At 43.2% G+C, this 72,089-nt stretch overlaps 1 protein-coding gene across 1 annotated transcript; it reads right to left on the reverse strand.

Moving 5' to 3' along the window:
* Nucleotides 1-15,398: 15,398 nt before the first annotated feature.
* LOC131258802 (protein embryonic gonad) lies at nucleotides 15,399-36,504 on the reverse strand. Its single transcript, XM_058260183.1, has 2 exons — nucleotides 36,427-36,504; nucleotides 15,399-16,559 (listed from the first exon to the last, which is right to left on the reverse strand). Exons 1-2 carry the CDS (start codon nucleotides 36,502-36,504, stop codon nucleotides 15,399-15,401), a joined length of 1,239 nt encoding a protein of 412 aa, XP_058116166.1.
* Between the last annotated feature and the right edge of the window lie 35,585 nt (nucleotides 36,505-72,089).

Genomic DNA, 72,089 nt, shown 5'->3' on the forward strand with positions numbered 1-72,089 from the left:
GCACATCAGTTCGATAATTGATATGTTACCTAATTCGTATTATGTGCGGTCAATTGTGAATAGACCTCAAAAACAGTTTCATTATATGTTTAAAGACGTCAAAAATAATCTGTGTAAACCTTCACAACCTCAACAACAGCTAATCGGCTTAATTCGAAACGAAGTTAAGTCGAAATAATGAGAGAACAAATCACTGTTGTTAAATACCGGGCAAGAAAGGCGCGAAGAGTTATTCAATAAACGAACTCATACATAAACAATTATTTTTACCGCCCAGACAAACTTAACGGGGCCGAAACGGTGAACGAAAAATTGATTTTAAATTCGATGCACATGTTTTGAGGTAGGTTTTCGCGGGGTCTTGACCAAAACCTCAAATTATAGCGTCACGGCAAGCACGAGTAAAGATCAATTATGCTCCAAAGTATCGAGACCTACGAGCGCATCCTGATTTGCGTGTCCGTAGCGTCCCAGTTCACTCGGCTCTTGAGGCTCATCGATCAGAGCGATGTCCACGACGCAGCCTTAAGAAAACCGCTGTAAGCTTCGGCTGCGTTACAAGCAAGACAGCTTGCACATCAATATGCGTAAGCAAAAGCGACACCATCAAATTAAAAGACGAGTTTTCACTTCGTACAAGAGAGTTTTATTGCGCAAGGATAGCCCTCTTGCAAAACCGTACCCACCCCGTCTGGTAGACCACAGATCCGGCCTTGGAAGGTTTTGCCCGATTTGGCAGCGGGACTGATCTGGTTTACCATGTCGACCCCAACGCCGAACGGTTCACAAATACGCGTCTTCGTCGGTAGTGCTGATGATGCTGCTGATGTTGATAAAATGCCTCTGCGCTTCAGGTTCCTTTCCAGTTGCTCGTACGTGCTCGTCTCAACGTATAATTTTCTTAAACGAATCTTTTGATCGACTTTTCCCACCGACGTTCTGCGGGCGTTCGTCTAGTGCTTGGGGAAAGTGGATGTTGCGAGTGACTCTTGCAGTGAAGTGCTATAGTTTCTTGTTTTTACTTACGTTTATTCCAGTTGAAATTAAACAGAGGTCCATCCAGGCAGCTTCCGCCCCGAGTCCACTGAGGGTTGCAATAGTTGGGGGTAATTTTTGTCGAATTTAAATATTATATTTACAATTTTATTGCGTGAGACCACCAGAGATGTGACAAAATGCTAGGAAAACGATCGGTAAACGGCGATTAAAGTCGAAACAGGGCTTGCTGGCTCGAAGGTATGAAAAGTCATACCGATGGGAAGGGAATAGTTTGCATCGAATAAATTACAGAAAATAAGGGAGTCTATATTGTTCGTGCATTTGTGTTGTATCAACTTAAAACATGACACTCATTGAATAAGTTACTTTCATTGCTTGATATTTGTTTTGAACATAAACCGAGTGCTTTTATTTTGCATGTTCCTACGGAAAAAGATGTCACTGAGGCATTGAGGAATCAGGAATTCAATAGCTCGATGGATTTTCAGTCACATTTTCTCGTAATGTAATTCCTCACAAAACCAAAATTTATTCACTTTGGTTTTTATATTCTCTTGCTTTCACATATTTGTATTTTTAACTACCCTAATTTGCAATTCATTTGAGGTCAATGAAATGTCTAACTTTTTAATTTTGAATTCTCAGAAGAACTACATTTATTGGGGCAGTATTGACTTATTTGGCGGCCATGTAAAGCGTATGCAAGAAATGCTTAATGACGGCAATGGATAAAGCACTGTGCGCAATAGTGCTCCCTGCGGGCAAAGTATTACACTTTACAACGCGTGGAGTCCTTTCCGAAGCCAACACGGGCTCAACCGATGTTTATGAAAGCGCATCATGCGCGAACGCGAATATAAATCGTTCGAAATAAATTTGGACAGCGTCCGTTCGGGACAATAAAATGCGCGAGACTCGATGCATGTACGGTGGTGATGCACAGGCAATCCGAAGCGAGCGAAGAAATCCAAAACCAAATTTATCCAAATTAATGACTTCAATCTAAAATTTCATTTATTATCCTTCGTGTTTCAAAACCGCGCCAGCGCGGTCAGTCCATAAGGCAAACGAAGGGAAGAAGTGTGTGTTTATATCACCAAGCCCTAAAGCTGGAAAGTTTGTGAATGGCCCAAACATTCTCGCTGACTGAAGATGTCATCAGTCTTGATGTTTTTTTGTTTCTTATTCCTACCAATAAAAGACACTCCTCGAGTGCCATTCGATGACCCGACATCGCTGAAAAAACAGCTGAACGGGTTCATCCGATTGATCTTTGAGCCGAGATGCTGCCTAAACGCTGAACTTTTAATCTCTCCAAGATAATTGTAAAACATTATTTAATATTATTTGGTAACAAAGGATTTTTTTATTTTATTACTCTTTTACATAATCAAATGAAGCTTTTTCTAGCTTTCAAAGCTCTTAAAACAAATATTAAAAAAAAAAACAAATATCAAATAATGTTGAGTTACTGCAAAAAACATATTTAACCCGTCGTTACAATTGATAAACTTCTTAACTGAGTATCTATGAAGTCGTCATTATTTCAACTACTCGGTACATTTCACAAAGCTCTCAGGATTGTACATCTTCCTGTACCTCCAGTTCTTTAAAGCTGTCGAACGATCTAAGCAATCGATCTTGATGCGCGAGCCACAAAGGGTGAAACACTAGCAAACGATTCGTTCGACAATTATTGCTGATGTGTGTCTAATTTCAAAGCCATTAAACGCAGGAAGCTCACCTTAACGCCTCACGCGTCCTCCTACAACACCCCCGTGGGGAGCTGATCTCGGATCGGCTCGACGCTATTTGCTGCAGTTGTTCTAATTCCACTCCGTACCAGGACATCCCGGCATCTGCTGCTTCGAATGAAACGCGAACCGCTACGTTTGGAGCGCTGGTAGCGCGTGGCGGGCGGACGAATAATTCCCATAGGATGATCTTTGCGGCGAAAGCGCTTTTGTCGATCTATTTAAGGAAAAGGCAACAAATTGCTTCAGACGTCGGGAGGAACTGTTGCCGCCGGCGATAGAGACAGCGATGCCAGCGGTGCAGCTTTTCAACTTGTGCCGCTACCGTCTTCCGAGGCTGTGCGTTTGGCAAATGGTTTATTGCCCGTGGAGGCTGGCGGCGTTCGCACTACCGCTTTTTATCGATTTGGAAAATCGCACTGCCTTCGCTGTTGTCTCGTTGAATGCCTCTACGAGAAAATATAGTCGTGTATCGTGAAACGAGATGTTTGTTTAGGGAGTGCATGTCAGGAATGTTGCGAACTTATGCTACATTTATTTTAGGTCAAATAATATAATATAAAATATATACGGATTTTTCCAAACATCATTTAAAGAAGTTAGAATAAAATCTACAAAACCACGAAGAGGAATACATTAACTTTAACTGTCCATGGCATAGTTTTTCTCCAATCTTGAACTAATTTATATGAGATCATTGTTATCAAGGATTGCTGGCTCTTAGATTATATGCGAAACAATGCGGACTATCGTGAAACCGCATCGCACCTATTTCAATGGGCCTTGTGTTTCTGTACCGAATCGATGGAGACACTGTTTACGTGCAGAAACGAACTGAGCGGAACGTTCGTTAAGTGCAACTATCTGTCACCAGCGGTTTAACCCAGCAGCTACAAGGTAGCAAAGTCAGCTAGCAGGAGGAATGATCGTTGCAGTCAATACCACATTTGAAATTTAGATTGCTACTCATCGTATCTGGAATGATTTTCACCCTCACGACGTCGGGGAAGGTCATCGTTTCTATGCGTAAGATCGCCTCAGATTCACTGAAACTCATCGTGGGCTCAGCTTCCGGGGCAAAATACCTTGCGTGCTACGTGCCTCACCGTAAGAACGCATGTATACCGGTGTGGTCGGCTCCACGCAATAGCAGAAGCTGCAGTTGAACAGCGGGAATTCTCCGCTGGCGGACGGCGCTGCTGGGACTGATTTATTCACTTGCTTCGTGCAGCGCGACCAAAGGGCCATATCCTAGGAAGAGCGCTCTCGTTGGTTGACTCTTGTGTCGGGATGAGCCTTAGATTGAATTATGGTCGACACCCAGGTTGTTGCTCGTGCCAAGCAGCCTTTTGTAGTACGCCGATAGTCGAGTAGCGACTTCGGGATTTAGCCCAAAGCCCATCTTATGCAGGGTGGTGCATGCGTCATTAGCATTCTGGGCGACACGCACGATTAAGGCGGCTTACTTACCTGCCGTGCACAAATGATAACATGTTATCTCACTCGTTCCACGCATTACCCCCAACCATCGACGATCAACCGCCTCCTTTGGGAAATCTGCGAAGTTTTTGCGATTCTTTGGGTCACGCGTGCACATTCCATCTTGTTTCGCCTGAGCTGAGGAATGATCAGAATTTGTTAAACAAATCTCGCTGAAATTAGATTTTCTTAAAGTTTTCAATTCATCCCTTTTGTTTCCCCTTTTTTCTGTTACGTTACCGTTGAAAAAAACTGATGGCTTTGGGCGTATCATTTGCGTCGTTGGTTTCAGTTTAAAACAGTTGGATTATTGAAGGGAATAAAGCAGCCCGTAGACGTCACATATTAATCTGTGCAGATCTTTGACGTCTTCAGATTTCCTTTGTTCTCTCGTACCCATCGTCTGTCAAACATCCCTCCAGATATCCCGAATATCTCGAGGGATGTTGCAAAGAGCTAAGGAAAAGCTGTAGACGTCAAACATTTGTACAGATTAATGTAACGTATACGGCTTGCTTAAAAGGAAAAATTGATCGATTTGTCGGAGATTTAAGCACTTTTTTTAGTTTATACCGGTAAGTTCCTTACCAACAACCCACTAATGAATGAGTGCACAATACCAGTACCAGAATGCTAGTATCATATAGGTTAGCGGGAAACTATAGGGTGATAAAGCTACTCATATCTTATAATGTACATATGTGTATCATCGTTCCGTCACTTATTAAAATAATCCATCGAGTACTTCATGAAACAGCACATGATTTAAGTTAATCAGTGTCCTTCGGCTTTTTATCAGAAAGGCCGTTTTCGCGAAAGCATTATTTTGCATGCAGAAAAAATCATACTATTAATGGTCATGAATTAATATCCGATCTTCCCAATGTGCAGCAAAGTTGACGGTAATATCGGAATCGTTATTCCCGATGCGAAATGAAAGCGCTCTTGATTAAACTCATGAATGTTGCATCCGTCTATACGCTCATTGCGCATCCTTTCCGCCGCCACACACAGCCGGGTCTTTCGGAAGGTGTGGTTTCCTTAAATTGGGTAATAAATTTGATAAATTTATCCCACCTTGCAGGGAGTGTGTTACTTGCGGCCTTAAAGTGTCCTGGCTAATGAAACGAATGGCTTTGATTGAGGAGGAATTTCGGGCATCGAAGTGCTCTTCCGTTGTGCGCAGCAAAAGGGAACAGAAGCCGTAAAAGAGGGAATCGAAACGAGACTCAGACCGTTTGCAGTTGGATCGATGGTTTTAACGACTGGACAAAACTGTAGCAAATCGATTAAACTGTAGGTAAATTTTTCCGGCATGCATTCAATTAAGAAGCTCATTGCAGTTTTATTACTGTATTCTGAAATTAAACACATTGAATAGCCATCGTAAAAGCCGATTATGTAAATATATTTTAAAATGTTTCTTTTTCCAAGATTTCTCTGGCCGAACATTCCTACACAATGCCCTGGAATGCACTTCTGCCGGCCAGGGTACATTTGCGAACAGGACATGAGCTTCAGAATGCACAGCCGCAAAGTGTGCACACGTTCGACGGTTGGTGCGAGAGAGACTTGCAGCAGCAAATAACGTTGTCATTTTGCGTAAAATAATTTAAACTTCAAATTTCTCCTCGCTGGCATCATCTGCTTTTGGGATTGCGAAAATTGAGCCCAAGTAGGGGAAAAAAGCCATACGACCCCTTCATTATCATTATCGCTGCCTGTATCTGCTCATCACATGATCGGCTGTAACGTGAGCAGGAGGAGAAATTAATTATACGTGAAATAATATCCCCTGTCCTGTGCGTGTGTTATTTTGTTAACTTAAAGCGGTAACTCCGCATCCCGAGCCTATAGCCCGTGGCACTGTGTCAGGAAATGATCGTATAGCTTGTAATCAGGGTTCGGTCGCGAGGCGGCGTCCGCACCCGATGCACGCAAACCAGCAGTGTACCAGTTTTTATTTGCATAAAAAATCAATTTGTATGTTTACTGTGTAAACAATGGTGGCGGCACTTATCGATACTTCAACAGATCGCCGAAAAAGAGCAGGTCGCGTCTGCGTGGAACTGCTTTCCATGTGGTGCCTTAGCTTCTCCTAAATCTTTAGACTGTTTCACATTACTAGAAGCTAATAAAAACAAGCCTTTCTTTTTCATTAATATCAACATTTTAAGTTTCAATCTAATATTTGATCATTCATGATCATATCGCATTCAAAACACGTTTGGAACCAATCGGAATCCGTTGAATGCAGAAATTGTATTAAATAGAAGGTACTATGATAAAAACAAATGATGTATCATTCTCAAAAGTTTTAGTATGATTTTGAAAATAATTTTTTTCTGTATTTTTTTTGTTTTAACTGCTTCATACTGATTGAACGTGTTAATTCTCGTCACCTACTTATTTTTAATAAGTCAGCGAAACCTGTTTGCGATTCAAAGACGTTGCAATAATGCCGTTCAAGGATTGGCACTGATACATTATGGGAGGAAACGAAAGAAGAGCCGACGTAAAACTCGTCAGCAGCCAAGGTATAATTAATTTCCAGCCACGGAACGATTCTTTGGTCGCAAACCTGGACAGAACTAAATTATTTCAGGTTGTTGATCATTTATTTGATCAAACAACATGGTACATGGCTTTTGGGATTTTGAGAAACATGGACAGGCTGCGAAGTGGTTGCCGATCTGGGCGAAAAAGGTAGCCAAGTCAAAAACCTGTATCAAGCCGATTTCTGTAGTCAGCGTTTCAACAGTTTCGACACGGTTTCGGAATGCAGTCCGACGAGTGCATCAATTTATCATCATCTTCAGGGTGCGCAGAAGCGATTTCGACCATATCAATATGCGATCTGCATTGAGATCACGCAAACAGTTCCGCAGGAGCTGGTTTTCTGGAACATCTTCGAAAAGCATTCGGTGGCCTGCAAATAAATGGCACGAAAACAAAAGGAAGAGCTCGCTATGACCCAACTTCTTCTCGTAAAGCCACTTCGAAGCTGCAAACGGCTAGAGAAACAAACGCATCGAACCTCATCAAGATGATTTCAATTACGTGATTAAATTGATAAAAAATGATTTTCCACTTATGCTACTGGCACCTCCGTTGGCATCATGTTGATTGGTCCCGTTTCAACGTAGCCCGCGCCGCGGCAATTTCGTAATGTGTGTCTCCGTACACTCAGGCTCGATGGAGAAACCTGACGATTGATTGGTTCGGTGGAAGATCGATTCGATCGATCGACCACTCGTCCGATCGCGGATCATTGCTCGATTTTTTGTCTTGCCGTAAAAAGAACAACCAGTGCCCGCCAGTCCACTCCTCGCGGGAGTCCACGAAGACCCAGCCAGGAGACAAAAATAAAATAAAAAAAAACCCGCCCGCCACGAAAGGAAAGCCGATCAATTGCGATGACGAAGTGCGGCTCGCAACGTAGCGTCGGAAACGAATCAGTCCTGGATAGCAAATGGTCAGAAAACTACTCGGCACGGTGCACACTTTCGATTGATGGAGACAAATTGCTCCAAATTAATAACCACCTTATTATGCGGCAAAATCGACATGTCAGTCCTTGCGGGGCCGCTGGGAGGAACGCGCAAGTTTGAGGGAAACACTGCTTGCATCGGCTGCAACTAAACTGCATAAAGAAAAACGGCTCGGAGCAACATGGGACCGAAAAGAGCAGTGCCGCTTATTTACACCCAAAGGTGGCATTTTGGGCACTTCGTTTTCTCCTGCCACGATAAAATGGCTTGGTTTTTCATTATGGATAGCAACAATACTGTGACAGTTTCCCAAATGAGTAGAATATTATCTTATCACTTCATTTTTTTCACATAAATTAATATGCTTCGGACTAAAATCATACTAAAATTATACTCGTTGCACTTGCACGGGAATAAACAAAGTAATTGTCGTTATGTTGCGATTTAATCCTCCAAGAACCAAAAACATTATTAGTTTTTAGTTCATTAAAGCTATTCATATGTATTTTTGTACAATTTTGCATATCATATGTGTACATCGATCGTATGTACTGAGGAGGAGGACTTGAATCCACGACGTTATCTTTGGCCCCACTAAACTTTTTAATTTATTTATTGTTGTTATTAATACTTCTTGAAAGAAAGAAAAACTTATTCATTTGCAATAATTAGAAACAAAACGCACTAGCCATTTTTTCAGTGAGCTGTGATCAAATCCATTTTTACTTTTTAGCAATACCATTATTTTCAATCAAAATATCCATGTCAAAACCAGACTTGTTTTTTTAATATATATTTAAACTGACAAAATTTTGACAATGTTGTGCTACCGACACCAAAAAAATTAGACCTGACCGGAAAGATTGTCCCGAATGAACGGTGATAGAAATGAAGCAAAAATTTATGATTATTTTATTCCATCTCTGATGATCGCGTAGTATAAATGTTGATAAATATTAAAACAAATTTCAAGCGCGGCTGGTCACCTTTTTCAAGGCCCAGGCGGTTTTGTGATTTTGCTCCACTTTAAACAAATTGACTAAAGTATCGATTTGATTAGACCTAACCACAACCAGGAAAATCGGGCTTCGACGGTCAAAATTCGATCACCATCGATAGCGATAGGAGAGTCTGTCGCGGGAGGCCAAAAGCGCGCAGTCGGTTAAGAGCATTTCGAAATTAGTATTCATGACACCAGAAACGAACACCGGCAAACTAAACAGCTAAAGTTGAGCGGAGCCCACCAAAGCCGCTGTCCGTCGGTGAGTCTTCTTTTTTCTACCCAGAGAGCCACACTTTGCCCCTTTCCGGAGGGCACGACCAGGATTTCCTTGCACTTGCGCATTTTATGAATTCTTCTTCGACTCGCGCGCTCCGATCGGGGAAAGGTAATGTTCCATTTCTTATGGCGGCCGCTCATTAATTATTCATCGGCATCTCCAGAACCGTCGTCTCCTAAGACACATTTTTCATGCTTTTCTTTTCTTGCCGCCCTTGACACTGTCTTGTCAGTGTCATAGAGGAGAGCAAAATTCCTACTCGCTAAAGGACGGACGAACTCTGTCCAACTTCGCGCGGATGGGCATTCTTGGCACCAAGAGCGCTCGATCTGGGCCCGGTTCGACACCTTCATTCATCGTGCATTCTTGCCCGCCGAGCAGTGTTTGAAATATGAACCACAAAAGTCTCATAAATTAAAATACTTTGCGCCCATTTTGAAGTAAAACGAATCAGGCCGAGTTTGTGGTGCTGCGAAGGGAATGTACGCGCTTGAGCGCTGTCACAGTCGCATTCGTACTCCGCGAAAAGAGCGGTAAAATAAACAAAATAATTGTTTCAAACATTCCTCGGCAGAAGACGTTTAACTGCTTCATATTCGACACCCGAACGTCTGCTGAACGCTCGAGATTCGATTGTCAAAAATCTTGCTCCTTTCCACGGTAACCTGACGGCGATAGAAATGAAACGAGCTTGAGGAGGAACATATTTCGAACAATATCATCTAACGATCGCACCTTGAGGAATTGTTGCGTCCCAACGACACTTTGCGCATACTGATGTCTTGTTCTATTTCATTGTGTCAACTTGAAAGGTTGGGTAATTTTTTGCGTTTTTTTGTGTAAGGTATTTTTAAAATTGGATAAAAATGGATCTTTAAAATGTTGGATCTTTAAAATTTGGTTTGTCAGTTTTGTTTATTTTGTTGTCATTGTAATGCCTGGGTTTCTTAAAAGACCCGTTTTTGCTTGATTTTTTTGTTCGCTATTACTCGTAGTTCACATCCCAAAGGAAACATTATGGATATAAAATTAAACTCACATACAGAGTTGCTGGGTAAGGTACATCAGCAAAAACACTCATTTAATAAGAAATGAAATGAAATCAGCGAACGGAGTGCTGATCGCTAGTGCCGTACTTATTAATTGCAGTTGTTTGTACTAAACCGACAGCGATGGGAAGTTATCGCACCACAAACATGGGCAGGGTGTCATTATACTGACAATCTGCACTTCCGTCGTCCATACGGCAAACCACTGCCGCAAGGCACAATCGTTCACCAAGCTGTTCGTTAGCACAAACGCGCTAGGACAAATCAGAAGTTTACTCTTTGTAGCTATTCTACGCCATGGCGTGTCAATCGGGTAGATACCAATATACTTTATTGGCGTAGTGAACCTTTCGCTCCCGTTAGGTCCAAGATGAACAGACAAATCCCCATAACAATGTGAACGATTAAAAAAAGTTAGCCCTTAATGAAATTAATAATTGAGGAACGTTTTTAGTTAAGGTTAAAAACAGTGGTCATTAAATGCTTTATGGCATTATGTAGCCATACTAGTACTCCCCGCAGCTTTCTGTTAACTATCAGACCAGTGTTTCATAATTAGTTTTACGCAATTGAATAAGATTGTTTATTGTACAAAACATTGCCACGTAGTAACTTCAAAACAGCTAATGTAAGATTTGAGCGATTCTTCTTCTTTATTCTTCTTATTAAATGGCATTATATACCACTAGTACGTAGTGGAACAGCTCCAAGGAGAGTTAATGGTACCTAATGATAGATCTGTGGTGAGCCGTCCGTAATACCGGGAAAACTAGCGATTCGTGCGGTCACTTCCACATCTTAGAGTGTGTTTTACGCTTACGTGACCGTTTCACCTTGAGCAATCCTCATTGAACAAATTCAGAGCAATCAAAACAGGAGATAAATTTCAAAAAGGATAACGAGTTGGTATAACTCTAAAAGTAGAAACTATAGCAAAACTGTTGCTGCCGTTTCAAATTAACAAACGCAGATAGATTCCATGTTACGCAGGGAAAGCAAAAGCTGCCGAAATCGAAGTTATTTCCTGACAACTTTTTTAGGGAAAAAAACAAAGAGAGATTTCACTGGGCGTCTTAAGCATCTGTGCATGATCTTATGGTAACTGTCAGCAGTAGATCAGTAGAATGAGGAAGTATGGTATAGCCAAGTGTAAAAGTGCTTTAACATAATCTTAAAATATTCAGGAAAACTTTCAAATACATTCATACGATGATTCCAAACTTTTTCAGGATTGCGGAATAAATAGGCCAAACTATTGCATTAGCTAACAAAGGAAAGCGTATGTTTTGCATATCAACAAAAACAGTATCTTCTGTTTCGATTGCAGAAAGATTGTCAATCAGACGACACTAGGCAAACAGCGTTAAGAAGCTACCATTACTTCATGTGAGCCGACGGCCAGTATGGTACACATAAGAGTAGTATTTTCCTTCCTGTGACGCATATTTTAGCCTGAAGGGATTCAGACAAGGGTGTACCAGTGATATTTATCGCTGTTTTGCGCGCCCGGCTTTAGGAATGTAGGCATAGTCCAATCTTCAGCAGGTGATAAATCAGATAAATTCCATTCCGATGCTGGGCATTCAAATGACCATCACCAAGGTGTCACGGTAGACAGAATGGGATATAGAGTGTGGGTCGCATTCTGCATTTGGACAGACTTTCCTACCAGGGACATCAAAAATCATGCTGGCGTTGATAGACACATAGATCAATGAAAATTTATGCAAACCTAAACAATGAAGTCAACAATAAAACTGCCTTCCATATACAACTTGGCTTTGTTCCAATATCCGAATGCTGGAATCTACAGTGGTTTACTCGGCAAAACATATGCACGAGTGAATTACATTACCTCGTTTCTTTTGCAACTAATACCTTACGTATTGTAATTGTACTTATATAATTTTGAATTTATTCTTTTTTTACTTATTTTGTTAACCTGTAATGCTCTTCGGTCTTGCATAGTTGTACAAATCCCATGTTTATTTCGTACTACACTACGTATACTATACAGTGTATTACACACTGTATATCTGAATTATGCGACCGGTGGTTCCCCTGCGTAACTTTCAACACATATATACTGGTGCAAGAGTTTGCACGATCCTGCGACTTGCTGTTGTCTTTACGACTCAGCCAGCCATCAATCGGACGTATCGGAAAATGGATCTATAGAGCCCGCACAAGAGATAAATCTGCAGTGCAAGAATTTGCATTCATATGTACTCTATTTTAATGTTAAATGGGAAATGGTCACCTCCCGATTAATGACCCTCCATCGGAATGTTTCGCATGCGTACCGCCACATGGTGCGATGACAGCGACTTGCAACCTGGGCAGATCACCAGCAAGATGCAGATCTTCGATCGGTTCCATGAAGACGGAAATTCAATCCCCAAACGCATTCAAATCGATCATCGCTTCGCTTCCCAACCCGACTATCCCGCTTAAGGGGTGGCTATCTTGTCGCTTCAATCTTTTGCTTACCTCACTGTCTCTTTTTCCCGCACTTCTCCCTACTTCCCTCGGCATGGTGAGTGAAATCGATCGACAAAGAAATATGGATACTTTGTCATATTTACGATTTTTCGGATACCTGCACACCGTATCGGAAAGCACCAAGGTTTGGAAATGTATCGCAATGCATTTGCATCGCACCCATTGGCGATGACGTGAACTGCATTGATGTGGAGGGACGGGCGTGTTTCGGGAATGCCTCGAATTTGGTCAACCTACCTAGCCTCCCCTTAAGCCTATCGATTTCGAGATGCTGGATCCGGTCGGTTTCAAGTGTGAACGAGATAGGGCACGGTATTGGAGGGTCAGGACATAAATAAAACCAAGACCTTTTTTCATCATCCTACTGCTGCCCTGCAAGGCAAACAGAGGATGATAAAATGATCCATTTAAATTAATTGAAAACATTTAATCAAGTGTATTAACGAGTTCATTACTTTTAATTGCCCGTGGAATGGGGTAACGCTGGTGAAAATAGAGTATCATGGGAGCTTTCCCGGCCAACCTCTTGGTGAAATGACAATGATAAACGAAAATGTGTATTTTACATCCTGTAGGCGTTGACTGTGAAGATACTTTTAAGATAAATACATATGATTAACGATCGTGGCAAAAGAAGTTTGTTTATATAGTTCGGTGTAGCTTACGTGAACCACAAAATAATGTCACTTTACTGGATAAGAAATAATGTATGATAGATATGATTTTGAACATTTTTTGAAATTTATTTAGATAATGTGCAAAGTGTATCATTCTATTGAAGTTTAGATATAAAACTCATAAAGGAGCGTAATTCATATACGATAAAGGTCTTCGTAAAAATCCATGGTCATATGGCGTCATTTTGCATTATTTTGTGCGAGCCGTATTTGGTTTGCTAAGCCTTAGACTTAGACTCTAAGTGCATGGTTGTCTATATTTTTGTTTACCCATATTTCAATGGTTATGCTTTGCTTCTTGCATATTCTACATTGACAAAAGACTAAATTTTTCCATTTCAGTTTTTTATATATAGTTTTTAAAACAGCTCATTTCAGCTTTATCTAAACTGTTGCTTTATATTAATTTAAACCGCGATCAGAAATGCTACTAAATAGTTACCAAGTAAATGATAAATGGAGCATTTCAGAACAATTTTTATAATGTTAATATAAGCAATTGACAAAGTATGTCAGTTTGAAAACATCCACTAAAAGTATTACAACAGCGCTGGTTTCATTCGGTGGTCAACCAATAATTCTCAAATACATTCACAAAAAACGAGAAAATTTGAGAAAAAACACCTCCATCATTCTCATCCTTGAGGGTCGATGAATACATATTACTCCATTTGCCATCGGAACCGAAAACGACCAGCAGCAATCAAGCGGTTGAATTATCCCACAAATCGTCATGTGGCCCGTGCAGGAGGTTCGTCTTCATGAGTTCGCGCACAGTGGGTGTCTGATGATGGCTATTTGAATCCGAAAATCACCCCAGTTCCAGCCAACCAGCTCCAACGGATCAGTTGAAATTCAGAGAAACCATTCGTCGCTCCCGCTCCTCCTGATCTTGGTTCCCGTCAACCGAAAGATGTACATCTGAGGTTTCTTTGAGAAAGCTACCTTTGACTCACGCGAAAGACGGACACAATAAATTGTCATTTTGTCGTGCATTCATTCCAGCATTAAAAAAACTCGTCTTCCCAGTGTTATGGCGCTTCACCCCAGACGCTTTTTAAGGAAACTCGATATAAGTAGAACACCTGTAGTAAATTGATGGGGGACATCTTCAGCCTGCACAGCAAAGGCGTGGAATCGCTTCGACCGGTGTGCAGTGCAGTATGAAAGAGATCGATTGTTTTCGAAGGATTTACTTTACGCAATCAATTAACCTGAGGTCCGATCATGGTATCCACATGTTTCACCAGGCCACCCGTAGGAGGCCTAACAACGCAACAACGCAGGATACAGTCCCTTTCCGAAACCGGTCAAAAAACGTTAATATAATTATTTTCTCAGTGTGGCTCCCTTTAACATACAAACGGTATTCAAGGCATAAAAGAAAAGAAAATACATTTTACACATTCAAACAAACAAATTTATTATTTCACTACAAATGCATTTATGTTATAAATAGTTCTTACTTCATAAATGAAAACACAATTTCACTAATCAGCTCACTTCTATGTACATCGTGTTCTTAGATTGTATGGAAGAGAGTATACTTCCGAGAAAGCGAATTAATTTGATTGGAACAAGAAAAAATAGTGTTCCTCCTTTCTAAATAGAATGCACTGGATAATGATGCCTATGGAAATGTGGATTGCATAGCTAAAATTACAATAAAAGATCATCTGCTTTCCAATACTATTGTAGCGTGAATTCTAAAACGGCGATAAATAAGTGATGAAAATAAGATTACGATAACAGCTAATGAGAAATTTGTACACATTCATCTGGCACCGAACCCTTTACAAATCCGCAGGCAGCAGTACACTTGGAGTGAACTTCGACTTCTGGCATCAAATAACGGGATTTTTCAAGAAATATATGGTACGTCACTGGTTTACTCAACGTTCGTTGAAGTACAAACTGGCAAAATTGTCCCTTACTGGCCGCATGCCTAGCCACTGGCTGATTGCTTTAGAATCGATAATTTTTTCTCTCCTTATCTTAATGAGACTTGTGCGTGACGAAATGGATACAACTTCTTTTGCGACGATCACATTTCTACTTTGACTTCGCATAATTTTAGAGTTTGCGAGGAATTCTTGCGGTACGCCAAAGTAATGATTTGCAGCCAACGCTTGCACGCCAAAATACGAATGTCATCTAGCGTAGAGGATCACCCCGAGAGGGCTCTGCTTCGCACGAACGTGGATAGATCCAGAGGAACTGGTTTGGGCGCCAGCGAACTCGACGGTGACAGTTTCCCGGTGGGATCACCCGGATCGACCAGCAGTGGCGATTTAGTGTCTATTCGCAGCGGCGACTCCGAGGACGCCGATCGCGACGATGACTTAGACTTCATGGAAAGGTCGATGGGTTCACTTTGCTCGTCGCGATTGCTATGGCTGGAGGAAAGTATCGCCAGCGGTACAGGCGGCAACGAGAACCCCACTGAGAAGAAGGGAGAGCCGTCGGGCCGCAGGTGGACTCCGGGGAGGTAGGGGGACATTCGCTCAAGAAGGAAGGGACGGTAAGTGTCACCGAGCGATTGGAGTGCTGACGACGCCGGGGGCGTACGGGAAATTTTTGGCGGCAACTTCGACAGGCTGATCTCCGATTTTCCCAGTCCATTCAGGTCCGGGCTGGCATCGAGCAGATGGTCCTTAAAGACGGGCCCGACTCCTCCAATGCTCTCGGCACCGCCTCCTACTCCTCTTCCTCCTCCACCTCCTCCTCCACCTCCTTCACCTCCTCCTCCTCCTCCTCCTCCACCAACACCTTCATCTGGATCTGCGGACGAAGCGCCGGAGTCGCTGGGAGTGCTGGCTCGCTTTAGACCTTTTTTCATTGTTTTGCAGCTGTTATTGTTGTTGTTGTTTATGACGCTGTTATTGTTGTTGTTGTTGTTGTTGTTGTTGCAAAGGTTCGACAGGAAGCTGTTCGACATAAATCCGTTGGAGATCGACAAGCCCGGCGAGCTGGTACTATTATCACTGTTTTCAGTGCCGTTGGTGCTGTTGCTCGTCGCAACGGTGATGCTATTGTTGGTAGCATTGTTGTTGCTCGTAAGATTGTTATTGTTGTTGTTACCGGCGCTCTTCTGCTGTTGTTGTTGCTGCTGCTGTTGCTGTTGCTGCTCTTGTAGCAGGCAGTGAATTTTGAACCAGTTCGATCGTCGACCGTACCGCGATCCACTCTTCGACATTCCAACCACGAGACATTTGCGCAGCCGGCACGCCTTGCAGGCGGTTCGGTTTTTCTTGTTGATGATACACTCGCCGTTGTTTTTGCATTCCGATATCGATGACAAATTGTTGTACGTGCGGCCGAAGAACGACTGGAAGAAGAAACACCAAAGAAATAATGTTAACAAAGTCAGCGTCAGATGAGGGGCAGAGCTGCACATAAAAATGTATGATTATGCGCCATCGGAGTGGCACATGTAAATTTGAGTTTATAGAGCGGTTAATTTACTTTTCCAATCTATATCACCCATTCTCTACATATAATTGAAAACACATAATATTCCATATGTAAATTTCGATTTCAATTTCGAATTCCTATATGAGTAATATGCTTAAGAAAGTGTTTTTGTCGAAAATTATTGTCAATCATTAGGTTATAAGTCTCATACAAAGATGTCTGCCAGGGAAACACCGTGTTGGCCGTATAAACATTGTATCGTCCGTCAAGTTCTGACAAAATCATTAAGTGTTTTTCCACGAAGCATTAATCTTATCTGAACTATTTTATCTCGCTATCCCGCTTCGGTGCAATAGACAAGCGGGTCGTATAGCTTTCAACCGACGCTCGGCAGGTCAGCCGGTCAGTTCGATGCGGGTTTGAGGCACAACTAGCAATCCCGGCTCGCGATGGTTCTCAAGGATTCGTCCTTGCGACGTCCACCGGCAGCATGATAAATCTCCCGGTTGCATTAATCTATCGACTAGATGCACAATCACTTGCGCATTCCACATCGCGATGGTGCACTCTCATCCGCTTATTGAGTGCCACCGAACGGATCGTGCCAATCATCGCCCTGGGGGAGCAGTCACGATCTCCTTGGGAGAGGAAAACAAAAACGGTTTACTGACCACTTCATCAATGTCTTATCAACACTCTGACTACCGGACACGGTACGATCGAAGTAGTCGTTTAGTAAGCATACCACTTGCCCAATATTTTCCCGCCGTTAACTGTCAGGAACCTTCGACCACCTCGTCTCCTCCCAAGTCCCGTATATCAATCGGTTTCGATGTACAATTCGTTTGGTATTGGTGGCATCTCTAATGATCACCTTGGTGAGTCATCTGACTAGCCACTAGTTTTTTCCCTAATTTTACTTCTATTTTGCAGCTTTAAAGTTGGATCCTACCGGGCAATGCGATGTAACCGGTAGGCCGGAGATGATAATTAAGTCCCTGTTTCACCCACACATTGATGTAAATTATTAAAGGGAAGTTTAAAGTAGTATCGAGGCATGTATCACTTCTTTTGTTTGTATGTTGAAATTTAGAAACTGATAAACGTAAATTATTTGAACATAGAATAAACGAAATGTTTTTACTCAAATAAAGAAACTTTACTGTCCTTGAATAAATTGGTTCAGTTCTATTGTTAACTTAACCTTTATTTTTTAATAGAATAAATAACAGTAAAACGGACAGACAAGAGGTACAATATTAGTTCTCTTGGAAGCTACTACACTCTAGCTGAACTAAACGGGCATCTCGACGGCAAGCGATTGACATCGTTAAGATCATCCACATCTTCAGTGAGCAACACAAACGGCTGCAAATGCCCACTTACGGAACTGCAACTTAAATCGACCAAGGCTGTTTGCGTTCACTTCCAGTGTATCGTCATCGAGACACGAGAGGCTGCGATCGTAAATATCAACTAATGATCGCGCTAAAGCCTTAGAATCCGCCTTAGCTCGTATCCGCGCGAACGCGTCCCTTTCACGGTTACGGGGTCTTGTCCGTTTGAAAGTGTAGCAGCGACTCCGGATCAGCTTACGTAGGGGATTCGATAAAGTGTGTTGAACGCTGCCATCAGAATCACAGGTGCCGATGGTGATCATAATGATGCCGATGGGAGTTTGTGTGCTAATCGAGCAACGCTGCTTCCTCTAGCTGCGAGGGCAAATGTAATCCGCAAATCTATCCGTAAATCTGGCTCGCAAAATCACGCTCACTGGCTGCGACGAACCTGGGCTGGGATATAATCTCGTGGCGACCGGTTGATCTTCTCCCACCACCTGCCTGGTAGGCAATATCAAGGACGCGTGGAATTAAATACATTTCAATTCATCTAGAACTCACGGTGGCATTGAAGTGAAGCGCGGTACAGGTTCGTGGCACAGTAAGTGAGTGGTCCTGTGCGGTCTCTACGTCACCATCCGCGTTGCAGATGTGCAGTTGCAGATGCTGCACATTCGAATGGTTCCTGAGGCAAGAGCTACAACAGGGCAAATTCGATTTGCAGGTAGAGCTGTGCCAGGTGCTGAGCACCCGGTCTCTGATTTTGGCGCATCCAGTACCTTCGTTTCAATCCCTGCCGCAATGCCATCCAAACAGAAGATGTAGGCTTCGAGCCATTCTGGCGCTTTGCAGAGGGCATCAATAGCTACATCATCATCCGAATACTTGAGAAGGTGAAGTGTCAAAGATTATGAAGATACAATGCTTCACGAAAGATCAAACAAATAAAACACGATCGCGTATGTGCGCTGTAGATGCTGCTTATGGAAATCTGATGTAGTACTTCTCCGCCGTACCCGGGTACCCGAACCGAGAGTGATTCGAACGGGTATGAGTATCTCGACATCCGTTGGGTATCCATCGCTCGAGAAGATGACGCAAGGATGCCCTGGCCATCAGCCGTTCCGTTTCTGGTGGGAAGCACCTACAGTCGCGTGCTACCAGTACCTAAATTGAGCTCACCTTCAGGCCAGGATACATCGCTTAGTTGCCACTGCTTCACTGGACTGCTTCATTTTACGACTTGGCTCCTCTGTGCGATCCGTTTGCATTCCATCACGAATCATAAATCTAGCAAATTGGCCATAAAACACAACCAACGGAGCGGTTGGTTCCTACTTCTTCGTCGTCTTCATGTGTCGGATTTGGCGGAACACAAGTAATGCCTCCCTGCCAGCTCGCTGGCTCCGGTCAACCAGGCAGGAAGAGAACAGTACCAGGAAAAGTTTGGACACTCCGATTTGATTGCCCTAGCGCTGTTGGGGTGTTTTCGAAGCGTGAGAAATTTTGGGAAACACGTCAACCGCTCGATCGCCCGGGGCATAGAAAAGTCTCTTCCCGTCGGTCAAGTGAGGTAGGCCAAATAGGAAAAAAAAAAATACTGCTCTTCGCGACCGGGGAGGCCGAAAACTGATTGAAACATCAGCTTATTATCATCAGTGTCAGCCACTGGTCGTCGAGCCGTACCGTGGCTTTGACTTTTTGGGCGTCGAGCCAAGAGGAACTCGTCAGCTCTCTTGGGTGACAGTTAGACACTTCGACAGCAACACGATTTCCAACTGCTGCTTGACCACTCGATGATGCCTCAGGATGCGTGCGTCCTGCCTCGTCTCTCCCCCAGCAAAGGAATCCGTGGCACTTGGGAGAAGCTGTTTATTTGTATTTTTGCACCTGCGTACAAACATTTTCAAAGGTAGCGTTGTTCGTACCAGCGGGGAACTGAAGATGCTATCCGGAGGAATGCTCTACCAGCTCTTTTTGTGTGTCCATAGGTTGTGTTTCTCTCTCTTTTTACCCATCAAGTCTGGTATGGCTAGCTGGTATCGTCGCACACCATCGGTAGCGCGGTTAGTGAAAGACGACAGGTCGTATGAAATGACTGGTTTTTTGTGTGAAACAGCTCATTTTCCGATCACAATCAAAGATGATGCGGTCAATGCTGCTTCAATCGATTCCATGGGCAGATTTTGTGGATTTTTCAACAATTCTACATGTTGTTGACTGATGGGCAGGTGGAGGTACAGCACTCGAAAAATTTTGCAGAAAGTGAATGTACCGAAAATGGATTGACCGCTCATCGCTGTCAAGCAAAAACCTTCAACGATTTCGGAATAGTGAACGCAAAATAACCAACGCGTCAGCGTTACTTTCACAGCAATGTAAAGAATCAATAAGGTCCCAAGTTACTAGCACAATTCAAGCAGGTCTCAGGGAAGAATCAGTCTATTTGTTATGCTCATTTTTGAAATTTTCAAAACACTTCTTATTATTTTCTTTTAGTTAGAAATTCTCTATCTTCGATCATAGCTTTTATTAAACCTTTACTGTACGGTTCTGAATATTTAGACCAATCAATCAAAGTCACATTCTTGGATGCGATTTGAACTGATGACCCTACTTTTCAGTTCATTTTGGTTTTTAAGATCAAATCGAAGGCTATAAGATCCATTAAATTAATATATTTTTTTGCTTTTATTTTTTTAATGGTATAATGAATCCGTATCGGAATTCATCCAATCATATCATTTTGGTGTGCTGTCAATCCAATTCTACTGGATGTAAACGAACATCAGGTGGAATATAAACAAATTTCACAGGGTGCGTTGCTGTTTGTTCGTAAACTCGAATAAAGAAAGCAAAGAATGATTTAACAAGGTGGCTAGAAACGGAGGAACTGGGGTTCACAAGAGGTCCGAGAGATCTGCAACATTGATATCCCGCGAACATACTACACATGCTCACCGCCAAATAAGCGATTTCATAGATTAATTTACTCGTGTACACGGACAAAAATAGGTCAATGAGGAAAGATTTACCTAAAAACGATATATTATAATCAGAGTGAATACACAAGAACTTAATAAATATTCACTACTTAAAGGTGTTGATATGGAAGAAAGGTAATGACCGGCATCTTTTAAATCATGTATAGAGGAAGTGAAATACGAAACCGAGCCTTTTTTCGCCCATTTATTATCTGGCACATATCGGCCCAAGATTTTCGGGGGAACAGATTAATTGAAATCCGCATCGAATTGAAGCGTTCCGCTCTGATGAGCACATAAAAGACATCTGGCAACGGCCATGTGCCGAACAAATCGGTTTACCAAATGATAGCATGAGTTGATTTTGAAAAGTTACAGGCAAAGTTGGCGCAGGTGAAGAAAAGAAAATACTATCACAATCTCATTCAAGCTGGAAGAAATCATTCGATAGCGTGTCCTAAAGTCTTCTTTTTATGGCATTTAATCGAATTTCACGCTACATTAACGGCATGGTGCAGGTATCAAAAATCAACTATTTGGTCTTCAGGCCGCGGCGTGCCATTTGCCTAGCCGTGTTTTGGCTTCGTCTATCCTCCGGAACATGGATAATGATCTCGTTCGACAGGTTACTCTAGCGATGCGATAGACCACACCTCGCGTCCCTCAGAGCAATGAAGCGCTGAATGAAAGTGACTGATTCAGAAGATCACCCCAGGCCAAATAAACTAGGCATCAATATTTTCAACAATAAAATGCCTGAACGAATGAAAGTGGTGGTGACAGGTAGAGGAATTCGACCACCAACTGTTCAAAACGACGCTGGTACACGTCCAGTTGACTAGTCTTAGTCGAAGGACCGCGCGTTTGATTGGACTGTTAATATTGACCACGGTTTTCACGACTCCCCGAAGGGTCGGTCAAAGCTGGCCATTATAACACCGCGATGCAACTAACTTTTGCCGCCCGGGGTACTGCGGCTAATGACTAACCTGTGTCGAGTCAGGCTACACGTGCAGATTACCTTGAGAATTGCACATGTTCAGCTCACAGAAGCCGTTTAACAGGAGCTGCAAGGTTTACAACCTCCCGCAAGGGTTTTTAGAATAGAAATGTTACCATAAAGTGGAAACTTTCTTTCGCATCAGGAAAGTTGGTCTTCATGTAAGAAGTTTTCCATTATCGCGTATTGAGGCCTAAATTTTGTCCAAAGCAGTGTAAGTAGACGTAGCTCATGAAGTTAAAAACTTGGAAATTAGGAAATCGAAATGAAAGAACATTTCGCTATTTTATGGTATTCTCTATAACAAGTGACTAAATAATAAAATCTAATTAGTGACATATTAGATTGATCAGCTTTTTTACTCTTGTGTTTTATGTTACACAATAAAGGCAACAGGACGTAAGCGCCCTTAGGCATTTTGAAGATTTTTGTGTTAAAAATTGTTTAATTGTAATAGATAGAAGTATTTGTCTTCTTTTTTCATGTTCAATGCTCTTTTATTAGATAGTAAATGGGAGGCATAAGTGGATACACAGTTTTGGCAAAATTTGGAACTCACGTCGTCAGAGCCTCATTTCAGTGCTGAATCATCAAGTTCGAACCGGTATAGGTGCTACTTAACTATCCTGGTAGCATACTTTGTTCGTTTTTTACATCGTATCATGAACATGATTTCGTTTTTAAAAGTCTCAACCAAGCAGCAGAAAAAACAGCAAACTAAATCCAGCGATGTCAAAGCCGTTCCGTAACAATGTTTGCCATAAAACCCGCTTTAAGTGTGTTGTTTGTGACAGTTTAAGCCAATTCAATTCCCAACGTTCGCGTTCCGTTGAATCGGCGGCAGGGGACACGGATCGAAGTTGATGCATTCGATTAGCGTAATTGGTGCAATTTGCTACAAACTGTGAATCAAACATAATGCCACACGGTGAACGATGCATCGCTGGAACTCGTATCCTTCCCCGATAACGAACAGGTTTTGCATTGCAAGATATCGAAACGGACGTTCGCCAAACGTCCCCATGAGGCGCACGATGATGATGACGATTGCACTTCCATGGCGCGGAAGACCCGACTCGAATTGCAGGTGATTCGGGCTTATTTTCGTTTCCCGATGCCCAATCGGTGGGAAAACAGATCTCGCCGAAGATAAAATTCGCACTTGTGCACCATGCCCCGAGGAAGGGAGGGGGGACCTACTCCTCGCCTTTACCAGCATTGAGATCACTGTGGTCGTGGTCGACCCGAAGAGTCGCCAAGCAACGAATGAATACGGACAGGGCTCGCGAAACTGGGAAGTGCGACACAGAAGCATTAGCATGAGGCAGCACAATTAAGCAGCATGATTTTGGTTTTCCGGCGTTCTCCCCTGCCAACTCTTTCCTCCCTTGCCTACCATGTTGCACAGTGCAGATCTCATTTAGTCGTGGAGCATCTCCCTCCCGGCGGACTCCGGGCGGCCCATTTCGGTGAATGAGAATCGGTTTTTAAGAGTGCTCTCAATTGGATCGTAAAAATTTCAATTTCAGCATCCGTCTGCCATGGGGATCCATTCGGGCGCGATGTCTTTGCCGATTCTCCCTCTTTGACTTGACTTTTTTTTACTTTTGGGCGATCGTCTTTTGAATCGGATTGGTACTGCGCGCGGACCCTCATCACACCGCGTGCTCTCTTGATCCCGAACTTAAATTTATTCAACGAACGCAAACTTCTTTGTCCACCGAAGGGTCTCAGTCAACGTTGGTTTCCTTGGTTCACGTGTATTTTTTTTATACAGCTGTAGTGTTTTCTGTTATTTCAAACGTATCCGTTCACCCGCTTCGGATCCGTTGGAACGGCCATTCCGAGTGATGATGCGGTGGGCACTAATTTTCGATAATCTTTAAGCTTAATGGTGGCTCGTAAAATTTAAAATGCCACACAGGCGATAAGCGAAGGTCAGCTTGAGCGTCCCGATAAGTGAAGCGTCCGGCGGTCGATGCCAAGATTGTAAAATGGGTGAAAGGAAAAGGGCTACCTTCCTTTCTCGTTCCGGCGGTGCTGGCAGGAACGAGGTTAACCGTCGGGTGGTGTAAAGTAAAATCAGGTGAAAAGCAATACTAGCATGGAGATAATTGCAACAGTTTTAAATAGAGCAAATATTTTTAAATTTTGGCTCTCAATACAATTTTTCCTACAAAATCAATTTGAAAACATTACATTCATTGTTTGCTCTAAGGCGTCGTCTTTTAATTATTATAGTAGAGTAGAATTGTTTGTGTAAAGTCAAATCAATTAAATCATTAAATTGCCGTTCCTTTCGAAACCTGAGACCCTGAGAACCAAGCACAGCTTCGGACATCAAGTAGGCCGATCCGTAGCAGTGGCCCCGGTTAGCCCCAGCTTAACGCGACCTGGTGATCGACCGTATGTCAGCCCGGTTGCACTCCTTGCAAAATCCGGTACTGTCACAGGGCGGTGAATCCCATAAAGCGCATAAGGCTTGTTAACTAGACTATTAATTTAAAAGCGAAATCGTATATCGTTAAGGAGTAGCAGAGAAGGAAAGTTAAACGAAAAAAGTTAAAACATTCGCCCGTGACCAGAGCAGCGGCGCATCTTCGGACGTTCTGCACCGGTGCACCGGTCCTGTAGACGATTACGAACAATTATCTTTCTGTCTAGTGTTGTGTAGTGAGCAGATGAGCTACCTGAGCCGCTCTGCTCACCTCACTGAGCAGAGAGCTACCTCTCTGAAACAAAAACTGAGGTGGCTCACCAACTGAGCTTGCTCACCTACTGAGGTGGCTCACCTACTGAGGTGGCTCACCTACTGAGGTGGCTCACCTACTGAGGTGGCTCACCTACTGGTGGCTCATCAAACTCAGTTGTGCGGTGGCTCAGTAAACTCAGTTGTGCTGGTGGCTCAGCAAACTCAATTGTGCGGTGGCTCATCAAACTCAATTGTACTGGTGGCTCTTCAAACTCATTTGTACCGGTGGCTCAGTAAACACAGTATGTTTTATGTCCATGAACCGACAGTTGAGTAACATTGTAAAACTGATAAGCCTGCAAACGGCCTGCAAAAAATAACGGGTCCAATAGACCCGTGCACAATCACACATACGCGCATGCAATCCGTGCAAGTGCGACAAAGAGAATAAAAGCAAAAGAAAGAACATAACCCAAACGCGCCGCGATATCCGCACCTCGCTCAGAGCAAACAGCCTGCAAAAACGAAGGACGAGACAAGAAGTAGGGCACGAAGGGGAAAATCGTACCCTTCCACTTTGCCTAAGACCGTATGTCGCTATCTCTTTCACTGGCGGACCGACACCGGTGGACCGACGCCGGCGGACTGACACCGGCGGACCGACACTGGCGGACCGACACTGGCGGACCGACACCGGTGGACCGACACCGGCGGACTGACACTGGCGGACCGACACCGGTGGACCGACACTGGCGGACCGACACGACTCATAGATTTGTCAGTCCCAAGGGACCGACGTGACGTGAACGAAAACTTCACCCAACGGAAACGGTCAGTCCCCAGGGACTGACATGGCGGTTAACGTGTTACCAACCGCATTAAACGAACATGTTTGACCATCTAACTTATCAGTTTTACAATGTTACTCAACTGTCGGTTCATGGACATAAAACATACTGTGTTTACTGAGCCACCGGTACAAATGAGTTTGAAGAGCCACCAGTACAATTGAGTTTGCTGAGCCACCAGCACAACTGAGTTTACTGAGCCACCGCACAACTGAGTTTGATGAGCCACCAGCACAACTGAGTTTACTGAGCCACCGCACAACTGAGTTTGATGAGCCACCAGTAGGTGAGCCACCTCAGTAGGTGAGCCACCTCAGTAGGTGAGCCACCTCAGTAGGTGAGCCACCTCAGTAGGTGAGCAAGCTCAGTTGGTGAGCCACCTCAGTAGGTGAGCCACCTCAGTAGGTGAGCAAGCTCAGTTGGTGAGCCACCTCAGCAGGTGAGCCACCTCAGTAACAACAGCTCAGCTCAGTAGCAAGCTGAGCAGCTGAGCTAGGTGGCTCGCTCTGCTCATCTAATTGAGCGAGCAGGCTCTGCTCTGCTCAATGAAAAGAGCTACTTGACACAACACTATTTCTGTCAACAGGCACGAATAAGAGAGCTCGCGGACGAAGTCAACCTGCCTCGCAAATAGTGCGCATCTTCCACGAGGACACATTCGAGTGAACTTGGCGAAAGGCCATTGTAAAATAGGCCGAACGTCGGATGAGTATGGTAGAAAAAAGAAGCGGTACCTTACCGACGCCGTCCCACGGAAGACGATTCGATCATACAGTGTACCACAGTGCGACCTGTATCGGGCGCTCTATGCGCGCGATGCGAACAGCAAAGCAGATCAATTAAATTAAGAGTTTCTTTTATTGCCCTTCGACTGCAGTCAGGTCTGCGTGAAGTTAGTTCGCAGACGCACCGAACAGGAAGGTTACATGTGCAATAAAACTGGTATAATCGATAAAATTAAAAACAGTACCGCAACGTTGTGCCTCATAGGTTCCGATCGCTCCGGCGAGAGGAACCTACGCGCTCCTAGGGGATGGAACAAACGATCGTTAGTTGCTGGTGAACGATTTTTAGTGCAGCTACCCTACCTGTTCACAGGCCGTCGTGTGGACGCATTTCCCGTTGGCTTCGGTCAACTAAGTTACTCTTATTTGCGAGTACACAACTCCTGCAGCGAGGACTCCCTGCACTGGTTACACTTCTGCACAAGCGCACCCAGACCTGACCACCATTGATTGGTTTTATTTGTCCCAGTGATCATGCATAAAATCCCAAAGGTAAGTACACATTTTACGGCACAATAAAAAATTATTTATAAACATCCATTCCCTACCGCTGATTAGCTGGCGGGCGGTTCTGTCCCAAAACTAGATAACTGGCTCTAACTAGCCCCACCATGGAGGCGAGTGACCGGCCTAGGAAAAGTGTAAATGTGTGCTTCAAAACACATTGTAATACCGTTCGACGCATATAAGGTATGGATGGAACCTGACCGATCCTCGCTTCAGCACTGAATTGACCGAAGCAGGCGTGATTTATGGCCTGTCACGGACACGAACACGGTCCAGAGCCTTACAGGTATGGCTTCATCTCGCTGGGGGCTGCAATCCCGCTTTCTGTTCGCACCCGGACAAAGAAGTTCGCGCAAAGGTTAATTGACCCAGCGTCTCCAAGGCGCTGACACTTGTTGTGCAAATGCTCACTAACGCACCTCCCGATGCATCCGTATTTGTTGGTAATTTTTGTAACGATTGCAGCTGCAACGTTTCTCCAACAACCTCGGTACATTCAAGTATCTATGTGTGTGTATATAAAAACCGAAATGGCATCATGTAATTTACGAGTTGGTAAACAAAGGTTATTAAGCAACTTTTTATATCTTTTGCACTTTCTAAATCAACTTATTCAACAAATTAACTCGATGTGTACACGTTCCCAACGCATTTATTTTTAATGGTTGGGAAATAAATGGTTAAGCAGAGTTAGCATTTTTATAAAACTTTTTTCGCCCAAATAATATGCTCCGGAAATAAAGGGTTAAGGGCTGTTTCTCAAAGAATTTACACCAAACACAAAGCATTTCCCAGTATCAATCTATTTTTCTACAAAAAAGTACTGGAAGTATGGAACATAGCATCAATATCTTATGTCGACGAAGAGATTCAAAAGCACACTGAGCAACATCCGTACGACTGAACTACGTCGCAGAGCCTATCTCTGACACGATCTTTAATCGGTAAACTACGCTTAGCCGTTGGGTTTGGCCGTAAGTGATGATACACCTATGGCCAGGGATCCATGTGTTGTGATCCACTTTCATCCTATCGCGCCCCGATATCAGCTATCAATTTGTTTAAACAAGAGTGCGAACAACTTCTTTGCCGATTGATTTACGCCGCAGGGCCGGGCGGCAGCTGTGCACAATTTATCCTCGTTAAGTGCACCAGATAACACCACCAGATCTCGCAGGACGTCGAGTAGCTTGACACTAGACCAAGAGAGTGCTACGCTGCAGGTGGGAAGCTGAAGTCGTTCCATTAGCATTTCTCAGCGGTACTCCACACAACGGCGACGCGCCTTTTCCTGCGATCGTTCAGCCGACGATTATGCTTTGGTACTGTCTTCTCGTGCTCCGGCACGCAAACATCTGTGGCAGTAGCTTTAGCATAGCTGATGACCAGGGTGCCTAGGAAATCCGTGTGCGTTGTAGCATACATTATGTACCTGTTGCAGATTACAACTGAACGATAGTGTTAAAAGATATTAATTTATTATTCAATTAACTGTTTCGCCGCCAACGATCGTGAGCCCACAGACCCACGTTAGTTCCCGTTTGTCAGCGTGTGTGCTTTGAAATTGCTTCGCTCCATAGAATTGCTCGAACAACCGTCGAATGCGAATGACTTTCAGTTTCATCTGAAGTATGAGGTGGGGTCGCACCGTAACTGTTCTACGTAGAATTTGTTGATACAACACAAACACCACCTTAAACACAGCTGGTACAAATACTGGATAGTATGAGTTCAATTGTAGACAATCAATGTACTAGTTTTAAATAATTCTTTTTATTGGTGTATATAGCAAGTATTTTTAAAGTTTGGCGCTATTATTTATATCGTTTATTCTACTTATATAAAATAATTTTATCATATTTGCGCAATTATTTCAACTGAAAGAGCTAACTCGTTACTCGTCAAATTGTAATGGTTTTCTAAGGTTCTCTTGAATGGCACATTAGGAATAACTGAACATTGCACTGCAATAATAAAAAAACTAAAATTCACCAAGCCCTCTTGAGTCCGTAATATATGCCTGTTTTTTGTGGAACCTCAATGAAAATTGGTTGCTTATTTGGTCGCTTAGATTTTGCTTTAATTGCAGTTTGTATTAACTTTTACTTTTGCAAAATACTTACAGTTATATGTATATAGCGCGATTTCTAAAAATGGTTTATGAAATGTTCGTGACTACAATGTATTCGCATCGTTTCTTTTCAACTAGATCTTCGTTACGCATCGTTAATCTGAAACAATTATAATTAGCTACCTCACGAGGTTACCTATGTTTGTATTGGCAATCCCCAGTTGCCGTTTGCACTTTAGGGGTTCAGTTGTCCGGAGCGGCATGCTAATGCCCGGTGACTCAAACCCACGGAAACGGTTGCCATAACTTTCGTTGCAATAGCTCCCAAACGTTTGCACAAGTATCTAACCTTCACTATGTGCGTAAACCAGTTCCAATGAGTACCGGCGTTGGATTGGCAAGTGCCATGAAGAGTCATATACTTTTACTCTTACTACAAGCACACTCATCACAAATAGAGCCGGCGAAGCTGTTTGAAACCCACCGGGATGCGTATTCCTAGGCTCATCGCACCGTGCACACTCGTGCACCTCCACATGCACAGCGCGATGATTAATGAGATTTGGTCTTCGTCTAATTTAATTTGTAGCTTCGTGCCGATCGCCAATCCTCCTCTTTTGCACCTCCCAGTTCGATGAAAAGTGCTCACTGCTCAATTGATGCACACGGGTGGAAGAAATTTGAAGATTGTATTAACCTAAATTTTGATAAATTACAGATGCTTTTATTTTTCATCTAAAAACTGAAGCAAATGCAATTTCAATCGCACTCGGCTGGCTGGCATATACCGTCCCACGGAGCCAACACATAAGAGAGCGTTTTCCTTTCGGGTTAGACCATTTCAAGGGCTTTGGAAAGCGATGCTCTTGCCCCAGGAAGCTCGAGCTACAGCAGACAGCCCCATGGCGAGGGCTTAATAAAGCTCTGGCGGGCATGGAATTTGGTGCGCAGTCGATGAGGAAAGCTAAAAAGTCGGTAGCTATTGCTTCCAGCGCGATCATTCATCCAACCGGATTGGATCATCACAGGTAGCTCATGTTGCGACACTTTCCTGCAGCGCCTACAGCCACCGAAAATCAAACATAATCGTGTTCCAAACTCATTTTTGATGCCTAGAGTACATACTTACTAAATGGAACGCTTTTTACACACACACATGTACACACACACACATACACACATACGCAAACACATATTGGAGCCCGTCAAATGTAGCTAAATCAGCGTGGTAACTGTGGAACAATGCCGGGTGGTGGTGAGTTGGTCAATTTTACACGCAGAACACGCAGTAGAAACTGCAATCAAAAGTGAAATTAACGTTAACCTCATCAATAATGATCATTACTCTAATTTTACCCATTATTCAACAATTACCGATACGATTCGGTTGAGCTGGGCCGAGAGCGAAACTGGCGCTCTCTCCAGGCATAAGACGGGTTTATTGGTGCATCCGGTGGCGTCCAAATTGTATCAGTTTGAATTGTTCCAATCCCCCGGCCAGTGTTCGACGCCGCGCAGTGCGTGCAGCTGTAGCAGCAGTGGCATGAAATTGGTGATCCAGAATATTTTTGCGAACCGAAGCCGGATCCCGCTGCAAAGCTGTTTTTCGACCGGCCTGTAGACGGGAAGCGCGCGTCTCGTGAAATTTAAATACCGTCGACAACGGAGGCAATTTTCTATTTCTCGGATATACTGTTACGGTTCATTTTCCCATAAACCTAGCTATTCCGTTTACAATATTTCCTGGTGTATGCAAGTTACGGTAGCATTGTTTATCTGTTCTGCTCGAGTCTGCTTTCTATAATTTTCACCCAACCTGCATTATTAAACAACTGTTAGTTATAATCATTATTTGTCAGTTGCTATTCATTTGAAGAAAATACCATCAAACTCAAAGATGAAAACCAACGTGTAGTAAAGCGATAGGAATGCGCTACTTTTTAAACATTAGTAACAAAGGATTTTGACAAATTTACCATCAAAAGTCTTCAAAATTACCATTTATTTCAATTAGTAAAAATTAGTGTCCTTGAGTTTTTTTACTTTAACAATTAAGTTTACGCGGTAATCACACCTCAAAAGTTACTTGATTATTTATGTTGACGGCGTTCTAATTTGAAATAAATGAAATCCATCAAGAAGGATCCGTTTGGCTATCAAAACTGCAAAACGTGTTTAATGAAACTGTTTAAATAGACCTTCGGAAACAATGGGGACGGATGTTGTGTAACGTTGAATGCGATTTATTTCTCGGCAACCCTCGGAGCTGCCCCAGCTTTAAGCAATGTCATAAAAACATACTAACCTTTTCAAATCAGAACACTTGCATCGAACGACCGACGTCGCCGCGAAGATCACCATCATCATCGCAAGCATACCAGATCGGTAAATCAGCTCAAGAGCAAGGTTCTCACGTCAATTTGCGATCGAATTGAAGTACTAAATCGACACAACAACCGATCGTCAGCGACGGAAATAGACAAGGTAGTCGGATGGGAGGAAAGACGAGCTACCAACGCGGCAAGCAGACGTACGGTTTGACTTCGGTACGCCGTGATTTGACTTCGGTACACCCTCTGTCCCTCACCTTATTCCGACCGAAAGACAACCCGTATATACATGCAGTGATCGACCAAACAAGATCACGAAAGCCACTCATTTCCTCTTCAGCGTTTCAAGAGCCTTTGACTCAATTCTCCACCTGCGCTATAGCGATGCCCTCTATAGCCGAGGCTTCAAGTGGAGAGCGCCTAACGAATGGTCGATCCAACGCGCGATCGCACGAAAGATCACCAGATTCGACATGGTAGTCGCAGTTGTGGGACTTTAATCGCGCATCAAACTTCATTCAAAACGAGATCGATCGATCAGTGAGCAATCATAGGGAGATCGACGGTGTGTTGCCTAGATTGGTACACGGTTTCTCCATGGATCCACTCACGGACATCACCATCGTCATCGTCCTCACCGTAATCACAATCATCATCAAAATCAACTACACCTTTGTCATCGTCTCAAGGTTTGAACGAACCGCTTCCAGTCAATTACTTCCTGGTTTTGGTTGAAATCAAACATTTGTCAACATCTTGTCGAGTTATCTAGAGTGACATTTACCTCTAATTGTCTGAGTAGTGTGAAATTTCTAATCCCTTTGTTGAGTTAAGACATATCTTTCCTCTCTGCTACCTCATTTAAATTGATTAGCAATCGGCTAGATATTTATCTAACAATCAGTTTTGTCTTCTTTTTGAAATATAGAAATATGTTCAATCAATCAATCAATGATTACTTTACTTTGAAATACTATTTCTAATCGATGACTGTTTACTAGTTCAAATAAAAGAAAAGATGTTGTGGATTTTATAGGCCTGTCGTACTCTAGTTTTTTATTCGATGTTTATGTTTTTCGTGTTTTCGAATACACTCAATAAAATGGAATCTCCCAACGATTTAGTTTTGTATACTTACAACTAGGAAAAAAGAACGTAGGGCTCCAAATACCTTCAAACCACTGCTGTTAGTTCAATTACTCAACCAGATCCAACAAGTATCCATCCCGGAATGCATGTAGCGACATTGTATGACAATTAGCCGAAAAGCAAGGATAGACCACTTATGCAGAACTCTTCGTGGATTGTTAGCTATTATCCCCACGTTTCTTCTCTCACTTCTATCATTGTAACGGTGTATTTGGTTGATCATTAATCTCAAAGTCGAACGGAAAACGATAATTATGACTGTAAGCCAAAGCAAACATCATCTTCACAGCTCAAAATGAACTGCCGGCAAAAGAAGTACCTCAAGCCAATGCGGTAGCCTTCCGATTAGTTAATTTGATGATCTACCGCTTTGTGTACCAACGGTGGGGAAACTATAGGTGCTCGTCAATCACTCCTCAAAAAAGAAAAAAAAATGCACAGCCTGCAATGCTACCGTTGTTCATTTGCTGTAACGATCCCCGTCAAGGTCCGGATAGTCAAACGGTTCATGTCTAATTAGGAGCACTCGGTGAGCTTCAAACTTTTGATGTGCATTCCTGGGGTCCTCAAACAAAGTAATGTTTTGGATAAAATCGTTTGTGATTCTTGATTTTGTAGATGTTTTACTTAATTTTTGCACACCTTTAATTAGAACATATGAACCCGTAGGAATTAGTACAAGTAAGCTTGTTCATCTACTTTCTATTTTGTACCAAGTCAGCTTATTGTAGGATATATGTCCGGGCCCATCCCAACCGATCAATCGGTAGGGCCGCTCCATTTAATGACCAGCCTGTTCACACAAATTTGGTCAATACTATAAAAAAAAACCGGCGGGTCAGTATGCTGCGTCACGCCACCATTGCGGAAACTTAAGTACGCCCCGCTACCGCCCGAGGAGCAAACCGGCTTACCGCGACCCGTTTTTGCCATCCACCGGCTCGACGGTCCACTCCTCTGGCACGGTGAACTTCTTGCACGGTCGTCTTCCCGTCGTCGACAGCCGCGTGGTCAAAGAGTAATTTGTTCGACCATAAATTGGATCAAAAACATCATCAATCAAACAGTTTCGGGGCAGTAACGCGGTTTCACAGCGAGTTCACACTAGTGCCTATGCAAATCGGTGCCACACAGGGACGCCAATTTCGGAGGTCTCTTGCTGGTGTGTATAATTTTACGAGTCCACCAATCGTCGCTTCGTTCGGATGCCGCAGCTATATTGGTCAAATCACGGTGTTTTTTGTGTTGTTCCTTCGGCAATACTGACCACCTCGGTGCAGAAGGTGACCGTTGGTGTTTACCTTGAGACGATACTTTGGTTCCTTGAAGGTTACGCTGGACGTGTGTGCACGGTCAGCTTGTGCCGCAACTCTTAAAACTCCTCAAGCGGCGCTGCTTAAAAAATTAGGGAAGCGCCACAAGTGGTGTTCGATCGGCTAAATCAGATCGGACATATCACCACCACCTGTGTCCGAATTGCTGTCTAATTGAGCAATTACGCTACTGTCTGGATAATGAAGGGTTCGACGCTGTCAGCAACCGGAATGGCGGAAGCCATTGGGTACTAACTGAAGCTGTTCTTAATGCAACAAGAACTCTCCTGATCTCTCAAATTCAATTGCTACACTTTGAGTGGGGTAAGCAACACACGTTTGTTTATATCCGCATAGAGCGTACATTTTGATGGTCACCTCCTTATTGTGCTGATGTGAATGCTGAGGTTTATCGATTTATCGATTCATGGGGATATCGCAACGTAGCTGACTTTCAAGGGGAAGTTAAAAATGGTAGACGCCTAACGACGCACCTACAAAATACTGCCTTAAACTTTTCGTGTGTAGAAGATGGCTTCAAGATTCCGAGAGTATGAAGTCCTGCATGTAATATTATAACTGCACAAAAAAAACAGTAAAATTTAATTAAACACTTTCATGACTCAGTACTGACTGCATGATGCATAAATGAAGCCATTTCATTGAATGCCGTGCTTGATCTTGGCCACGATCAGGGTGAACAAAATGAACCGCTGTGAACCGAACTATTTGCGCGACCTGAAGACAAAGGTGGAGCATGAAGAGCAGAAACGGAAATCATACTTACCGTCGCATTTCAACGTCCAGCGTCACACGGTAACCACCGTTCCAAAATATCACGGAAAGCTACGGCAACCGGACACAGGATGGGCCTACGATGGATCCAAATGGCGATTGGAACATACCGGCCTCACAGTATCGCGGGCTGGCACACTAGACCCGTAACCAGCATCACGTGAAAGTCTTCCATAACTATAAAATTATTTCACCTTCGGTGCGGCTCACACGGCCAGGGGCCCTAGCGGCCGGAACGAGGTCTCTCTAATGATTGTTCATAAAAAGTGATGGCATTATTATTATTAAACTGGCACGTTTCGGGAAGCAGTGGATGTTGACCCACGGTGGACCAACTTCTTCAGTTTTTGGGCTTGCCTGCTACCTCTTGTCGACTTTCTTGCAGAGCCACAGGATACCCCGTGTTGATATGGTGTCGATATGAAGGCTCTCTTTAAAAGTTTATTAAATTATCGAAAGGCGGGTGCATTGGACAAAGCGTTGCCATTTGCCGTTACTTGTACCTATATTTGTCGCCATGCACCGTGCGCTATAATTTGGTAACATATTGATCGAAATATTGTTTGGTTTACTCGACACTGTTTGTTAAGAGCACTGGCTTTTTCGCATCTTACCGGTGAGGTGCTGTTTGCTTCTTTCTTGTTTAAGGTTATCTGTGGCGATCGATTCCTTTTTGTGGTAATGTTTCCTGTCACATCTGTCGGTATATAGTGTGCTAGTGGAAACTCGATCATTTCCACCTCTTGTTGTCGAGACAGTCACCTAAAAAAACAAAAACATATCACCACGACCCGGTTTTCGATTCTCACCATTGCTTTTGCTCAAAATCATCTTTATGCTGATTATCGGGAGCAGCCATGACCTGAGTGTTCCAACTACCTGATCGCACCCGACGATGATGACGACGATGATCGACCTGCGCCAGGCCTCGAGCGTCTCGCCAATCACCACCCATATCCCCAGTCGGTCGGGACGCTCTGGAAGGTGCGTCACAGAAAGGTGAAAAGGGTGGCACCTCCGGGAGGAAGTGCTGGATGGATACCCCAAATAGTGGACCCACCATTTAGTGGCAAAGGTTTCGCAGCGAAGGTGCTCGAACCCGACGAACCGTGCCATAAAAAGGTTATAAATCCTTATAAAGTTATATTTTCGAGTAAACATAAAAATTTATAACTTTATTACGAGATTTGCGCTTCGGTCGCGGCCTTTCCGTGGTTTGCCAACATCCCTGCTTGCACACTCCCCTGAAACGTTCTGCGAGGCGTTCCGGTCGCTGCGCAATTTTTCCGCGCGCGATTTCAGATGCAATTCACGCGATCGCCCGATTCGCCCAGCAGAGAGGGTTTAAAGAAAATTTGGATCTTGACGAGACATATTTGGGAATGCAGTTTTATTTCGGGAGTTTTGTTTTGTTAACTTTTTTATACCGACGCGCAGGGCCTGTTTTTACGACGCCCCATACACGTGATTGAACCAATTTCGGGGATTGATTATACGTGGTGCAGCTTGAACCATGCCTCGCTCATCATACCAGGACGATAGTACAGGCCGATGTTTATCGGATTTTATCGCCCTCCTCGCCAGCTGATTGATGTTGCCGGTGGTGTTAAGAAGGAAAGTGAAGAACTAAGGAATGGTTTCGAAACGGTCGATAATTGCCCACCGACTAAGATTAAGGTGATTGTAATTTTGATTTGGTTCATCGTTTACCAAAACGCCCCTTACAAAAGTTGTGCAGCGGAATGGTAGCGGTGTAGCCGTAGCTAAGTAAACATGAAAGGTTTTTTCAATGTTCGAAAATCATGCATCAACAGGTGCATCGGAAAGAATTTTTTTCCACAAAGTTTGTATAATAACGCGAAGACGTATATGTTGCTTGTAGGAAAAAGTTTGATGAAAAATGCCCACATTACATTTCTTTGCAATAAATAATAAAAGGAATTGTTGATTTTTTTTTTAATAATTACCTTGCATCCTTCACAGGTAAAAGCTCCAAAATGAAAACCTGCCGCTGGTTCCCCGCATACTTTACATTGTTGATTCATCTATGGGAAACAAAAATAAAATAAATTTGAGTTGTTGATTTCATAAGTATTTCCAATCAGTATTGAAGACAATATATTGCGGGCAAATATAAAACTACGCATTGGATGTAGCAAATTGCAAGCTACTAAAGGTGTTTTGGATAACTTATGATAAATACATTGCCTATTGATTTCATTACTTATAGCATAACACATCAACATCCATAGTTAGACGGCTCAAACCTGAACGATAGGAAATGATGTTTCCTAAAGAAATTTAGAGTCACTGTACGAAATTTGTAAAAGATTGTTCAGAGATGGATCTACAAAACAAATGGCTAGCAATAAACAATTTTCAGTCGGAACACACATTTTGTGCTTGTTATTGGTGTTTCTTCTATTTAAAAGTATAAATTTAAGGGTTTTCATTGCATCCTACATAATGCTTCTGTTACAAGTCGAGGTTTTGCGAGTATCTATAAAAATTAATTTTTCTCCGAAGCTCATCAGTCACGGAATTATTAAAATTCAGTTAACCTAATCTTCTCACTTTGTTTCTCGAGCATAGGATAGGGAGGCTGACAATAACTAATGATCGCGTTTATCTTCATTTACGAAAGTCGTTTTCTTTGTTTTGAATAACTAAGGAGTGGTTTTTGTGTTGCTTACCCTGAACTAGATCTTTGATTTTAAGCACACTTTTAGTCAAGTGTTATCTGCCCCTGATGTGATAGAAATAGTTTTTATGAAGTTTTTATTGTATTGTTTAACTCAGTCTGTAAAACTTTATACATAAGAATGATATTCATAAAATACACAAATTGGGGATGAAAAATATTTTTTGAAAAATATCACTTTTCAGATTCTGCCGTCTTTAAAGCGAACAGAAAATCACGATTGTAACCCTTTCTCATTCCACGATATGCTTTCCTCAATCTGTCACAGGAACGAGAACGATCAGTGTCTTTCACGCGTCCTCAAAAGAATAATAATTATTCCACACTTCGGTCGGAATAATAGTAGAGCCCGTCAGCGTGAGCACAAGCGCAGCTCGCCTGTCAACTATTTGCGACATTGCGCGCAAAATCATTACAACCTCATTACCATTCATGAGAGCACGCGGTTGTAACCAGTGATGCGCATTTGTCAGCATTCGTCGGTACATTCGAGCATTCGCCATTGCACTACCATTGATTGGAATGCGACTGCATGACAGTTTTTTCTTCGTTAGTTTGCTATCTGTGCGCAGTCGAAGAGAGCTGGAAACTCTCCTGGGGGGCATCATTTCCGTGTATTTTTTTGCCGCTTTGTAACAAATTAGATTATTGTCGGTACGCAGGCAGCTCGCCGTCAGTCAAAAGCCCGCCGACGAAGCTGGCTCCAGTGCGCTATTGCCTATGGATGAGTTACGTTCCAACATTCACTTCCAGATCATTTTTTGTATACCAGTGTGTGTGATGGAATAAACATAAAATGCTTATTTGCTTTAGCATAAACAATTGTATTTTCAAAACGGTTTTTGAAACGATTTATTTATAAAACATATAACTTTTCAATACTTTTCGCATATGATTGAAAAATTCTGCCAATCAACCGATGATGGTTTTCTTTGAAGAATTAAAGCACCAAAGACTTTTGATTGTATTTCCGTGTTTGTACTCTTTTAGAACAGAATGAACGTTTAGGTAAAGCTAATAAACCAACCTGTTTTGTATTTTTGAACCTTAAAGTATTGAACATAAAGTTCAGATTTGAAAAGGGTTTATTTCATGCTTTCAGTGTTAGAAGAAATCGAATTAAGGGTCACACTAAGCCGAAGGACAGCAAAAGGTCTGTCAATGGTCCATAAACAACGCATGCGTAATCACGATGGCAAGCGGCAGCCTTCATTGTAAGCACGTACTGCCTTGTACCATGAAATGAGCGGCAAGTGTACCCCGTTAGGATCACTGGGGCTTCGAATTTGCTCTTGTTTTACCCTCGATCATCTTGGCGACGATCTGTTAGCACTTTTATAATGCAATTTATGGGAGCCTGCACCGCCGTGTGTGCGGCACAATAGCTTGCACTTGGCTACGATCGGTGCCGTAGGCCACGCAGGAGAGACGAAAGTCGGGCAGCACTTCGCAGTCTAGTCTTGTTTTATTCAGCTCTACTTGCAAGGGCCCGCTTCCACACCAGGCGAGCGATCGCACACGGTTTGATAAACTCTCCTTACACGATCGTAAAGCAATTTGTATTGAAGACTCCATAAAAGGTCCGACAGAGGAAATGGTAACTGACCGCCGTCGTGGCCCTGCTGCGTAACGATATTCCTATGCTCGGGCTGGCTGCTCGTGTTAACCGACAGCCTCACCGGTGGCCAATTTTACTCGCGATCGAACTGTCATTCGACTTCAAGACGGATGCACTGGAGATCTCGCTCAAGGAACGCACTTTGCTACTTCGCTGGTAAGCATTTGGCTGATGGCTGGCATATCAATTTTTGTTTTTCCTTCCTGTTTCGAAAGGAACGTCTGAGATATTTGTCACCGTTAGTTCCTCTCACTTGGCGTCAGCTAATTTCCTGCCATTCCAAGCACCAAACAACCGCAAGTGATCCAACGCATGGTTGATCGCTGTGAAAATAACTCCATTTAAAGTTCAGTGAGCTTTACAGTGGGTGTGAAAAGTCATGGGTCATATGTTTTGGGCATATAATGGATTAAATTTTAATTTGATCAATTTACTCATATGAAACATATTTGTTAAGAAATAGTACGTATCCATGGAGAATACAACATTAAATGATAATAACCTAAAATAACTTTAATAAACATATAAGATTGTGGTGTCCGACATTGCTTTCATTTTTAAGCGGGGAGCTCAGTTTTTGTTTTCGTGGTGTGTTCTGTTTTCACCGGTATCGAACTGGTGGAATTCGTTGAAACGACAGCAACGAATTGATCACGCCTTGCTGCGACCTATTAGAAAAACTGGTTTCAGTTCCTTCCATAATCAAACGATCGGTGATGGCCGATTTTCGAGGCAGAAAATCTCGCCACAGATATCGCGCGGTGAAAACCGTAACATAAGCCACTATGGACAGCTATAATAAAAGATATCATAGTCTATTTTTAAACTTATGCCTGCGAAGAGATGTACACGAATTTGAATATTGTAAGATTCCAAAAGAGTGTAGCAAAATCAACACATTTTTATTCAAACGACAATAAAAGGAAGTTTTAGCTTCAGTTTTTCAACTTCAAAGTCTATGAATTTTATATAAATGTTACAAACTTCATTACTTCATTGCTTACTGGTGATATATACACAACGCATTCTCTGAAAAATATTAACAACTAAGTGCAATCGCAATTGCGCTTGAAAAATAACCTAGGGCAGTACACGAAGTGAAAAATCATGCAACACCCGAGAGCAACAGAAATCAATCGAGATCGTGTTAAAATTTTCTCAACTACACATGTCACACGTTGTTGTTTCACCGTCCCTTCATGACATCCTCCTGCTCATTTGCATTTAGCTTCGATTCGTCGGTGCAATTTCTTCCGACGCAACACGGTGTCCTAGCATCATGATCGATCAATTTCGCCGCAATCTGCTTGGGCAATTACGTTTGGCCAGAGAAGTCGAATCCGGTCGCGTTTATTCGATCGACACCGGCACTAAATTTGCATACAATTACGATGTAAATGAAGAAATATGATGTTCGTTTAAAATTCAATAATTTGCACTCGCCGCAATGTGACCTCGTTCACGCATGCATCTTCGAAATTTGTCAAACCGGTACGCAACACCGTGGCGGATCCTGGCCCCGAAGTCAATCGAGTGCACGGACAAAGCGCAAGCGAAAAACGATGACCCAAGACAAGCGGTGCTCTGGATGATGGTGCCAATTTGTTCCAATCAGCGACGACATTCAGAGTGGTAAATAAATTGTATCAAATTTAGCCGGTACCATCGCGGTGGGTTCGCTGTTATAGATATTTAATGATACGATTATTATTCATTCCGCAGGACGTTCGCTTGCTGGTTGCCAGTCCACCTGGGCCATCCAAAGGCCCTGCTATGAGCCGCACACTGATGCACTGGAAGGATTTTGGCCGTTTATGAGCATTTAACACCCCTTGAGGTTCAGAGGTGCAGAAAAACAGAAACGAAAGCAAAACGAAGGCCACCAACCCGTTCCCACCGAAACTAGTTGAACGGGTACGCTCTGGCCAATCCCGGCCGAACGGGGCTGATCGAAGAAGTTGTAAATCTAATTTAAACCGATGGAAATCTCCCGTGTCTGTGGCAGGCTTGACTTTAACCATGTCTTTATAATTAATTAGTCCGTCAACGATGCCATTCCCTGGTGCCTGTTACAGCGAGCCCCGCAGCAATAAACGACTAAAGCTGTCAGTCATTCGGCCCTCCGCATGGCCGGACGAATCGATACCCAAACTGAGGGTACACAGTAGCTGTCAACACTAACCCGTGAGAAATCAATTAGCCGGCCATGGTGCGAGAGCGTAAAGGAAATGACAAAATAACAAATCATCGTTGAGCGCTGAAGTTCGCCATGTTATGAACCGTGGCTGGAAATGTGATACGTTTAATGGCAGTCTAGTTTTCGTAAATTAAGTGAGGGTCAGTAAAATCTGATTAAAGCTACATCTCACAGCCTGATATTCGCGAAACTGAATGAAGCACAAAAAATAATTATAACCAAAATACCCATCTTCAATGGCTCAACGATTTTTTTCGCAAAACCAAAGACTTGGCCATAAGCAACGAACCTGGAAGAAAAGAGACACTTCACACACTTTCACAGCTTACCGCTGTTAATCAATATCGAATGGACTGTGAATACAAACTAAATTCGTGTAAAGCTATTTATCTTTGGTTTGCGTTATTTATGTTTTGTTTCCTAAATTAACATTTATAGACAAATAACAAAGTTAAAACACGATATTTTAGAATACTTGAATTAAAAAAAAAAAAACAGAATCCACGACTCCGGTTGAGGTGTGTGTTCAGGCCATGTGCACCCCTCATTTATATGCTTTTACTAATAAAATTAACTTTCGCTGGCGAGAGCGGGGTTTTCTCGTATGTCACAATCATACTTACAATATAATTAAACTAATTATTTAACTGAAATGAGTGCTTACATAAAATTTGGTGTTCATGCAAGGAATTATTTTCTTAATATATGTTGCCATTATATATGTTATTCTTTGTAACACCATTTTTTGTATAATTCCAGCTGAATAGAATACGATCTGAATATTAACTGAATAGAATTACTATTTATAATTAAAATTTAATTAAACATATTGTGTTGTTGTTTATGAATATAAATGAAATAAAATTAAATAAAATAAAATAAAAGTTACACTTATTTAAGATATCGTTAAAGACCAACCAACCAAATTTCATTCAAACTAACTGTAAAAGCTCTCTTTAAAAATAAAAATGAATAATGATCAAGTACCTCAATATTCAAGATCCAATTACACTACCACGTTGGAAATCAACGTATCAGACGCATCTCTTCTTACACTTTCCAAACCATCGTGCAAACAATAACAAATTGAAATTCTATTGATTTTGAATTGGCAGCAAAACATGGGCGTCGATCGCGCATGACCATTCCGATGAACCAGAAGTGCGAATACAAGGGGCAAAGATGTAAAAGAATGATGAATAAATTTTAAATTTAAGTGGAGCAAAACTCCACCACGAACCGGTTTCGGGAATCGAGAAGCTCTGTCTTGAAAAGCCTTAGCCGTCGGAGTATACCGTGCGGTGACAACGACCAACGGATTCGATTCAACCTGACCCGAAGTTCCGAACGATGCCGCCAAAATCGGCAGGTTCTCTTTTTGCGGGAGCTTGATAAATGACTTTATTAAAAAATTTAACATTTTCTCCAAACTGAATTATTTCTTCGCAGCGGCTGAAATCAGGTAGCACAATTCGTCCTCGTTAAGCTTCCCTACACGTGTCACGCTGAAACCGAGCTACTTTCCACATTCCTTGGAGGAATATATTTGTGAAGCAAAACGAAATCAAGAATATCAAAAATATTCAAGTTATTCGTAACGATGCGTTAATATCTGCATAAGCAGTTGGAAATGTAAGAATAAACAACAGACTTGTTGTTTACGAAAAACGAAGAAATGCATATCGAGTGGCGGCAGATTGAAGCTGAGCCAAAGATATATGTTCACTTACATTTCGTACGTATTTATGATTACACCTGAGCAGTATTTTTGTTCAATTTCAAAGGCTCCAAAAGTCGCTGCCCCCTTGTTTCCCCGTAAAGGGCGAAGGCGTACAGGTCATTCAACGATTGTGCTGGTGGCATGCGTGATGTAGAAACAAATCCTTTCTTGCCTTTTCAACACGCGCGAAGACAAATTATTTCCGATTGAGACACCGGTCGTCGAATTTTGGAGGTGAGCGACTATCTCGGACTCGTAAATTGGCTTAATTTGTATTTCGAGCGCATGAAGACATAATTTATTTTATCTGTAGGTGGAGTTAATCCCATCAAACAGGATTGACCATTCCACAGAGACTTTAACATGAATATTTTTTTAATAGCTGTCCAAGGTATTCTAAGTAAGATACAAACATTAAAGTAGTTAATATTTACAAAAAGAGATTAATTTTTTGTATCAACCATTAAAGTAACTAAATTTGAACTGCCACCTGATCTATTATATTTTCATGCAAAAGCCCCAAAGTTGTTCTACTAACGCGATTGGGTTCAGTCGATCAGATCAATAAAGAAAAATTGGAGAATAAAGAAGGCTTTCGAGAAGCTGGTTAACACAACGCCATTAATAAATGTCCAAGTACTAATGGTAAGTCTTGAGGGTACCGATTTGCACCTCGATTATTGGTGCTGTCAGTTAGGCAGCCGCTAATCCCAGCGACTCTGACCGTGCGAGGATACACCATCGTACCAAAATCGTAAATCCATCGACGTGGACTCACGCGCCCGTAACTACCGCCATGGACGTTGTAATCTTCGTACCGGATTAAGCCCAATCACTTATTAGGAGCTCGCTGCCTCAATTCGGTGAGAAAACGCTGTGAACAACGTTGGCCCCCAGCCAGGTTTGCACTGGTTGCACGAGGACCGATCATAAGTCAAGGGGCACAGCAGATCTCATGCGAGGTACTTCATCGTGTCGGATGGTACTTAGCGGGCCCACATCTTCACGGCTGATTTGTGAAACACACGCGCACCAGAGCAATCACCCCGAATGCTGTGTATCGCAATTCAATTTTGTACATCTTACCATTAGCGGCGAGAAAACAAACAATACCGAGTTCAATGCTATTCCTTGCTGCACGAATGCCACGAGATCGTGTGGACGATTTAACCGAAATCAATGTTCAACCTGTCGGTGGGGAAAAGTGTTACGCTTGATTATGTTATCCTGCAGTCAATCTCAATCACATAATCACAATTAGAAGCCGCTCATCGCTGTGCAAAAGTAGACGGCATTCCGGAGACCAAAGATGATGATGCCGAAATGTTATTTTGCAACCATCTCAAAGGAAACACAAGAGGAAAGAGGGTTCGAATTGATAGAATACCGGTAGTGTACCCACAAAGAAAATGGTCACGATCACCCTCTGGAAAATAACAAATTCTCCGTTGAAGGATGTCCAATAATATGATTTTCAGACTGCTCGATCGATCATGCTCGATTAATAGTCATTCACTTAACAAGAGTCATTGCATTTTTATTCTACGCACAAAGAAGGTGATAATCAAAACAAAAATGTGAGCTTATTGCATCACAAGTGCACAAGAAAACTAATTTTACTAATATCCACTTAACCCACCAGGTACATTTAAATCAAGTTTTCCGTGTACTCATTCGCCACGAACTACCCAAAACTGCGCTGAAAAGCAATTTTCTGATTGAAATCTTTGCTCCCGGCACATCATCAAGAGTCCCTGCGCCATTTTTTGCCAGGCTCCCAGGATAAATTTACAGCAGATGCGAAGGATCCCTCATAACAAATAATTAAAACAATATTACAACGTTGGCCAACGTTCCGTCTCATGCTACCTCTTCAGAAGCCCACACTGCCAGCGACAAGGTTGACGAGTTAGGGACCATCCTGGGGATGTTTCCCGAGACCTACGCTGCCCACCCGTCCTCTTGAGAGGCTTGGTAGCAATTCCTCCCGTTTGTCCAGCTCGTCACTGAGTCAGTAGGTTGAAAACATTAATTGGTTAACGCCCTGGGTTTCTTGGCATCCACAACCAGTTTTTTTTTGTTGACCAAACCGGCCCTCCATCAACGAGCGGGTGGTGCGCGAACGAGGACGATGCGAATCGATGGAGGCAACAAGATTTGTTCTGCTTCTTAAGATGATTCGTTTTCTTCGGAACCAGCACCCTGCTCGGTCATTCGCTTCTGTGTGTGTTTTTATTCTGCATTACGAAGGGATTTTTTTTATTTATTGTTTGCCTGTTTCACTTTTCGTGCCTAAAGCCACCCTTTTACTCTCCTTTGGAGAAGTGCTAGAAGAACAACGCTTTGACTAAAACTGAAAAATACATTAACAGAAACGTATTGTCAACCACATTGCCAAACACCTGATTTGTTATGCTAGCATACAACTGTTGTTTGTTATAAAACGTTTATAAAGAAATTGACCAAAACCGAACGGATAAGGTTAGTTGCGTATCGTAGTTTTATAAAAATTAATAATCAAAGAAGGAATAATAAAGCTTCCTATAACTCCTCCAGGTTGTTGCGGTCAAAACACACAACACGCACGAGCTTTCTCGACGTCGCTGATGAAATGACCCAGATTAATCGTAACTTATGTAAGGACGTGCTCCTTTCCAACCGGAGGTTCCCAGATTTCTCCAGCTTTTCTTGCCCGATTGCTGTTTTTGTTTTTTTGGCAACAACCGGCCACAACCAGGCCGCTGCTGATCATCTTCCGCCCTTGGCGAGGAGAGCACTTTAATTTCACCGCATGTAGATTCGGGTGCCCGAAAAGATGCCTCGACGAACGGGAAAAAGATGCCGTTCCGACCAGCGGTAGCGTGGTCAGCGACCAAATTAAGTAGGGTCACTACTCGAGATGCCCAACTGTCAAGTGAAGATTGAGCCATGTGAGTACTCCATCAAGATGCAGCAGCACGTTGGTGAGCCCAAACGTCGAAGCGGATCCAGGTGAGCAGTTCCGCGTCGTGGCCAGCCGTGCCATTCCGCATTTCCCCAAGTGCTACGCACGGGGTGGACATGACCGATGAGAGTATGATAAAATTATTTAAATTACGCTGGTCCGACCAATTTTTCTGACTTTGTGGATTCCGGTGGGTGTTTGGTACGAAAGAGCCTGGCCGTAGCCAAACAAGAAAAAATGCTGTAGGAGAACTTCAAAGTGCGTTGATGTAGAGGTGACAAGTTGTTCGGTATTTTTTCGGAATGAGAACACTCAGCTGAAACAAGTTATGAAAAAAACATCTCTGAAAAGGCCATACCTTCTTCCCTGCAAAGGAGGCTATTTATCTTGATTTTGTTGGCGTCTTCAAATACGGCTGCGCGTCAGAAGTGGAAAATTAGTTATTTATCTTTTCACATTTTACGCCCCGGTCTAAGATTGATCTAACTCTTTTGTTAGCCCCGCCACGAACGTTGGACACGTGCGCCGCATAATTTACATGCGGTTTTAAGGGAATGATCGACATTTCATTCCTCCGTATGACGTGCGTTGGAGACGATACCAGCACGCTACCCTTCCGTAAAATCACGATTGAAAAAATTAAAAGTTAACCCAATCGAAATGACACGAACCAAACATCCTCCGCACACCGACTGATCGAGTTTACCAAGAAAAGGAAACCACCGATGGCGTGAATGTGTAACGGTCATTTAAAATCATTTACAGCCATCAACCAGGTCTACTTTGGATTTGATGCGGTTTAATTCGACGCGATGATGGGCAGTTTTTCATTTTTCATTGTATCGCGCCCGAGAATTGCCGGAGGTGGCCTGAGGGCATTTTTCGGCGAACTTTCGGAACCCTGAGCAGCCGTACCCTTTGCGGCTGTACCGGCGGCAACGGATATTTGTACCGCCCGAATATTCGGACTATTAAATTTCATAATGAACAGCTAAATCGATGCGCCGAAAGCGCAACCAATGAGCCTTGCGATGATAAATGATTTTCTGTGTCATGTTTGACTGTCTGACCATGGTGCGAGTTTTGATATTCAATATTTTCTTCCGATTCCGCCACAATTGTCGATCGGTATATTTCTGCTAGCACATTGTAAGTAGTGAAACCAATGCATTTTAAGCAAAACCTTTCATGCAACCTGTCGCCATCTCACTTTTTACAAGATGAGGGGAGGGTGGTAGAGTCAGCGATAATATCATGACGTCAGATCTTATCTGTTGTATTAAAAAAATTGAAAATATATACAATTTCCGCAGAGTACACCTTTCAGCTAGTAAAGAAACTACTTTAACTTAAAATATTGAAAAAACCATCAAACTTTATCAAAACGCTGCAACTTTTGCGTCAATTTTAGTTTCAAGATGAAAGATATAAAAAACCAAATATGTTAACGAAATGAATGAAAATTACATTGCAGTGGGTAACCTAAGAAAACACAATTCTTTTTTAAGTTTTAAGATAACAGAATTCCTTGTTTTAAATCTGTTGATCTATGAAACAACTTTTTTTGTCCATTTTTTTATTGTTTAGTTCATCGCAATTACAACATTTCGTTAAATATATGAAACCAAGTTACATGCGTTCACTAAGAAGCACATAACAATTGGATATTTGCTTAGCCTTAAGCCTTCACCCATATCTGGTTTCAACCTGTGTGATATCTTGTTGCCTGAAATGACCTCAAATTAACTTTATTTAACCGTTGCCTTCGCGGCACACACTTGCTGGCCACCCCGAAAACACAAATCATTCGCCATCTCCACCCCAACAGCGACGATGGCGGCGGGCAATGAGAAAACGAACGAAAACAAAAAATAAAACACCCCACTTGTTTGCCGGTGCCAGACCTGTGCTTGATCCGGATCCCGGTGGGACACGGCAGGAAAGTGCATTTCGAAGCTCAAACTTTTTATTGGCACGCTAAAAATGACACATTCCAGCCATGAAACGCAGCATTCACGCAAATGTTTGGAGCATCTTTGGAGGGCGTAAATGGGCACTGTTTTATAGCGCCTTGCAGCCGTCCCAGCTGGTCGGTGACGGTCGGTTTTGGAGTCAGCGAGTTGACAGCTATAAATCCGTCCGCTTGACGACGACGTCGACGACGGCCATAAAAGTGTACTTCTTCGACGCAGAGCGTTTGGTCCCCAGAACAGGTTGGCAAATGGGTTGGGATTATCCGTTTAGCATTAATGGAGTCCGACCCGACCATAAGCGAGTCAGTCGGTCAGACGTTGGTGCGCCCAACCGATCAGGGTACAGGGCATGTTTTGGCAGTGGGTTCAGCATCCGTCGCTTATTGCAGGTGTGCCTCTGCATGCTGTCCGTGCTGATGCACTTTCAATCTGGCGAAGATGCAAACTTGCGTAACCATTACAGGTACTAAGGTCACCGTTGACTCTGGAGTGCTCTCGAATGGAATCTTTGAAAAAAGCGTGTAAAATCGTCGTAAAGTGTAAAAATCAAGCTACCCCCAACTCATGCGGTTTGCTCTCTCTGTGAAAGAGTGTCGATGTGACGTTGTGTGACGTGGGGTGCCTCGTCCCGACACATGTCGCTCGGGCCATCCCGGAAAAACTCTCCAGATAGCGAAGTGACCGACTTGGGTCTACAATGCAAATGGAACTAATTGACCGCACCGCCACTGCCCAGCGTAGCCATCCTTTGTGTGAATGTGCGCAAAGTGTGCGGCCATAAAGAGAGGTGAGTACACTCCTCACGCAAGCACCGGCAGACCATAGTTCCCGCATACAAAGATCGTCCGGTGGCTTCTTTAATTGCCGCATTGTGTTAATTGAAGTTTGTGGTCGCCGGTGCCGAGGAAGCCGCACTTCCAGCAAGGCCGGAATTGGCAGCTGGACTACGCGGCACGCCGTACTTGGAGTCGCCGTCAGATCGCGCCCCCAGATCGGTGGTAAAAGGCGACTCGATAGGAATTTGTCGCCGCCATCAGGCAAGAGAGCGGGATAGGCTCCAACCCAGACCCCGGTTACCGCGGCACGGTCGGCTAGTGGTCGGCTGGATCGGTAGCCCGCAACGCTCAAACAGAACGCACCACTCAAAGCCCCACGAAAGCGTAGGGAAAACATAGAAAATGCATTTCGAGCCCATTTCTATGAATGGACATTCGTACGTCTGGACTGGACGTTGCTGCGGGCTTAGATTTTAATTGTCTTGCGTGTCGCCTGTGCACATAAGTGTCATAATTGCGCCGCAGCGCGGCGAGTGCATCGCCTTTTGTTGTCGACCGACGACATACCGCACGCTCTCGCACTTTAATGCATTTCGTATGCAAATGTTTCAACATAGATGTCAATAAATCATGCGGGCTCCGACGCATCTCCGGAATCGATGCGTTGGCATGCTGCAGGCGTGCCGTGCGAAAGCAAATCTTACCTTGAAAAGCGTTCCTCCCAGACAACACATGAACGAGGCTCAATTTGTTGAAATCGTTACGCGTACAACCTGGAAAATGTACCATTGATATTTTTTAATAAAGAGATTTTAAGAGTATGTTGAGATCATACAAATAGTATATTTATTGTTTTTACGAACGCGAGTAAATAATTTGGAAACAATGACCAGAGCTTTTCTGTCTGTTAATTTCAAAAGTATTTTCCAGTTTTTTTTTTGTGTAAGAGATTATTATTGACTATTGATTTTGTACTTCATTAATAATATCCTAGGCTATATTTTCAATGCAGCCACCTCACTCTTATTCATTTAGAACTATCTCATTGTTGAGCATACTAATTATAATTGCATTATACCCTGCGGTAAAAAAATAACAAAGTACAGAGAACAGGACCGAAAGCATGTGCCATCGTTCAAAACAACTATCGAAAATCCTTTTTGTTTTCACATCCCACTTCCATATCTGTCATTTCAGCTACCTTCAGATTGAAAAAAATCCGCTGCATTCAGCTCATTTACAGATGTCACCATTACGCCATAATGCATCGTATATAGTTTATTATTCTCACCAAACAACCCAATACGATGCGCGTCTTGTATTGAAACTGCATGCCGCACCGAGTAGCTTCTTCATTAAAATATGCGAGCATCTGAGCGCTAGCATTAAACAACCACATCTGGCACGTTCCCTGCACATTGCTTCCAACGCACATATACTTGTTACCCCTATCCTTCTCCAGTCACCCCTACAAACAGGTAGTCCGAAACCTTTCCAAACCCCCTACTTTTGCCACGGATAATCCAGGTTGAAAAAAAATCCGTTTAAATATTTATCCATCGTCACGATTACGCGATGCTTGACGCGATGGCTTTTTGCGCTTAACAGCATCTAACCTTCATCCATCACTCGGAGTCAATCGTAGCGACAAGCAGATCCCAATGTACACCTAATGATGTCATAAAAAAGGAACAACACTTCCGTGTGTGAAACTTGTTGTTTGTGTGTGGCACGTTCTGGCACGGCTATCCTTGGATAAACCTTAGACGGTCATCTTCTTGAGATTCATCGCTTTCATCAATTTGCTGTGCTTCATTATTTTTTCCCCCGATCTGTTTCTTTTTGTGGTATCCAACCCTTCGAAAATAGGCTTTTTGTTTGCTCCGGTTTCACTTTCAACACCAACGTGGGCATGGGATGAAACGTCTCGACTCGCAGTGCCATAGTTTACCCCTTGTGCAGGGGTTAAACTGATGTTTAGAATAAAGATCGTTTTATGCTAATGTTTACCTTCCTGACGGTCCTTCAACGACATCTAAGAGAATGTAACCGAAACTCCTTATTCGTTGGCCACGTTATGAATAGATGTGTTGCTTACCCAATTTGGTCGAGGGTTTCGTTCCTGACTTCGCAGGTAGCGAATGAGAATTACCGGCAACGAAAGGATTTCTATTATTGCTGCTAAACGGTTTCACCTAAGCATATCTTGTCCAAAGAAAAAAAAAAACACATCGAGAGCAGGATACCGTACTTGAACATAGTAATAAATCACTCAAAATAATTCGATATACTTCCAGATATTAAGCAACGCCACATATTGCGTTTATCGTACCCTTGGTACCGGGAAAGCGGCACATATTTTTCCCACAGATTTCCACATCCTCTTGCAGACAACGACACAAAGCGGTCTCTTCGGGAGTCGGGACGGCGATGGTGTCCCGTTTTCCCTCCAATGCGCAGCGATGGACGAGCGTGTAATGTTTGATCTGTAATTAATTCATTTCAACCTAAACATCGACAACTCTATAACATCGATCGCCGCGAATCGCTGATCTGTCATCCGACTCCGGGCCTTTGCGGGGGACGGAACGGTGGTGTCGTCGACGGCGTGATGAGATGCAGTTCCCAGCATGAATATTCCATCGGGCCGGGAGATAATAAAAGTAATTTCAATCGTTTCACCGTTGAATGCAATTTGATTGGTTTACTTTTCGAGAGATGATGAATGGATGATTTATCTATTGATGTGTCGTCCTTGCGCTGGGTTCGTCCGGTACGGGCTAGTGGTGGGGCCGGTGGGGGAAATGCGTCTAGGTTCGGTTGGTTTGCTCGCCAAAGTGCAGATGGTCGGTTCGCGGAATGACCAGCATGTATCAGCCAGTGATGCCACCGTGGACAAGTGATTTATTTCAATTTCGAAGCGCTACGCTTCGCTAGGCAGACCATTTCGATTTTTTTTCGTTTTGTTGTATTTGTTGCCATCGATGGTAAATATGCCCGAGCACATGCCTGGACCCAACTTGCAGATCTCGCGGCACTAACACACACAAAAAAAAAGAGATTAATGGCCACTGCGATGGCCGGTGCAATCGATGTCATTTATAGCAGGAGACATTTCAATAGTCACAGTTCGATCGATTCCAACGGTGATAGGTCGTGCGTGGAAAGTGCACTTGGCAGATAGTAGCCGCATTAGCCGCGCTAGTCCCATAGGCATGGGAGATAAAACCCGAAAGCAAAGGAAAGAGCAGCAGCAAAAACAACATCCGTACAACATCCATATCGATGAGTTCGTGGTTTAAAATGGACATCCGATACCACACACGTCTGCATCAGAAGTTCATCTGCCGGGTAGGCTATTCTTTGGGAAGTAGGTCTCGCTGATAGACTATCTTTGTGTCAGATCATGAAACACCGGATTTGGTACACGATCCTATCCGACGCTCGATGCAACGTAGGCATTAGATGCATGGAATTAATACGGGGCAAAACCTTAACAGTACACTCTTAATACAGGCACCTCCATTTTGACGCACGCCTCAGAATTATGCTGCTGTGTTTGTCACGCAAACACTCATTTGGCAAAGAATGGTTTTCTCCTTAAGATCGGTAGGATTGCCACTGCTTCCAGCAGGTTGCCGAATAGGATCAACTGATTACAGGCCATCACCGAGGTATTACATGGAATTTTACGCACCTTGAGCACCAGCTTACCAAACAACGGACCCGCGTATCGATTACGGTTTACGTAGGCCGCCATCGGAGACTGCAACTTACTTAAATTAATCGTCACGCGTATCCACGGAACAAATCGGAAAGCTTTTAACTTCCCAACGGTGAGGAGCACGATGTGGAAATGCAGAGAAGTAAACCGAAGAAAACAAAACAACAAACTGACGGAATGGCGGGCACACTTTGCCGGTTCGGTCCATTTCCGATTGCCCGATCCGCCGCCGGCGCGATCCCATAAACTGCACATTTTAAGACTTATTTTGGTCCGCGTCTCTTGAAGGGACGCCTGAACGGCTCTGCTGGTGACTTCATTTCTCGTGCGAGAAGGATTCGAAGCTGCGCGGACCGATCGTCAGTAATGCGGATACTGATGAGATCGACCACCCAAGAACTAATTGAGCCTTGTCACTCCCTCCACAGCCCTCTTTAGCTTCATCCCACCCTGACCACACCTTGGTTGAGGTAATTTTAATAATTTTAAATCGACAGGCAACGGCCGGGCTTTTAGAGTACGCTTGTATAATAACATGCTCTGGTGGTGATGGTTTTTTGTTCTTCATTTATTTCGGTTGATTTTGTTCGGTTTGTTTAAGAGAAAGCGATTTCAAACCGAAGAGAATCACCCTGTATTGCCGTTGCTGCACAGTTTCCTCAAAATCTAGCCAAATTAATTGCTAATGACAAATTAAATGTATATATTTTAAATTTAAACAATGTATATATGTTTACCAAACCAAAATACAAACCAGCTTTGTTGTAAGGAACAATTGTTTATTCAAACGTTTGCAATTTCCTAAATTCTTAATCTTAAACTTTCCATAAACATGCAATAAATATGAAAACCTTCTGTTTCATTCTTTTCTTACAAAACTGATAAAAGAGTAAATGAGTTTTTGTTCACCACTTATGAAAGGTTATTAATTGAAGATGTTCTGCTCGAAAAACATCTTTCGAAGGTTCAACTTATTGCATGTATGAGCCGAAATTTAGTTTTAAACTTTTTTACATATGAACAGGAACTGATCGAAACACTTGCATAATTAAATAAAAGCATCGTTAATCTAAGCTATTGATGGTATCGACATACTTTGGCAACTCATTTATTTAGGTTCGAAATGGTGTGCGACCATTGGTTGTGAAAAATTGCACACCATTTCCCGCAATCACAACCAACGTTTAATCAAAGATGAGTGTACACTCGTTGGTACGAAATAACCAGTTCGGTTGTGTGTCGACCATTTAAAAATAATGCCTCCGATTTGATAAATCTTTCCACTCATAAGCGACAGGTTTTCCAATTCATGTAATGAATTTTTCCTCATCATCTGCAAAAGAGCCCTGGTTGCACCTCACGTTTGCGCACGATACAGGTTATCCAGTGTCGCTGAACGCGGTGCCAAGGATGGCCTTTGTTGGCAAACATACCCAGCGCCGTTTCGGTCCAGAAACCTCCCAAAAACCCTGCGTTTAACCGCCCACTGTGCCGAAATCGGTATAAATCGGAATCAACATGCGATATCGCTTGTAGGGTAATTTAAAAACAATTTGCTGATTTTTATGTTCATAATTAATTAATTTCAATTTTTCCTGACACGACACTCGGCCGAAATTGGAAGAAATTTTACGATCGTATCCATGCCTCGGCCTTCGCGCACTCACCGCTACGGGATTCGACGATGATCTTCCCCTTTCCGCGGGGTAAACTCGAACTGGTTCAGCTGTGTATATCATCTGGTTTTCGGACCACACTAGGGGTCAGGGCGTGTGGGGAAATGTCTGTTAAATAATGATCAACTTTCGTGACAGGGCCACGAGATGAGTATTTTGGAAAATGCGCTAAGATGTGCAAAGATCAGAGTGCGCGAGGAAGAAGCTTTGCCCAAACATGGTCACTTGCGAAAAAACAAAAAAGAGTGCCCCACGTTTCGAAACCAAGGCTCACCCCAAACAGTTCACTTCCGGCTATCTGCGGCTTGTTATCGAAGATGCACCATCGTTGTGCAGGGGTCATCACGTTGAACCGGTTCGGTACAGCGGTCCCCGTCGATTAAGGGTGTGTTCGAATATTTGGAGATCTTCTGCCCGGATTTGGCCTGGTAGACGAGGGAAGAAGCGCCCCATGATCGGCGAAGGATGCTTCAAAAGAAAGTGCGTCCTGGTGGAAGGGAAAAGTCCAGTAAGGTGGAGAAAAGACGAGAAAGAGGAAAGAGCAAGAGGGCGTGTGTGTGAAGAGAGCACCAAATGATGATACCACGCCACACCACAACCCAAACTTGTGCAGCATTATGGAGCACATTCATTAATCACTACCAGAAGAGGCTTTGATTACAGTACGCTTTCGCAGCATCCCCTTGCTAGCGAGGACACAACAAGCCATCGGAGGACTTATTTGTACCCATCTATCCGGCTTGCCCTGATTCAGCTTCCGATCCTTAAAGGCCTTCACTTCCAAGGAACAACTGCAGCAAAAAGCGCATCGGGGAAACCCTCTTACAACCATGGAATCCTTTTGTATGTGAGGACTTCATTCCACTGCAGCGGTTGTGCACACCAATCAGGTTAAAAAGATGAAGAAAACTTTTTACAGAAGACACATACGTGACGTCATTTTTCATTTGAAAGCGTTCCATAAATCAAGCTTATAATTAAATATCTATCTTCCGCGTTCGACGAGTGTATACCCCCAAAAACGATCGAAGCGCCCTGGCCGACAAGCTCGACTCCGATGCCGAAATCAGATGCCCCAATTGAAGCCCTTGCCAGCCAACGAATTTCTCCAACCGCGTGCTTTAAACGACTGGAACATCGAAGACCAACCATTTCACCCTCACGGTGTTTCAAGGGACGAGTCGCGCTGGAATTCGTTTAATCAGATTTGGTAAATTTCGTATGCAAAGTACGATTCATGGATGCTGCAGAAAGGATGAGTTCTGTCAGAGATCCCGAGGAGTCGGTTCGTGAGGTAGCCGATTCGGTAGTTTCCTTTTTTAGTTCAGTTGTTTCTTTATGTTATGCGACGAGTATGACGAACTAAATAGAACGTCTCGCAACGAAAACAGGAAAAAGGAAGTCCCGAAAAGACCAAAAAAAGAGAAGCCAGAATTCCATAAATGTGTCAAGATGATCATTTTTCGAATATGTCATCTGAAGAATCATTTGTCAAAGTCAAGGATTTTGGTACTGCTTCGCCAAACCGTAAAATCATATCCTCAGTCCATTGAACGAGCTCCGAAGCGTCATCCTTAGACCGCCGGTAGTGGCTTGGCGATACACCGGTATAAACGGTAAACTCGGCCTGTCACAAACGTGTCACCTTTCGAAGCCTCCAGCTTGCAAAGCCGTACCAAGACAAGTTTTGCTACGCCTCAGCTGCTCATTTTGTGCGGAGTATAGTGAGACAGCGTGCAAAATTGCCCCGGGAAAGTCGGTAGACCGACTAGCACCTATCCCAGGACTCTCGCGAGCTAGGATTCAATTACGTTTACGGCATTAAATGGCCAACTAATCGCATCAATTACCTAGTCAACACCTTCGCCCGCTCCATAAATAAGTTCCGAGCACGCAGACTCATTGCGGACAAGTTCAAATCTGTAAGCGCAATCACAAACAACACTGGCAAGAAACACCGTATTTATGTATGTTGGAGGCAGTACGCATTTTGGCTAGCAGAACTAATATTCAATAATTTATTAGCTCTTGATATCTTTTTCATGTTCAATTTCTAATAAAAATTATGTCTTTTCATATTTCCTATGCTGTTCGTCATGTTTGCAGCAGTTTGGGAATATTTTTACAATCGATGCATTGAAAGTTTACATCAAAAAATTAGGTCAAGAAAGTACTATGGTTGTTAAATTAATTTTCATTCATGTTTTATTGGTATCATACATTGATTGAAGCAAATTAATCTCATCCCGTTTAATTTATGTTACTTTTAAACTACCATGCTTTCAAGTCTCACTAGCCTTTGGATTAACTTTTGGATCATAATGCTGGCTCTTTCTCCAAAGCCAGAAATATACTAATTAATAAGCTAAAATACGTCGCCTTGCAACACCCAATTTGTTTATCACATGTAAATATAGTCGTATTATAACCGTCAGAGGTTAATTCTCAAACGAAGTCACGGAAGTGAGGTCTATGAGAAACTGGTTCGTTTCTGTTTTCTTCTGATTGAATGTAATAACCAATGAAAATAAAAATACTGTGTAACTCAAGAATCTAATTTCGAAATTTAAGATTTGACAAGATGAATGGATACCTCCCAGGATAACTATCGCATTCGATTTACATAATGATCGTTCAAAATGAGCTCGTTAAACATGCAGTTTACTACACTAACCGACCCCTGCATGAGTCGGAGCTGGGTGGCTTGATCAATTTTGCGTCTCTGCTTTGTTCGTACATGTTTTGTTTATTTATGTGCCTGCGTTTTTCTCTCTTTCGAATAAGATCGTTTTCTCACCCTCTTTTGTCCATTATGTTTCGTAGGAAGCTACTAATCTTGATTTCCTCTCAATTATGAACCGTCACCATCCACTTTCTCGCTCTCCTATCAAATGTTGCATTTCCGATGCTCTGTGATTTAAAGCTCGTTTTGATCGTAGATTCGTATCTCAAGAAGTGCTGTGATTCGGCGTAAGATTGTATCGGTAACCGTTAATTTAAGAATATATTGTTTCTGGTTCGAATTTCAGTCATGGAATGTAGATCACATGATTTAATTTAATTAAGAGCAAAGCATTGGCACTTCAAGGTGTCCGAAAAAAGTTTCACGCCTAAAAACTGATTCAATTTCCTCAGTTTGATTAAATATCAAAAACACGTTTAGCTTTTGCATCTTTTAATATATTGAAGCGTTTGAAAACCACTGTTAAGTAATTTTTTTTAATATGGTCATACTTTCTTAAGGAAAATATGTTATCCCATGTTACGACATATAGGGTAAATGATCCCATAGCGATCTATGAGACCAATGTCTATGTCATTATCTTGGACATTGATTTATGAACAATATTATCGTTCTGTTTAAAATATACTTCAAAAAAAAATTACAATCGAATTATATTCTGTATTTTCCAAGTTCTCTAAATGACTGTATTTTTATATGAACCATACCACCATTATAATAATAATGTTTCGAACATAATAAGTCTAAATACGTAAAATATTGTGTTCTTGATAGTTATAAATCACATCATAATGTTAGTCACATGACTAAGTACGCCACTTCCATTATCCTAAAGTTACAACAAATTACAAACTTTACGTACAAACGTATAAAATTCGTTTATTCGAGGATGCAGTCTTCATGCATATTGTAATATACCTTTTTTAAACCTTCAATATTTGTCCAAACTTGAATTTTCAGTCCTTTGTGCTACGCAGTTGTCCAATCCGTTGTCCCTACAGCACGCAAGTCTTGCATATTCATCAACTACCGATTGTTCCGCCAGTGATGGAAAGCAATTTACAATTTTCGGTCCCTGCATACTTGCCACACCCAAAACTGCATTTTTCCTGCTAGTTGTTAACCCATGATCCCGTAACGGATGGTACCGAGCACATAATTTCGCAATATATTTCGGATGCTCAAAATATCTCAATCAACATTTCATACGAATTCAAGCGACTCGTTTACGGAAACCAGTCGGTCTCGACCTGTATTTCGATTTCATTATCCATAACATTTTATCCGCAACTGACAAAGGGATTGTCAAACCAAAAATGTAACTAAATTGCACATACTTATTGGGGGAACGATTACCAGCACATCACTTTGCAGATTTTACCACACACTTGTCACTGACCGTTGTTACATTCTTATTGATACATCTCTTGTATAAAAGTTAAATTTGATTATTTTGCGGTTACCAAAATTTTACCATGGTTTCTCAACAAAATATTATACAAACTAACAAATGTATATAGCGAAAGTAGGGTCTATTTTTATCAAAGTAAATATTCCTTTACAGTATTTCCGAAAGACTTTGTTCTAATTTTTCAAAATTCGATAGCCTTGCCAAAAACAAGTTTAACTTTAAAATGAGTAGCTGCGTGGAAAAAAAATCGTTGCAACTCAATAGTAGCATGTTGGCCTGCAATTCAACATCCCAGTTCGAACGAGAGAGAAATAACGCAACAATCTTCATCGTGCAAAGCTTGGTTATTAAAATTTGAACGCACACAAAAACAAGCAAGGCATCTCTGCAAAAATTTTTTTCAAAAGAAATATTTGGTAATGCATGGCCGGACAAGGAGGTACGCAGTACTACAATTTCCCTTGCAGTATCCCTCTCATCCGGATCCTCTGCTCCAGTGACCATTTCACCCTGTCAATCGGTCGTCCTATTGTGTTGCCATTTCCTATTGTTCGATTTCTTTTTCGTACTTTACGGAGACGGTCGAGACAGTGAAGAGGGTGGACCTTCGATGATCGGTGTGTGGGTCTCGTCGTGCATGCGTAAATGATCGATACAGTTTTATGTGTGTAGCAGGTGCTGCAGACAGGGTACGAAAGGGTACAGAAAACGACACTGGACGAGTCTCACAACATCTCAAAAGGAAACTCAATCACAATCGCAAGGAATGAATGGCCGGGTAGCAGTAATAAGCAGATAATAATAATAAAAAAATCCGAAGCGGTAAGCACCCACGGCAGCTAACCTGACCATCGCCCCAGCCAAGATTTCAACGAGTGGGTCAACAAAAAACTCGAGCTGAACACAAAACAACGCAAAGCCAGCAAGAAGGAGCGAACTCCGTCTTTAGTGATGGACTCGACGATGAAGGTGTTGACGGCCTATCTACTCCCGGTTGCCACCGGTATCCTCTCGATTGTGCCCGTCCTGAACCAGCGTTCGTCGTGGACCTCTGAGAGCACCTCCACTTACGGAGGACGATCGGATTCGGCTTGACGAAAAACATCACGAACTCGTTCAACTGCACTACCACCAACGTGGTGAGTCATTCTCAATATAGGGCCGTAGGCCGGCAAACATTTCGATGAAAGGCAAAGACCCCAATGCTCAAAAAAAAAAACGAGCCACGAAACCCAAGCTCAACGGTTTTGAACCACTTCAAGTGGCCAGGAACCGCGATGGGAGTGTTATTGTTGCCTTTTCCCGAGGAAATGGAAAAGAGAAAGATCTAGTCGAAACGGACAAAAAATAGAGCAAAACGCTAAGCAAATATTGATCCACGAAATTGATACCAATCGCCTATTATTAAGATGTCATAACAGCCGACGCTCTCAGCTCGTTAGTGCCTGACGGAAGGCGAAAGCGCTGGCGCTCCAAATCGAATCGACGCGAAGTGCGCCGCCTGAAGTGGACGCCAAGTATGAATTTCGGTAATCCATACACAATTTGCACCTGGTTACCGGGCGGCCCTCTCACGCCTCAAACGGTGGGGGCGCTCATATGTACGCCCGTCTAATTATAGCCCGTTGCTCCAGTTCGCGCCAACGCTACGGGACTACGTCTGGCACGATGGTATTGATGTCAAAAACCTGTGAGATTATGATCGCCCTGGACGATCGCTCGAACACGCGGCATTACGTCGCCTGTCTCATTACGGTCCGCACATATCAGCCGCAAGCGATCGGATGCTGTGGTGATGAGAAAGTCATCTCCCGAACCTTTTATTAGAAACTGGAATCATACGTCTCGCAGTTGCCGGAATGTAGAGCAGTTGTTTTGGGAGAAGACAAATCGCCAAAAGTGAAAACGGAAGAAAAACACTTTCCAGAGCTTCTTCAGGATTCCGTAGGTATCGTTTTCGTGGATGGATCGGTAACGGTAACATTTTAATGTAGTCGAACAGCTGCGGATATGCTTTGTGATGATTACAAGATAAAAATATTGTACTAAATTTTTAAAAGAACTCCATGCTATCGGTGTGAATGTTGTCAGCGGAATGAATCATAGGAACGGAACAAATTATTCACACACACAGATACAACGCCACATCCTTTGCTGCCGTTTAACGGCAATGTGACTTTACTGTCAAAACTATCAAAGAGCAAGTATGCCTCTGAAAGTGGAGGGATGACCCAACACAGGAGGATGCAATCTAGCTCGCAAAATCGAAGAAGAAGAAGCCGTTTAACGGTAGCTTTGTTATGACACTGTTTTGCTACTGATCCGCAATAAACAGACTACTCACCGGGACGTTAGAAAATATGGCACATTGAGCTACGGTAGCAAATTCCCTCTCGCTCCGTCACCTTTTCGGCACTGATGGCTTATACACCTTATGTAGCTTCTCTTTCCCGGGGCAGACCTCAACTGGAAGCGATTGTGTAGGATATTGTTTCTGGAGTGATTTGGCCGCGCTGTTAGGTCCCGCAGGCCTAATCTACAGCCTTCGTGATCTTGTTGCGATGCCAGCCCAAACAAATATATTTGAATAACATCGCAGCATCGTCGATCTTCCCACTGCCCGATACGGCAACGGGAGGTTTCCCGCGCCTTGATCGCAACAGCTACACGGCAAGAACATACTTTTCACCGCTACCGTCTGCTACCGGCTGTGGCCGATGCTCGAGCGATGTCATCGCTGGAACACGATCGAATTCCGCTCGTCACATGGTGCACCGATCTGGAGGAGAACCCTGCGGTCGAATCGCTAGCCCGTATGCCAGTGACGCAGCGGTAGCCTTGTAATCCGATGATCGAGGATATGTTTGGTGAGCAAATTATCATAAACAGAAGTCATGTTCTGCTTCTTGAATGAAAACATTTCTCCGTACGGCGACGTTGGTTTTCACCCAACGTAAGATTCTTCGTTGCCTCGCATGCCTTGAACCGTTCACGGCACAAGAACGTCCGCAGCCGTGTTGCTTCCCCGAGGTGAATCAGCCCATCGTAACCTTGTCCCAGAAGCAATCGTGCGAGCGACGGTTCACGTACGGCGCCAGCATCTTGGGGGCGTTTTAATTCGTGCCCGCCAGGAACGGAAGAATATGATAATGTAGCACACAGAATTGGCACTTTGACTGGCGAAGAGGATCGTACAGCAAGCGCTCAGGCTCAGGCTCCGGCTCACATGGGCACGGTTGAAAGAAAGCCTGCTCCTGTTTAAAATAGCTTGGCAACACGGATCATTGAGGTCCCGCTCAATGTCGCAGACTCGGGAGCGTCGTGAGCAAATAAAACGTAAAATAATGCCACTAATAATTCCCAATGAATTGCTAAACAACCGATGCCACTGGAGCAGCGTCAGCCCGGTACGGCACCAGACGGACCCGAACGGTTGATCGACAATACGGTGCAGATATCGTTCGATATATCGACCGGTCTGAGAAGGACTCTGGGTGATTGCTGCAGCGGGGCTGCTAGGCCCCGTTGTTGACCCCGTCACATCGCAGTCGGAACAATGTGTTACATTGGGAAAACGACATTGCACGCATTTGCATACTACAAGTGTCAGTTGAGAGCGATGCAATAAATAATTTAAATATTTATCACCTTGTGCCGCGCGGTATGAAAATCCTTCCCGGGTCAATGAAATGACATGGGAAAGAGCTAAAGTTCTGAACCGGTTTGATTTCCGTTTTGGATGTTAACTAAAAATGTACGAACCTTTGTTATAATTCTCGAGAAGGATATTTCGGAAGTTTTACAATTTTTCTAAATTTCATGAAGGATTTCACTAAAGGTTATTTTAAACTTCAACGAAGCTGACATCGAAAATATATCATGAAAGCATCTAATAAACGTCTCCATACAACTAATTTTTTTCATAGATGGAATGTATGCGCGATGATAATAAAAGCCAATCGAAATTTACATGGACATGGACGAGCATCAAGACGGTCACCGATCGCTAAAACTTGTAATAAATATGATTTTTATTATTGAATAATCTGTAAATTATGTGGTAAGTGGCCTAAATAAAGTCACCATCCCTTTAACATAGTCATTAGCGCTGTTGGTGGAGATGAAATTTTCCTTTTTGTAATCATTCAATAACCTATTCAGCTACTTTATGAATATCTGGTAGATTGCATCAACTTGTTTCCAAGATCGCTGTGAACTTTAGCATGCTTTCTTACTCCAATTGTTTACAATAGAATTCCTTCAAATTTGTTTTGCTGAATTATCCTTAAAGAAATGCTAATTTATTGTGTCATACCAAATATACATTGTGATATTAAATCAATTTGGTACATCAAACAGCAACAGCAAAACTGAATTTGTTTGGTGAGAAAAATAAGCACACGATGACTGGTAGCTACATTCTACCGACCATCAAATTGACACTAACACGCTCACCGTTCCGTGTCGTAACAGCATTATCACGAGCAAACATTGGGCGGGGCTTGCGATTGTAGCCGCGTCGAGCAAACGATTACACATTTTCCCCCTACCGATTTGTTGCCATTAGAAAAAAAAACTATAGCAAACACCCGGACGGTAACAACCGATATCGTCGCCTTGTCACTCGTTCGCTAGTTTGTAGCATGCTAGGTTATCAAATTAACCCTCACCGTGTAGCTCGTCCTCCTTTCTGCTCGTTACCAACCCCGTTGCGGGGTAGCGAAAACAAACCCGAGAAAATAGATTTGTCGACACTCACTTCCCGCGAGCTGGCGAGCTTAGAAGATAAAGGGATGCACTTTCTGCTCTACTGTGGCCTTTCGCTTTTCTCTAATGCCAGCACGCATTATCGACGCCGGTCTCGGCGATACCAGCTCCGGCATGGTGTGGAAGGAAGTTCCCATTCCAAGGCCCTCCATCATCTGGCCAATCTAAACGATGGCCTCTCGCTTCTCCGCCTGGAACCGCCTTTTACGCTTGTCGATATTTATGATCATGATGTCGTCTGCCCCTATCGATGCGATAAATCTCTACGTTTTCTTTCCCCTGTTCGCTATCCAGCATCCAACATCCAGCAGCCAGCCGGCAGCTCGCGTTTCCCAAAGTGTAAACAGTCACACAAAACCGCCACGAACCGTTGATGGGGAAGGGTGAAGAGGAGGGTGGGAAGGGGAGGGGGCCTACACACAAAGTTGAGCGGGCTGCACTGTACCGGTGCAGTGCAATGCAGTTCGGCTGCAAGCAGACCCTGCGGACCCGGAATCCGTCTCACGACATTTTGATCTCATTCGAGCGCGCATTGTGCGAGATGATCGCGCAGGAATTTGACTTTTGAAAGTGAACTGCAACCAGCCCCGGCATCCCCAGCGAGCAGCGCGTCGTTTCCACAGCGGCAGGTGATCAAGAGATCAAGATAATGGTTTCCCATTTACTTAGGCCGCCGGTGATCTTAGGAATGCCGTGGATTCGGTTGGGATGCTCATTTCACCTTGGGGAGAGATGTTTCCGTTCCCTTGCTAGATGAGCTCGGTTGGTGTTTGAAGATTTTGCATCCCTAGGAGTCTAGAAAGTTTTTCGTTCCTTGTAAACATGTATTTTCAGCTTCTTGATACCTCTATGCAATGCAACGACCAGATAAACGAAGGGTTGTGTTTAAAGTTCCCTTCAATCTTTAAAGTTAATGCATAGTAAAGACTAATCTAGTTCTACTCAAAAAACTGTTTCTTTTTTATCTAAATATAACGTCTATGTCCTTTGGTATATTATCATTCTTTCTTGTTACCGTTAAATCTTCAAACATCATTTTTGTTCAGATACGATTCATTTAATTATCACTTTCACACACGTAACTGACTCTGTTTGTGAACATGTACTGCGTTAAGCTATTCATTATCGTCTTATTGCCTGACTTTCCGTTAGTCATCAACATTGTGACAGACGATGCCTACCAACATCTGGGAGCCCGAAACCGCTCCTTATGAACACAGTAACTCCACTCCAGCTCCAATTCTACCTTCGAAACTAAAGCAACCAGGAATGTAGGTGAGAACGATGCAACACTGCCCACTCCAGAGTACGTTCACACGCCCCAGAGTCAATGTTGATAAAGCATATTATCAACTAATTACGAATCGTCCGCCCACCTGGAGCACAGCGGAAATACCGGTTTACCTTGTGTCGATCGATTTCCGTCCAAACTGAAGCAATAACTGATTCAGTCCGGTACCGCGCCGTGACCGAATGTGATCGATACGGATCCGGCGGCCGACGATGGCTCACCCTCTGAGGTCTCGAAGAATATCGCATGCTAACATCAAAAATAAACACACCCATAAAACTGTACGCCTGCCACGAAATAACTTCCCAGAACGACTTGCCCACAAGCGACCGCTGGAGCGGATTCAGCGCACCAGACGGGAATTATTTCTTTTGCAGCACAAAAACAGCCAGAGATAGAAAAAAAGCAAAACAAAACCTTTCACAAATGGTCCCGACTCATCGCAGGTCCATTTTTTCGCAATGTAATTAACATAAGCATAAAAATCCTTCACGTTTCTTACAACAGTCTGCCCAAAACTGAACCAACTTCGAAACTAAAGCTCACTAGGCACGCATGGTACGCTCTTCCTGTCTCCAGTGTTGATGACACTGAGCTTCATAAAGTGGACTGTCTGTGCCGCGACATATCGTCGTCGGAGGTCTGGCAAGTGTCGTGTCACTTTCGAGCTCTTCCTCCAAGTGCTAACTACGGTGATGTTCCGTGCAACACACTCCCTCTAGTCGGTAGGTTTCAGTGTTCGTTAGTGTGATTTTTTGCTAAGCCCTATACTGTCACAAGTCCGACAAAAAGTGTTGAGCAATTTTTTGCTTGACTTACCCTTTTTAATGGATTCTCAAAACTGCGATATGTTGCCTTGAATAGCGCTGTTGGAGCAAATTGATGCGCAATGACTGCACGTGTGAAATATGTGGAGATACTTGACAGATCTTTCAAACGGTCAACAGCGCAACGGTGGACATTTAAACTTGTTGGAAGGCTTTGCGAGCACATATGTTTAGTACAAAATAAGTTTATTCTACAAGACTTATCATACTCGCACTACTTTCATCTACATTTGAGCACAATCATTCACTTAGCCTTCAAATATTGATTCACATAATCCATAATATAAACAAACAAATACCGTTTAAATATTTTTTAAATCCGCCTCATTGTACAGCATGAGGTTCGTCACTTGACGGACACTGCAATCACTTTTTGAACGTGTGTTCCAGCTTACTTGGTTATTGATTTCAAGCTGTGATGAAAAACGTGATTGGTTTCATTTGTTACGACACGCGTTCCTCACAAACACTCGTACGCACGACAAAATAAAATAATTCGTTAAATACATTTTCACACACAACAGTTAACTAAACCTTTTCAATTATTTCCAGTGTGTGTCTGAAGCTTGATTTTACACGGGAAGTGTTATATGAATCTGAGACATCACTTAGCATTCAGTTGCATTCACATTCCCATAGAAGATTGAAAACGGAACCGATCAAGATGTTTGACACTTTGGGAATGAACTGTATGAATTTAGCTGACGTGATGATGATCTTCTTCCACAAAGCACTTGCAACAATCACACAAGCGAGGTTACGTCCACTACACAGCACTGAAGGACAATCAGCAGTCGCTCGTCAGAGTACGGCCAGTCAAACGTAACCGGTGGTCTCTTGCTTGAAGGGTGTACAGTCCGCGGAACGACGTCAACCGAATGATTGCACGCGCACGAATGCGATACTGCGACCCAGCACAGCAATCCCCGTGGGAGACGATCGAATTCGAGTGATCGGAGCGACGATCGGTTCCGGTGAATCACCAATAACGAGCATCAAGCGACCAGGCGGGACTTCTCCGGCTCGCGAAGGCTTCGCGAACGTCTTCAAAAGCGCGAACCGCACCACGCGCGCGCCTAAGTAGCAACAGGTCGTCAAAGTTGTAACCGGGGTTCCCGTGAACCGGCGACCGATCGCTGATCAGCCCCACCAGCAGAACCGGAATGGAAGACGAACGAATTACCGGCCAGTGGACGTAGCAGCAGCGCAACCGGCACAACCAACGGCCCACAGCAGACCAGCAGCGGCACAGCGGATAAGATGTGTAACGGAGAAGAGTCAAATCACGACTGGGGGAATCATATAAGTAAAATCAAGGTAAACCCATATTATTATTTTCCCTGATGTTTTGCTGCCCGCGTCGCTCACCGTCACTCGGCGTCGATGCCGTCGTTGCCGTTACCGTTGCCGTCGCCCTCGCCGGAGGCCATCTCGTCCGCGAGGGCAGTTCAGCGTCGCATCGCACGCTACGGTTTCAAATAGGAAGTCGCGCATTGGGCTTGCGCCTGATGAGCGACTCGACTTCGGAGCTCTCCAGTTCAGCGTTCGAGCCACCCCACAAATGTGTGAATGCGCTGCAGCATCTTCTGTCCCTTGCTGCCAGTCTAAACATAAGAGATCATCTTCTGAGCTCCGCCAAATGAGTTACAGCATCCGCGATTTTGGTGAGCTTTAAGGAGTCGTGAGTACCGCTCTACTCGTCCGATGGCGCATCTTCATTCTGGTCGATTTAACATCCGTCAGTTTCGTTTCTGTCGTTACATCGTGATGATGTTTTCGGTGTCCGTTGGGCTATTTCTTGTGTTTAACTTATGAGAAAGTATGACCTCCACAGTCCAACTGATACACAATGTGTTTTATTTTAATCGATTTGATCAATTTTTCAACTTTGTATTCCAAATAATGAAAACGATATTGTCATAAAACGTTTTCCAGAAAGGCGTTTCAAATGTAATAACACACACTAAGCTGGTTAACTACAAAATTTATAGCACCATAAATTCATTTTTCATTCATTAAACACATGAACACCGCATATTCAAGATAATGAAGATCTATGTTCGTTACAAAGTTAAAAGGTTTTTTATATGTCAATCATATATATCAATCAGATGGAAAAATCATGATGTTTTCTGGGATCCGTTTTTTTTCATTTTAATATTTGTAAGGATATAAGTTCTGTTTTGCATTTTTGGCTTCAATAAAGAAAGATATTGTAAAAATTAGACAACCACAGCAACCTTCAACCTAGCGCGAAAATGAAATACTAAACGCACTCATCACCTTTTCTGTGTTCAAATTTCTAACAATTCTGTGAAATTGCCTAGAACTGACCCAGTGTACGTCTCATTCTCTTCTCTTTAACTCTTTATCGATGTACGAATAATAAAACCTCTCTTGACTTGTAAATATTCTAAACATGAATCATTTTGACTATGATTTTGGATTTTAAAAAAATGATACAAAAGCCATAATTTGCAATTAATTATTGCTTTGCTCGATTCGTGTGATGATTTGCTTATCCAGCTTGTTAGTATAGCGAGGATAATGCCGAAACCATCTAATGATGATACAAAATCTGTTATATTTGTATTGTCATAATCCTAATTTATTCCCTTGAAACATTTTTAATTTGACTGATAAATTATTATCAATCGCTTTAAGCGTTTTGGCCCATGGTCCAAACAACCATGCATCAAATGTCTTGCCTTAATATGCTTGAGTGAATTATTACGAGAAGAGTGTATTCAAATCTGGAGCCGATTGAATGATAACCGTTCGGGGAGCTATCTTCTCCATGCGTCAATGAACGGGGCGGCTGAAATTGAGGTGACATCCCTCCGCCATTCAGCTCCATTCATGCTGCACGGTGCAAGAAAGTGAGCCATTCGAATGTATTTATTTCCATAAAGATTTGTCCTTTCCTTTCACCGTACAGGCTGGCAAAAATGCAAGTAAACCTCAAAATGGATACGCCGACTACTAGCGTTTGGCGCATCTGCCAATGCGTCTTCCGTGTAGGCCTTGGTCGGCCGGTCCACGGGTTCATTTTCGACGCCGCAGAAACGGCTTTTCCCTCGTGTTTGCCCGCAGGTAGCCATACGAATTCCCACTTTCGGCTGCCACTCCGAGGCATCATGATTGTGCGCAGGAAGCAGCCACTAGTGGGCTTTCGGAATGACCGTCAGCGCTGGACGCCCCGGCGGCGTGTTCAACTAATCCGTGCGCATCCCAGTTGCGAAAACGATCGTGGTGTTAGATCGGGCCGGACAACAGCCATGCGCCAACATGGCGGTCTGGCAAGTTGTCGCCATTCGTGCAATGATGCACTATGCGCTATGCCAACATTTCAACCACCGACCACGACCCCGAGCCTCAGACGAAGAGCTTCACCATCGAACACCTGCCAGGCGATTTCTCGATAGCGCTGTACCATGTTTTTTTTTCCGGCCCCGTCGAGCCCGAGCGCCAGGAACGATGCTTCGTGGATCCCTTTCACGTGCGGCCAACGAAAGCCAACGGTCCGTTCCTTACCGTTCCCGGCCCTAGGTGCCGTCTCATTTTTGTGGGTCAAATTGACTTTCGACTTGGCGCGATTAGTTATTGAATGGTGATTATGTTTGCCCTGCGTCCACTGCGTCCAGTTGACGATGAGCTGGCGGCTGTTTGGCAGGCCATGTGTGAGCATGTGTGTGTGTGTGCCAGCTCCTGGAAAGGCTTCTGCTTTTCTCTCCCGAACGGGAGAGATATGGCTCCTCGGGCAAGCCCGCCAGTCACAAACGCGACGTCCAGGGCGCTGTTCGGGAGGCAAGCGACGAGAAACCAGAGACACGCTCATGAACGATCGCCAGTCGAGATGCACAAGAAGAAAGTGCGTTTATCAGCCCGGACGCGATAGGCACGTTTATCGACATTCGCCACCTTGCCAAACAGGACGTAATGATTTAACGCAATCACGAAATCGTGATTCTGCACACGACTGCGTCCTTCAATTATTCAGGTAAATATTTCAAATATTTCGCCATGTGCCATACACGCGCATGGCACAAAGGTGCCACTGGCTAAGGAACACGCTGCTGGGGCCTCATTTACTGGCGTGTGAGAAACACGGCCCTCAGTCGAATGAAGGTCAGCAAGCAAACCTAGGAAAGTCTGATTTGCTTGCGGCAAGGAACATCTTTCCCACAGCAGTGGAGATTTTCAATTAGAAATATGACAAAACACACCACATAGGCGGAAGCGCGCTTCAACAAAGCCAATGCCGAAAGGTAAAACGACTAATAAAATATCAATTATTTCGCTATGCTTTGCTCACCCCTGGGGTCATGCAGGATGGTCATCTCTTCACCCACCTTTTATAGCACTAAAAAGCGACCACCAGAAATCGAAATAAAACTCGCGAGATAAAACGCCACCACGTGTGCCGAAAAAGTAGTCCATTTCCGGTGGCCGGCTTCTCTACGTTTTATTATTATGTACTGCGCGCCGGTTGCGTTTTCGACGATGAACGATGAGTTTCATTACCTGGCTGGAAGCATTAAAATTTCGTCGTCAAACCCTCCGCTGAGGAAGCCTGAAGCGTGAGCCAGGGTGCAAACGTTCAAAGAAGTTTGAACTTCTTCTTTGTTCACCCCGACATCATAGTGATTACTGTACGCAGTCTTTTCTGTAGGATAGCGTCAAGGGCTTACAGTTTATACATTTAATTTGTTAAATTCGTTAAAACAATCATTAAAAAAACAAACCAAAAATATCATTCCGATGGGTGATTCATCTTAATATGTCGTTTGTGTTCGCTTTATATGAACTGTGACTTCAATTATACCTTAATATTACTTTTAAAAATGAAATTTTGATTTTAACAGTATTTGAAATATGACTAATTCAAAGAACTTTCCGGAGCAGGGTGATGGAGAAACGGAGAAAAAACAAAAAAAAAACATGGTCACTTTTATGATCGAGAAATTATTCACATCAACCACAGTTACTGCTGAACGTCCCTTTCTATACCAATCGACTTGCAATGACTCAGTTAGACTTAACGTATTGACACAAAAAGGAACCTCTACGTGTGGTATGTGACGGCGGAGAACAATGCCTGATGTGATCTGCGAACTGAAACCGTAAACTTCAATTAGTCGTTGAAGAGCACCGAAAAGGGAGGTTCATCTTCCGTACAAGTATCCATCACGTTCGGTGAACCGGACGCAACCTAGATCGTCCCGTGATTCCCAGTGGCGTGGGTGACAAGATGATCCGCGAAATCGTCCGACGACCAAAGCGACGGCGTTGGAATGGAATTTGACAAGTTTGTGTCAGGATATGTTTGCACTCTTCTTCTTTGCCTTTATCTCTTTCGTACCAACATTGGGTTGTTTATGTCTTTTTGCCCTCAGACCACTCAGACGTTCGTGAAGAACGTGCCGCTTTACAAAAACCAGTTTGTACTCTTCGGCGTCCGATTTCGGGGTCCGTCGCTCGCTACGGTTGGCCGAGGACATAAACATAACGGTGCAAGAAAAACAATTAGTTTGCACGGGGATGATCCAGCTCTTCTGCGGATTGGAGTAAGGATCGCGAAATAGGGCCATATCGACACGTCCCTTTTTGGAGTTTTGCTCTGAGCCAGAGTGTAACATTTTGCATGCCAAAGAGATATAATGCACTGCCGCACTCGGTCCCTCGGGCCGTATCCAACGGGATGGAGCGAAACCAGTCCAAAAAACTCTCTTCGCTAACACGTCCATTCAAACGTTGCCTAAGGTTATAGTGGTCCCGTGAAACCACGTTTCGTACAGAATTCACAAGGTGAATAAAAAAGTAGTCTCCAAAAGCGCTCCTGCTATCACGAGCTGTCTGACGATCGCCCATAAACCCGAACCTTCGCCAAAATCGTGCCGGGGGTGCCTGACGAAAACAAACAAACAAATCCACGAACGCCGAATGCAAAAGAAAATCTGCGATCCGCGTCGGGAAAAAAATATGTATTCCAATTAATTTTGCAATATACGCAACACGATAAACTCGGAATCGTATTTATGGTCAGTCCGTGGCAGTAAGTAACCCTCGAGGAATCGCGCACTAAGGAGCGGCCAGCGAAACCGCGCTTTGTTTTGGGTAATGGGTCAATTCGGTTACAGCTGTTTTTGCTGACTCTCCGTAGCACCTTCGGCCAGTGGTAAAAAGTTTCTACTGTCCGACGCAAATGACACAATTTGTATAATATAATGCTGGTATCAAAGAAGTGTCTATGGATATGCGATACACATTTGGTAACGCTTTACTCGCTAACGAAGGATTTTTTTCTCGTTTATTATTTTCACAATTTACGTTATTGCGATGAAGGGGTACAGTAAGTAATATTTTGTATTAATCAGTTATGTGCCTTTGACGGTTGCATTTGGTGTAAAGAAGAATTTATTAAGAAAAATTGGAAAAAGTTCAAAATAAAATGTATAAAAAACGGAAATCACCTGAATTTCAAAATGAGTTTTGTAGTAAGTAATCAAACCGTATGTCTTCTTCTTCTTGGCGTAACGACCTCTTTCTTGGTCATGCCTGCCCGTTAAGGGCTTAAGAGACTTGTTTCCCTGTTGTACTTGGATAGTCAGTCCTCTCGTACAGGGGAGGGTCCGGTCTCGGTTGGGATTCGAACCCACTCCGTCGAGGTAGTGAGCCCCGGTGCTCATGGGCCGATTTTCTAACCGGCGCTACCGCTCGGCTGTCGCGGACCCCCTACCCGTATGTACCAACTCAAATTTAAACACACATCAACGATCAAGGGTAGAACTTGATTGTTTGCAACACGTAAAGTTCTTACTGCAACACGTTATAATTAGTTATCATAAACCTATTATGTGATACTTATTTACACAGCTACGTCACGGTTAAAGCTTTTCCAAAGTTTCCTTCAATCAATCTGTGATTTTACTTACATCAAATAAACTGTGTGTTTTACCAATTTGGTAATGCTTTAGCAATAAATGTAAAATATAGTTAACGAAAAGTCAAATAGTAGCTCACCGATACATTTTGTACGTTTGGTGGTTTTTGATAGTTTAAATTAACTTCAATAAGTAATGTTGCGTGAGTTCTAGGAGTCCTAAAAGCTAGCTTCCTGCGAATCATTATGATTTAGTTTTTAAGCCTTCGATTCAACACTTCAAAATTTTCTTTCCTGAAAATGTCAAAAACACAACGGAAAAATCGCAACCACCAAAACCGCTATTGTTCTTTTGACCATCTACAGTCTAGCAAAACCA

The sequence above is a fragment of the Anopheles coustani genome, chromosome 3, assembly GCF_943734705.1.
Source record: "Anopheles coustani chromosome 3, idAnoCousDA_361_x.2, whole genome shotgun sequence".
Lineage (NCBI taxonomy): Eukaryota > Metazoa > Arthropoda > Insecta > Diptera > Culicidae > Anopheles > Anopheles coustani.

What these genes read in the sequence shown, in the direction of transcription:
- LOC131258802 (XM_058260183.1), bottom strand. Translation starts at nt 36,504, where the DNA reads ATGAATCAACAATGTAAAGTATGCGGGGAACCAGCGGCAGGTTTTCAT. An exon ending in TTACCTGTGAAGGATGCAAG is followed by an intron (nt 16,560 to 36,426) that starts GTAATTATTAAA and finishes TTCTTCTTCCAG; the next exon opens with TCGTTCTTCGGCCGCACGTA.